The sequence below is a fragment of the Pistacia vera genome, unplaced genomic scaffold (genome assembly GCF_008641045.1).
Source record: "Pistacia vera cultivar Batoury unplaced genomic scaffold, PisVer_v2 Contig1122, whole genome shotgun sequence".
NCBI classification, from domain to species: domain Eukaryota; kingdom Viridiplantae; phylum Streptophyta; class Magnoliopsida; order Sapindales; family Anacardiaceae; genus Pistacia; species Pistacia vera.
This window is the reverse complement of record NW_022195163.1, coordinates 66,129-127,076: the sequence shown is the minus strand read 5'-3', so window position 1 is coordinate 127,076 and position 60,948 is coordinate 66,129. Positions and strand designations below refer to the sequence as shown.

At 36.0% G+C, this 60,948-nt stretch overlaps 1 long non-coding RNA gene and 2 other non-coding genes across 3 annotated transcripts; 2 read left to right on the top strand and 1 right to left on the bottom strand.

Annotated features, from left to right (window-relative positions):
- Nucleotides 1–272: 272 nt before the first annotated feature.
- Nucleotides 273–4,638, bottom strand: LOC116142092. Its single transcript, XR_004129954.1, has 5 exons — nt 4,581–4,638; nt 2,967–4,005; nt 2,532–2,933; nt 1,367–2,290; nt 273–1,295 (listed from the first exon to the last, which is right to left on the bottom strand). It is a non-coding gene; the product is annotated as an uncharacterized LOC116142092 (long non-coding RNA).
- Nucleotides 4,639–20,875: 16,237 nt separating this feature from the next.
- Nucleotides 20,876–20,947, top strand: TRNAD-GUC. The gene has a single exon. It is a non-coding gene; the product is annotated as a tRNA-Asp (tRNA).
- A 19,632-nt stretch (nt 20,948–40,579) lies between these two features.
- Nucleotides 40,580–40,686, top strand: LOC116142130. Its single transcript, XR_004129958.1, has one exon. It is a non-coding gene; the product is annotated as a small nucleolar RNA R71 (small nucleolar RNA).
- Nucleotides 40,687–60,948: the final 20,262 nt, after the last annotated feature.

The following is a 60,948-nucleotide window of genomic DNA, read 5'->3' as shown; positions in this document are numbered from 1 at the left end:
TATAATAAACCATAAAATCTTTCATCAATACCAGTTCTAAATAATATTTCTTGATTTTGTTGTAATCCTTATAAGCTCTGCCCAATTTATAATTGGTTGACTTGATTTACGTATTGAATCAACACCATTTCATTGACAACCATTCTGAAAGATAATAACATTGTTCATAGCAATATAAAAGCAATCTGCAAAACACTTATCTTATGAGAAGAGAAAGAATATGGAAACATTACAAATGTTTACTATTAAATAAGAATAATGTTGGCCCTGGCTCTGCATGAATGTCTACAAGCATTAAGGAAACTGTGAAATTGTTCTTGTTTAAACTGTTATTCAAATCAATTAAGCCCTCAAGACTAAAAATGAATTATCTGATGAAAGAAGTGAAAACCAATTCTCCTGGAAATATTAAATGGTCTTTTCATGTGCTATACAGTTGTGGTAGTCAACAGATTTCCAACAAATCCTGGACTTGCTCACTGGAAACTCTTATAGAGGCTTAAGGTGCAAGGGCTACAAGGGTGTGCCCCATTGGCTGATCGATCAAATATGTCTGAAGTAAAAACAATCAAACTGGAAAAGATTAGGCACCGGCGTTGTTTTCTTGGATGTCTCAGTTCTTAAGTTCAATCATGGAATCAATTGAATATTCTTAATCTCAGTAAAAAAAATTTCCTCAACAAAAGAGCTACTTCCACTTCCACTAGCTGCTGTTAGTACAAGATGGTTAAGTAAGATGGTAAAGTCTTCTAACTGAGGGCTATCGAGGCCTTGGAACATTGCTTGAACGAACTCTACATCTTTCAAGAAATCAGGGCGAACCCCACACTCTTTGAACTCAAGACCTGAACCCTCAAGTCTAAAGTAAGCCTCAATGCGACTCTGTTTCCTCTTTGGAAAGTGTTTGTCAAATGGTATAAAGAAAAGCCATAGGTGAGTTGACATTGCCAATCTGTCTCCACTGAAGAAACACTCTTTGCCTAAAATTAGGCATTTTCTTTCAACAGAAAACATATAAAACCTACACCTATAATCATATTCTGAAGGACTTGTAATATACTGCAAAAGCAGTGGAAGCTACTGGACATCTTTCTTTGTTCCTCTCTATGATGCTTTTGGACTTCTAAAGTAGCACAAATAGCCAATCCTAAGAATGTATAATTATTGTGCAAATTAAGAGGCAACTGAATTGCTAATGAAGTGCTCGTAGTCCGATATCTGAACCAATCTAGAATTCAATTCCTAGGCAGAAAAGCAATAAGTCTCAGCATGACAAAACGAGTATAAGAAAGATCCTGTAACATTAAAATCATGGTGTTAAAAGACAGGTAAAAGGACAGATAAAAATATGAGGCATGAAAGATACCTTATAAAGGATACTCATCTTTGAGCGGACAGAACTGGCTAGCATTGCACTGTGTGGATTGTTGATTTCTTGGTTCTCAGCGAAGTTGAGCGACATAATAAGATCCTGACTTTTGCTAACAAGAAAAATGATGTTTTAGCAATAAAATTGCCACATCTTCATCACCTTGATTCTCGAGCAATCTGAAACAAATTTGAAGGTAGAATTTCCAAAATTGTGACATACTTGATCACCAAAGTTTTTCAACGATGGGCACTCATATGTGCTTAGATTCTCTAAGCTTGAAGGAAGCTCTGTCACAGCTTGAAGATTCAGGCAATAAGACAGTATAAGAGTTTTCAGATTTCTAAATGCAGATAAATGGCGAAAATCATTTGGGTTGGTTTCTTCAGTGAGATTACAGTAACTTAAATCAAGTCCAGTCGGAGACGATAAACTTACTAGGGAAGGTAATGAAAAACTTATGGACTTGTGCCTGTTGCTGGCACAAGTACCGAAACCAGTTCCAACAAGTGTGTCTTCTCACACATTTCCCCCTAGATTTCAATGTTCATGTTGGTATTGCTTAAGCTTGTGGATGAAGGCGCCTCTATTATGGCAGTTTTACCAGCGTCAAGTTTCTCCAAACGTTCAAAATCCCCCAAATTCTCTGGCAATTAGTCAATTTTTGAGCAGCCAATGAGCAAAAGAACTTTAAAGAGATCTCCATCCAGAGATTATTCTTGGAAGCATCTGCAGGTTTCTGCAGTCTTTCAGATATAATACACTCAACATTTTGAGGTCACCAATAGAAGGATGAAGCTAATATAAATTCGAACAATCTCCAAGAATAAGTCTCTCAAGATTTGGAACTCCTCTGATATCTGCAGTTATGGTCAGCTTTTTTGAATGACTGAGTTTGAAGAGTTTCAATTTATCTAAATTCTGCCAGAGACATAGAAAAGTAAAAAACAGAAAGGATTGGAACATCATTTTTGAAACTAAAAATATATTCAATGAAATAAAGGTCTGAAAGAAATAATCACACCACTATATCCTTCCAAATTAGTTCAATGCTACTATATGACATATCAAGTTNAAAGTAAAAAACAGAAAGGATTGGAACATCATTTTTGAAACTAAAAATATATTCAATGAAATAAAGGTCTGAAAGAAATAATCACACCACTATATCCTTCCAAATTAGTTCAATGCTACTATATGACATATCAAGTTCAACAAGTTTCTCTGCTTTGAAACTTGATGTCAATGATTTTAGAGGGTATCCATGCCAGTTAAGTATCTGTAAATCATTGGGAAGAAATTCAAGCCCTTTGGGAAGAAGAAATTCAAGTTTCTCTACGAATGCATCAGTGTCCACAGATATCTCTTTTGATCCAGATGAATGTCGGGATATAACCTCCACTTCTTCTGTTCCCCATAAATTCACCAAGAACAAGGAAAAGAGAAGTAAAGCAGAAGTTAAATTCTTGAACTGATACAAGCATTACATATAACCAATATAATTTTATGGTCACTTACCTTTTTCCTTTCAAGTACATGATGGATATCATTATAAAGCCATAACCTACTGCGTCTGCCCAGATTATAAAGCCATAACCTACTGCGTCTGCCCAGATCTTTGAGAGATTCTTGGTGAACAATGGCCTGAGCCATTTCTTTTAGCAAACTGTGGACATATAACCTATCATTGTCATTGTCAATTGAAATGAGATATTTATCAGCCAGAACTCGAAGTCCAATTTCTGGGTAAAAATCACAAGCCTCTAGTATTTCAGTCACTTGGGTTACTTTCCTCAAATGAAAGAAACATGCAATATCAAGGAAAATGTTCTTCTCTGTTTCCTCCAGACCATCATAACTTATTTTGAGTACATCAAAAATTTTCCTGTCAGGAATTTCTTTAAGCTTTTTGTGTGCACTTTTCCACTCATTTACACTTCTACCACTGAGATAAGAACCCAAAACTACAAGGGCTAATGGAAGACCGTCAGCATAGCTTACAATGCTCCTAGAAAGCTCTATCTATTCTTCAGCAGGATGGTTTTGCTTAAAGGCTTTCAAACTAATGAAGAGCTTCCTTGGAAACTAAGCTCTTGGCCCTGTATATTATATCCACACAACGAGCAATCAGCAGATGTTCATCTCTAGTGATTATAATGATTCTACTTCAAGGACCAAACCATTCATGATCACCTGCTAATGTTTCTAATTGTTCTAATTCATTTACACCATCAAGAACTATAAGAAATCTTTTACTCTGCAGCCTGTAATAGATTCCTCGATGAATGTCCAATATGTTCATATTCTTTTCCCTTAGAGCTTGTGAAAGAAGTTGCTCTTCTAAAGCAGATGAACCAAATTTTTCAGAAATCTCTCTGATATTTGCGACAAAGCTGCTACCTTCAAATTTATAGGAAAAGCAGTCATAAACAACCCTAGCAATAGTTGTTTTACCAATGCCACCCATCCCACAAATCCCTATAATGCGAACATCATCCAACCTTTTACCTAAACAACAATTGATTTCTTGGAAACGTGAATCTATTCCAACCAAGCCCTTAGCAACATATGAGAATGAGAGCCTCAACCTAGTCCATATTTCTTCAACAATCTCTTGGATAAATATTGCCTCATGCCTGCAAAGAGTATAGAAAGATGACCACCTTTTTATAATTTATATTTCTAATTCTACAGTAATTCTGAATTCAATATTAGTATAAGAACTAATATAATGCATTAAATATTCATATTCTCCAATAGTACACATGCATACCTGCATGCACATACAAATGTCTACTTATATAAGTAATACTCAAATGAGTTGTAATGTATTATTCACAACAGTATGCTGATTTCCAAGATCTTGAATCTATGGTTTTACTGTCTGGCAATTTTAGAGGAGAATGTCTTAAAGACACTGGATAAACCGATAAATGCAGATTTTTCATCCATAATCAACAAATTTAAATCAAGATTTGTGCTAAACATGATGAAATGCCTTGGATTTACAACTAGAGGTTAATTTAGGGGGAAATGAGAGAGAAACTTGTTTATGGGATATTTACATTGTTTTGTAACCACATGCTTAAGCTATACCAACAAGAACATTGAAATCTAACATACAAAATCTGCTGTTGCTAAATTAATCAAATCACCCATATATATTCCTTAAAGAAATTAACGACCTGTAGAGCAAGAAGAGAAAAAATACCTGTCCTGCAAATGCGAACCAGATAAATTAGCCACATAAGTCAAAGCATCTCTCCATTTCTGCAGCTTCTCAGCTCCAAAATTAGCTTCTTCTGTTAGTGTCAAAATCATCTCAGTTTTTTAAATGTATTTTCTTGTATTTGGAATCCTTCTGCCCTTTCCCTTAACGTTCTGGGCCTGTTACCTGTATACTGTACTATTATCTATCGGGAAAATTACTTCCCCTGTGCTGGCGTTTACTTCCTCGATTAAAATAGGAACTAGGACAGGGATAGAATCATAGAAATGGGAAAAGAACAGGAATGTTCAAGAAAGGAATGGTATAGAATTACCATGTTTGTTTATAACAAGGAGTTGTTGATGGAATATAATGAAATTTGTGTGTTTCAGACAAAAATGCCTCTAGTTTAACCGATTATATGGAATCCATTAAAAAATATTCGATAAAAATTTCCCATAATTTAAATTATTTTTATGCACGAACATAATTGAAACTTCCTTAAGTTCATTTCCCAGTGATACAGTTGAAAGAACTATAAATTTTCCAATCTTGATAATAACATCCATCCAATTAGCTCAGTAACAAGGAACTATCTTAGCCTTATCGTGTTGTAATAATCATGATATGGCAAAAGAACCTTTTTCGTTAGTACGTACGTATTATTCAAGACAATGTTCTTTTTTAACCGTTGATTCTTCTTCAAGATACTCTTTGAAGCGATCGAGAACGTCGACCTCAATAAAATGTTATTTTGACAAATTCACACTCGTCCACTTTTAAAATGCCCTTTTACTACCTAAAGTACAGTTTTATAAGTAATTTTCAGTGTAAGGAAGGGCAAAATAGTCAAAAGTCCGTTATTAGTAAGAGCAAAATGATCAACATATAACAAACATTTAGCCGTGGGAGAAGTGAAAAGAAAAGGGATAACGCACATTAGCACGAGATGGTGCACGTTAGCAGCACCACAGTCAATGGTTTTGGCTGTTTTCTAACCAATCTCAACGTTCAAAATCACTTCCCAGACTACCCACAAAATCCCCATCACCTCTTCTACAAAGCCCAAGCCTCCATTTGCTGTCATTACTGACCATTTCCCACCACCACCTCCATTCGCACGGCCGACTCTTCAAGCCGGATTTCCGATCGATTTTTTTGCCACTGCAGACACCACCATCACATTCCCACAACCCACTCTACAAAACCCTCACCTCCATCACCGTCCCTTGCTCGCCAATCGTCAGTCATACACTGCGCGACCTTTCAACTTCCAAGCCAATTTTCAGTCTTTTCTAATGTTGGAAATTGTCCCTATCACCATCAATCGACTCCCCACAACCCACTCTACAAAACCCTTACCTGCATCACCGTCCCTTGCTCGTGGATCGTTGATCGTGCACCACGCGACCTTTCAACTCCCAAGTCGATTTTCGGTCATTTCTAGTGTTGGAAATCATCTCTGCCACCACCATTCAACTCCTTGGATCCTCCTCTCCAAAAGCCCCAACATTCTTCATCTCATTTGCTCATCAATAGTTGGCGATTGAAACTTCCCCACTCTAGGGTTTGTTGAGTTTTAATCGATCAATTGAGTTTGATTCGTTGGGTTTTTGTGTTTGTTGGGTTGAAAGATGATTGAGGAATCTTTATTTGCAGTATTTGTGATTTTTTTTTTGCTGATTTTCTGGTCGTCGACACTCCCCAATGCTGACGGCAATTGTCGGTAACGGAAGTGGATAAGAAGAGAAGAAAAAAATGGTTTTTTTTTTTTTTTTTCGTAAATCACTATATTTCCCACCCAACCCAGAGGAATAAATTGATGGGTAGTGAAATGGTATTTTATGGGTGGAAACATTTCATTAACTCTTTTCTTTTAGTTACAGTAAAATTTATTTTGGTAATAATGTATTTTCTCATTTCTCAAGGTGGATATGAAAATATAAAAACCCTAAAATTTGTTACCATTTGAAGGTTTTTATCACTCATCTCATTGAGAGATGTAAGTATTATACACGTATAAAGGGGTGTGAATGATTATTGAATTGTATGATGCAATATGATCTCATTAGACTCCTCAGCATTGCCAAGCAAGAAGAATTAGTAAGTAAAGATTCTTCCCCTGTTGTTTGGGTACATCTACACCACCACTAAAAATATTTGTATTTCAGTTTTCAATTATCGAATCTGTTAGAAATCCTAAATTGCTAGCTGAAGAATGTGTAGCCACAACTTTTTTCAATCACATCACCCACAAAATTCAACTTCAATGTGACATTTTTTCAAACGTAATTTGGCTGGTAGGACCTTAAAATTTTCAAAAGATTTTCCTTATTTTCCCTTTGTTTTATGCTATAAATTGACTGATATACCCAGAATCAAAAGTGTTGATAAAAAAGACAGCATAACATAGACATTAAAAACATTTCAGATATATTGATTTGATTTTACAATTAAAAGAGTTAATTACAATTTACCCCATAACGCTTAGATTTATTGGTCCAATCCTGCAGTTTAATTTAAAGTGTAAGGATATTCTCCTCAATTATAAAGGTCGTTAGGAGAATGGATATTAATTTGAGAGTAAATGATTTTTTTTTACCGAATAATGGTCTAATGACATTTTTCCATCTACAAACTTTTAAAATACTATTTTACTATTTAAATTTTATTCCCATTTTTATTTCGACATCAACCCTACACCACCACCATTCTCTTTCCCGATTATCACTCTCCAAAATCTCTTAAATTTACTCCCACCGACCCTGCCAATCGCTGACACAAGTGATTAGTTTTGCTCAGCCGCCCATCCAGCTAAATTTCAATCATCTCAACCACCAAATCCATCTTTCACCCCCAAAGACTCATTGGTCTCCTCTTTTCAAAACCCTTAATAGCCTGAACAAATTTTGCTCTCTGTTTGCTGCCGGAATATAAATTTGGATAATAAAGTGATATTTAAAAGTTTGTAGGTAGAAAAGTATTATTAAGCTATTATTTGGGTGAAAAAAAGTCATTACTCATAATTTGGAAATAGATTTGAGCTTCTAAAATTAAGGCGTATCATAATATTTGTTAAATTCAAGAGTAAATCCTAGTATTTTATTTAAAATAAAAAGAAGTTAACCAAACCTCTCCCCCACCACCCGCCCCCGCCCACCCCCCCCAACAGTTCTGAATAATTTCTTGATTTTGCTGTAATCCTTATAAGCTCTGCCCAATTTATAATTGTTTTGACTTGATTACGTATTGAATCAACACCATTTCATTGACAACCATTCTGAAAGATAATAACTGTTCTAGCAATATAAAAGCATCTGCAAAACACTATCTTATGAAGAAAGAATATGGAAACATTACAAATGTTTACTATTAAATAAAATAATGTTGGCCCTGGCTCCGCATGAATGTCTACAAGCATTAAGGAAACTGTGAAATTGTTCTTGTTTAAACTGTTATTCAATCATTAAGCCCTCAAGACTAAAATGAATTATCTGATGAAAAAGTGAAAACCATTCTCCTGGAAATATTAATGGTCTTTTCATGTGCTATGCAGTTGTGGTAGTCACAGATTTCCAACAAATCCTGGACTGGCTCACGGAACTCTTATAGAGCTTAGGTGCAAGGGCTACAAGGGTGTGCCCCATGTGCTGATCGATCAAATATGTCTGAAGTAAAAACAATCAACTGGAAAAGATTAGGCACCGGCGTTGTTTCTTGGATGTCTCAGTTCTTAAGTTCAATCATGGAATCAATTGAATATTCTTTAATCTCATTAAAAAAAATTTCCTCAACAAAAGCTACTTCCCACTTCCACTAGCTGCTGTTACAAGATGGTTAAGTGATGGTAGTCTTCCAACTGAGGGCTGTCGAGGCCTTGGAACATTGCTTGAACGAACTCTACATCTTTCAAGAAATCAGGCGAACCCCACACTGTTTGAACTCAAGACCTGAACCCTCAAGTCTAAAGTAGCCTCAATGCGACTCTGTTTCCTCTTTGGAAGTGTTTGTCAAATGTATAAAGAAAAGCCATAGGTGAGTTGACATTGCCATCTGTCTCCACTGAAGAAACACTCTTTGCCTAAAATTAGGCATTTTCTTTCAACAAAAACATATAAAACCTACACCTATAATCACATTCTGAAGGACTTGTAATATCGCAAAAGCAGTGGAAGCTACTGGACATCTTTCCTTGTTCCTCGCTATGATGCTTTTGGACTTCTAAAGTACACAAATGCCATCCTAAGAGTATAATTATTGTGCAAATTAAGAGGCAACTGAATTGCTAATGAAGGCTCGTAGTCCAGTATCTGAACCAATCTAAATTCAATTCCTAGGCAGAAAAGCAATAAGTCTCAGCATGACAAAACAGTATAAAGAAGTCCTGTAACATTAAAATCAGGTGTTAAAAGCGGTAAAAGGACAGATAAATATGAGGCATGAAGATACCTTATAAAGGATACTCATCTTTGAGCGGCCAGAACTGGCTAGCATTGCACTGTGGATTGTTGATTTCTTGGTTCTCACGCATTTGAGCGACATAAAAGATCCTGACTTTTGCTAACAAGAAAAATGATGTTTTAGCAATAAAATTGCCACATCTTCATCACCTGTTGATTCTCGAGCAATCTGAAACAAATTTAGGTAGAATTCCAATTGTGACACTTGATCACCAAAGTTTTTCAACGATGGGCACTCATATGGGCTTAGATTCTCTAAGCTTGAAGGAAGCTCTGTCACGCTTGAAGATTCGCAATAGACAAGTATAAGAGTTTTCAGATTTCTAAATGCAGATAAATGGCGAAAATCATTTGGGTTGGTTTCTTCATTGAGATTACAGTAACAAATCAAGTCCAGTCGAAGACGTAAACTTACTAGGAGTAATGAAAACTTATGGACTTGTGCCTGTTGCTGGCACAAGTACCGAAACCAGTTCCAACAAGTGTGTCTTCTCACACATTTCCCCTAGATTTCAATGTTCATGTTGGTATTGCTTAAGCTTGTGGATGAAGGCGCCTCTATTAGGGCAGTTTTACCAGCGTCAAGTTGCTCCAAACGTTCAAAATCCCCCAAATTCTCTGGCAATTAGCCAATTTTTGAGCAGCCAATGAGCAAAAGAACTTTAAAGAGATCTCCATCCAGAGATTATTCTTGGAAGCATCTGCAGTTTTCTGCAGTCTTTCAGATATAATACACTCAACCTTTTGAGGTCACCATAAAGGATGAAGCTAATATAATTCGACAATCTCCAGAATAGTTCTCTCAAGATTTGAACTCCTCTGATATCTGCAGTTATGGTCAGCTTTTTTGAATGACTGAGTTTGAAGAGTTTCAATTTATCTAAATTCTGCCAGAGACGTAAAACAGAAAGGATGGGAACATCTTTTTTGAAACTAAAAATATATTCATGAAATAAAGGTCTGAAAGAAATAATCACCACTATATCCTTCCAAATTAGTTCAATGCTACTAATGACATATCAAGTTGAACAAGTTTCCTGCTTTGAAACTTGATGTCAATGATTTTAGAGGGTATCCATGCCAGTTAAGTATCCATAAATCATTGGGAAGAAATTCAAGCCCTTTGGGAAGAAGAAATTCAAGTTTCTCTACAAATGCATCAGTGTCCACAATATCTCTTTTGATCCAGATGAATCGTGTATATACCTCACTTCTTCTGTTCCCCATAAATTCACCAAGAACAGGAAAGAGAAGTAAAGCAGAAGTTAAATTCTTGAACTGATACAAGCATTACATAAACCAATTAATTTTATGGTCCTTACCTTTTTTCTTTCAAGTACATGATGGATATCATTTAAAGCCATAACCTACTGCTTCTGCCCGGATCTTTAGAGATTCTTGGTGAACAATGGCCTGAGCCATTTCTTTTAGCAAACTGTGGACAATAACCTATCATTGCATTGTCGATTGAAATGAGATATTTATCAGCCAGAACTCGAAGTCCAATTTCTGGGTAAATCACAAGCCTCTAGTGTTTCAGTCACTTGGGTTACTTTCCTCAAATGAAGAAACATGCAATATCAAGGAAAATGTTCTTCTCTGTTTTCCTCCAGACCATCATAACTTATTTTGAGTACATCAAAAATTTTCCTGTCAGGAATTTCTTTAAGCTTTTTGTGTGCGCTTTCCACTCATTTACACTTCTACCACTGAGATAAGAACCCAAACTACAAGGGCTAATGAGGACCGTCAGCATAGCTTACAATGCTCCTAAAAGCTCTATCTATTCTTCAGCAGGATGGTTTTGCTTAAAGGCTTTCAGACTAATAAAGACTTCCTTGGAAACTAAGCTCTTGGCCCTGTATATTATATCCACACAACGAGCAATCAGCAGATGTTCATCTCTATGATTATAATGATTCAACTTCAAGGACCAAACCATTCATGATCACCTGCTAATGTTTCTAATTTTTCTAATTCATTTACACCACAAGAACGATAGAAATCTTTTCCTCAGCCTGTAATAGATTCCTCGATGAATGTCCAATATGTTCATATTCTTTTCCCTAGAGCTTGTGAAGAAGTTGCTCTTCTAAAGCAGATGAACCAAATTTTTCAGAAATCTCTCTGATATTTGCGACAAAGCTGCTACCTTCAAATTATGGAAAGCAGTCATAAACAACCCTAGCAATAGTTGTTTTACCAATGCCACCCACCCACAAATCCCTATAATGCGACATCATCCACTGTACCTAAACACAATTGATTTCTTGGAAACGTGAATCTATTCCAACCAAGCCCTTAGCAACTATGAAATGAGAGCCTCAACCTAGTCCATATTTCTTCAACAATCTCTTGGATAAATATTGCCTCATGCCTGCAAAGAGTAATAGAAGATGACCACCTTTTATATTTATATTTCTAATTCTACAGTAATTCTGAATTCAATATTGTATAAGAAGTATATAATGCATTAAATATTCTATATGAACTAACCAATTGTGAGTTGTCACATCGAGGTTGTGAAAGAAAATTTGTTAATATAATAGAAATTAGTTCAATAATAATATCAATTTACATTCTTATAAATATATAACAACAAAATTATAATTTTTTTTATATATTATTTAATTAAAATGGATCATCAAAGCATCAACATTTGTTGAATAAAAATTAATGTATATAACTACTTCTGGGTGGTCGAGTGATTTGATATGGACTTTTTGTTGTATTACTCAAGTGGTTTTGAGTTTAAGTTTCTCTTCAATTACTAATAGGGGTATCTACTGGAGCTCTTACCTAGTCGATAATTCTAAGATCCCGAGGGGTTAATCTTCCTCGATTACTAATAAGGGGTAGCCACTAGAGCTCTTACCTAGCTAATAATTCTTGAGTTTCAGAGGATTAACTGAAGTACGCATAAACTGGTTCAAACACTCCAATCATTAAAAAAAATAAAAATAAAAATAAAAATAATAATGTGCATGAATTAGTGACCATGTTCCATTTTACTTTAGGCTCTTTTAACAAAAGGCAGAATAACACGTGTTTCCAATTGCAGCCGGTGATTAAAGTAGCAGAAATCAAATGTAGCCGAAATTCGAGATCAATAATTTAAAAAAGAAGATTATTATAGTTAATATGAGATTAGTTATGAAATTAATAAAAAGATTTAACAAAAGCAACAACATGCACACACGTGTAAAAAGTGGTAAACCCTTTCGGCGAGAACCAATTAAAATGAAAATGAACACTAAAAAAGCTGAATAATTTTTTAGTAATTAAAAATAGTATCAAGAATCACCTTAACAAGTGTCGAAGTTCCAAGCTTGATTTCGGCTGAGATTCCATTCCATAGGATAGGACCACAATTGCATTAGCCCAAAGCTACCTACATTCAATGTTTGGTTCATGTAAATTCTAGAACCATACTTGCTTTCCAATAATTGTTCCCTTAATTTATACTTTAATAAAATCTAATTAATTTATTTTACAATCAAGGAATGATTTAGAATGTCATAAAGTATCAATGACTTGTAATTATAATGTTTCATTTGTTTAACAAGTTAAGTCTTTTGTTAATTAAATATAGGTGTTGCTATGTAAAAACGCAACAACTATAAATACTCAATTGACCTCGGCATGATTGAATAGGATATATGTGTGATTAGAATAATCAGCTTGGGAAAGATTATAAAAGAGATGATAAGAGAATAAAAACGATTTATAAAGTGGTTCGGAGTTTTAGGATCAAGTCTACATCCACTATTATATTATTACTTTGTATTTGTTTTGTACATAGAGTGATTACAACGAAAACACGTAGAAGTGAGGTTAAACTCTCTCTAAGTAGGTTTTCTACTCTTTGTGTGAATAATTTCATCCCTCAAAACGAAGGTGATTCTTCCCTTTTATACACACTATCTGATAGTGATTGAGAATGGTTGTTACAAGCTGGATTATATGCACAATCCCCCTTAATCTAGATTTGAATCAGGCTCACCCATGCTTAAGATTGAAAATCTTGCTAATAAAGTCATTTATTGTGGGAGCGACACGTAGTGTGAGCTTGATAGTCAGATTCTGGCATGGTGTATGGACAAGTGACACAAATCTGGTCATTGAAAAATTTGCACAACAATAGGAAGCATAAAATTTTGATTTAAATTGAGACAAAAATTTCTGACCATGAATATTTTGTGAGAAGGAATATAGATATTGTTTCCTATATTTAATGTATGGAAAGGGGGTGTGAATGAATTATTGAATTGTTGATGCAATATGATCTCATTAGACTCTCCTCAGCATTGCCAAGCAAGAAGAAATTAGTAAGTAAAGATTCTTCCCCTGTTGTTTGGGTACATCTACACCACCACTTAAAAATATTTGTATTTCAGTTTTCAATTATCGAATCTGTTAGAAATCCTGAATTGCTAGCTGAAGAATGTGTAGCCACAACTTTTTTCAATCACATCACCTCCAGCAAAATTTCAACTTCAATGTGACATTTTTTTCAAACGTAATTTGGCTGTGGACCTTAAAATTTTCAAAAGATTTTCCTTATTTTCCCTTTGTTTTATGCTATAAATTGACTGATAATCCCAGAATCAAAAGTGTTGATAAAAAGCCAGCATAACATAGACAATAAAACATTTTCAGATATATTGATTTGATTTTACAATTAAATGAGTTAATTACAATTTACCCCATAACCGCTTAGATTTATTGGTCCGAATCCTGCAGTTATTTAAAGTAGTAAGGATATTCTCCTCAATTATAAAGGTCGTTAAGGAGAAATGGATATTAATTTGAAGTAAAATGATTTTTTTTTACCGAATAATGGTCTAATGACATTTTTCCATCTACAAAACTTTTAAAATACTATTTTACATTTAAATTTATATTCCCTTTTATTTCGACATCAACCCTACACCACCACCATTCTCTTTCCCGATTATCCACTCTCCAAAATCTCTTAAACTTTACTCCCACCGACCCTGCCAATCGCTGACAATCAAGTGATTAGGGTTTGCTCACCGCCCATCCAAGCTAAATTTACAATCTCAACCACCAAATCCAATCTTCACCACCAAAGACTCATTGGTCTCCTCTTTTCAAAAACCTTAATAGCCTGAACAAAGTTTGCTCTCTGTTTGCTGCCGGAATATAAATTTGGATAATAAGTGATATTTTAAATTTTGTAGTAAAAGTATTATTAGCTATTATTTGGGTGAAAAAAAGTCATTAACTCTAATTTGGAAATAGAATTGAGCTTCTAAAATTAAGGCGTATCATAATATTTGTTAAATTCAAAGTAAATCCTAGTATTTTAATTTAAAATAAAAAGAAGTTAACCAAAACCTCTCCCCACCACCCGCCCCGCCCACCCCCCCCCAACAGTCTGAAATTTCTTGATTTTGCTGTAATCCTTATAGCTCTGCCCATTTAAATTGGTTGACTTGATTTACGTATTGAATCAACACCATTTCATTGACAACCATTCTGAAAGATAATAACACTGTTCAGCAATATAAAGCAATCTGCAAAACACTATCTTATGAGAAGAGAAAGAATATGGAAACATACAAATGTTTACTATTAATAGAATAATGTTGGCCCTGGCTCCGCATGAATGTCTACAAGCATTAAGGAAACTGTGAAATTGTTCTTGTTTAAACTGTTATTCAAATCATTAAGCCCTCAAGACTAAAAATGAATTATCTGATGAAAGAAGTGAAAACCAATTCTCCTGGAAATATTAAATGGTCTTTTCATGTGCTATGCAGTTGTGGTAGTCAACAGATTTCCAACAAATCCTGGACTGGCTCCGGAAACTCTTATAGAGGCTTAAGGTGCAAGGGCTACAAGGGTGTGCCCCATTGGCTGATCGATCAAATATGTCTGAAGAAAACAATCAAACTGGAAAAGATTAGCACCGGCGTTGTTTTCTTGGATGTCTCAGTTCTTAAGTTCAATCATGGAATCAATTGAATATTCTTTAATCTCAGTAAAAAAAATTTCCTCAACAAAAGAGCTACTTCCACTTCCACTAGCTGCTGTTAGTACAAGATGGTTAAGTAAGATGGTAAAGTCTTCCAACTGAGGGCTGTCGAGGCCTTGGAACATTGCTGAACGAACTCTACATCTTTCAAGAATCAGGGCGAACCCCACACGTTTGAACTCAAGACTGAACCCTCAGTCTAAAGTAAGCCTCAATGCGACTCTGTTTCCCTTTGGAAAGTGTTTGTCAATGGTATAAAGAAAAGCCATAGGTGAGTTGACATTGCCAATCTGTCTCCACTGAAGAAACACTCTTTGCCTAAAATTAGGCATTTTCTTTCAACAGAAAACAATAAAACCTACACCTATAATCACATTCTGAAGGACTTGTAATATACTGCAAAAGCAGTGGAAGCTACTGGACATCTTTCCTTGTTCCTCGCTAGGATGCTTTTGGACTTCTAAAGTAGCACAAATAGCCAACCTAAGAATTTATAATTATTGTGCAAATTAAGAGGCAACTGAATTGCTAATGAAGTGCTCGTAGTCCGATATCTGAACCAATTAGAATTCAATTCAGGCGAAAAGCAATAAGTCTCAGCATGACAAACGAGTATAAGAAAGATCCTGTAACATTAAATCATGGTGTTAAAAGACGGTAAAGGACAGATAAAAATATGAGGCATGAAAGATACCTTATAAAGGATACTCACTTTGAGCGGACAGAACTGGCTAGCATTGCACTGTGTGGATTGTTGATTTCTTGGTTCTCAGCGAAGTTGAGCGACATAATAGATCCTGACTTTTGCTAACAAGAAAAATGATGTTTTGCAATAAAATTGCCACATCTTCATCACCTTGATTCTCGGCAATCTGAAACAAATTTGAAGGTAGAATTTCCAAAATTGTGACATACTTGATCACCAAAGTTTTTCACCGATGGGCACTCATATGTGCTTAGATTCTCTAAGCTTGAAGAAGCTCTGTCACAGCTTGAAATCAGGCAATAAACAGTATAAGAGTTTTCAGATTTCTAAATGCGATAAATGGCGAAAATCATTTGGGTTGGTTCTTCAGTGAGATTACAGTAACTTAAATCAAGTCCATTCGAAGACGATAAACTTACTAGGAAGTAATGAAAAACTTATGGACTTGTGCCTGTTGCTGGCACATACCGAAACCAGTTCCAACAAGTGTGTCTTCTCACACATTTCCCCTATTTCAATGTTCATGTTGGTATTGCTTAAGCTTGTGGATAAGGCGCCTCTATTATGGCAGTTTTACCACGTCAAGTTGCTCCAAACGTTCAAAATCCCCCAATTCTCTGGCAATTAGTCAATTTTTGAGCAGCCAATGAGCAAAAGAACTTTAAAGAGATCTCCATCCAGAGATTATTCTTGGAAGCATCTGCAGGTTTCTGCAGTCTTTCAGATATAATACACTCAACCTTTTGAGTCACCAATAGAAGGATGAAGCTAATAAATTCGAACAATCTCCAGAATAAGTCTCTCAAGATTTGGAACTCCTCTGATATCTGCAGTTATGGTCAGCTTTTTTGAATGACTGAGTTTGAAGAGTTTCAATTTATCTAAATTCTGCCAGAGACGTAAAAAACAGAAAGGATGGAACATCATTTTTGAAACTAAAAATATATTCAATGAAATAAAGGTCTGAAAGAAATAATCACACCACTATATCCTTCCAAATTAGTTCAATGCTACTATATGACATATCAAGTTGACAAGTTTCTCTGCTTTGAAACTTGATGTCAATGATTTTAGAGGGTATCCATGCCAGTTAAGTATCCATAAATCATTGGGAGAAATTCAAGCCCTTTGGGAAGAAGAAATTCAAGTTTCTCTCACAATGCATCAGTGTCCCAGATACTCTTTTTGATCCAGATGAATGTCGGTATATAACCTCCACTTCTTCTGTTCCCCATAAATTCACCAAACAAGGAAAAGAGAAGTAAAGCAGAAGTTAAATTCTTGAACTGATACACATTACATAAACCAATATAATTTTATGGTCACTTACCTTTTTTCTTTCAAGTACATATGGATATCATTATAAAGCCATAACCCTGCGTCTCTGCCCGGATCTTTGAGAGATTCTTGGTGAACAATGGCCTGAGCCATTTCTTTAGCAAACTGTGGACATATAACCTTCATTGTCATTGTCGATTGAAATGAGATATTTATCAGCCAAACTCGAAGTCCATTTTCGGGTAAAAATCACAAGCCTCTAGTGTTTCAGTCACTTGGGTTACTTTCCTCAATGAAAGAAACATGCAATATCAAGAAATGTTCTTCTCTGTTTCCTCCAGACCATCATAACTTATTTTGAGTACATCAAAAATTTTCCTGTCAGGAATTTCTTTAAGCTTTTTGTGTGCGCTTTCCACTCATTTACACTTCTACCACTGAGATAAGAACCCAAAACTACAAGGGCTAATGGAAGACCGTCAGCATAGCTTACAATGCTCCTAGAAATCCTATCTATTCTCAGCAGGATGGTTTTGCTTAAAGGCTTTCAGACAATAAAGAGCTTCTTGAAACTAAGCTCTTGGCCCTGTATATTATATCCACACAACGAGCAATCAGCAGATGTTCATCTCTAGTGATTATAATTATCTACTTCAAGGACCAAACCATTCATGATCACCTGCTAATGTTTCTAATTGTTCTAATTCATTTACACCATCAAGAACGATAAGAATCTTTTACTCTGCAGCCTGTAATAGATTCCTCGATGAATGTCCAATATGTTCATATTCTTTTCCCTTAGAGCTTGTGAAAGAAGTTGCTCTTCTAAAGCAGATGAACCAATTTTTCAGAAATCTCTCTGAATTTGCGACAAAGCGGCTACCTTCAAATTTATAGGAAAAGCAGTCATAAACAACCCTAGCAATGTTGTTTTACCAATGCCACCCATCCACAATCCCTATAATCGAACACATCCAACCTTGTACCTAAACACAATTGATTTCTTGGAAACGTGAATCTATTCCAACCAAGCCCTTAGCACCATATGAGAATGAGAGCCTCAACCTAGTCCATATTTCTTCAACAATCTCTTGGATAATATTGCCTCAGTCCTGCAAAGAGATAGAAAGATGACCACCTTTTTATAATTTATATTTCTAATTCTACGTAATTCTGAATTCAATATTATTATAAGAAGTAATATAATGCATTAAATATTCATATTCTCCAATAGTACACATGCATACCTGCATGCACATACAAGGTCTACTTATAAGTATAACTCAAATGATTTGTAATGATTATTCACAACAGTATGCTGATTTCCAAGATCTTGAATCTAGGGTTTTACTGTCTGGCAATTTTAGAGGAGAATGTCTTAAAGACACTGGATAAACCGATAAATGCAGATTTTTCATCCATAATCAACAAATTTAAATCAAGATTTGTGCTAAACATGATAAATGCCTTGGATTTACACTAGAGGTTAATTTAGGGGGAAATGAGAGAAACTTGTTATGGGTATTTACATTGTTTTGTAACCACATGCTTAAGCTATACCAACAAGAACATTGAAATCTAACATACAAAATCTGCTGTTGCTAAATTAATCAAATCACCCATATATTCCTTAAAGAAATTAACGACCTGTAGAGCAAGAAGAAAAATACCTGTCCTGCAAATGCGAACCAGATAAATTAGCCACATAAGTCAAAGCATCTCTCCATTGCTGCGACTTCTCAGCTCCAAAATTAGCTTCTTCGTTAGTGTAAAATCATCTCAGTTTTTGAGATGTATTTTCTTCTATTTGGAATCCTTCTGCCCTTTCCCTTAACGTTCTGGGCCTGTTACCTGTATACTGTACTATTATCTATCGGGAAAATTACTTCCCCTGTGCTGGCGTTTACTTCCTCGATTAAAATAGGAACAAGGACAGGGATAGAATCATAGAAATGGGAAAGAGACAGGAATGTTCAAGAAAGGAATGGTATAATTACCATGTTTGTTTATAACAAGGAGTTGTTGATGGAATATAATGAAATTTGTGTTTTTCAGACAAAAATGCCTCTAGTTTAACCGATTATATGGAATCCATTAAAAAATATTCGATAAAAATTTCCCATAATTTAAATTATTTTTATGCACGAACATAATTGAACTTCCTTAATTCATTTCCCAGTGATACAGTTGAAAGAACTAAATTTTCCAATCTGATAATAACATCCATCCAATTAGCTCAGTAACAAGGAACTATCTTGCCTTATCGTGTTGTAATAATCATGATATGGCAAAAGAACCTTTTCGTTGTACGTACTATTATTCAAGACAATGTTCTTTTTTAACCGTTGATTCTTCTCAAGATACTCTTTGAAGCGATCGAGAACGTCGACCTCAATAAAATGTTATTTTGACAATTCACACGTCCACTTTTAAAATGCCTTTTTACTACCTAAAGTACAGTTTTATAAGTATTTTCAGTGGGAAGGGCAAAATAGTCAAAAGCCGTTATTAGTAAGAGCAAAATGATCAACATATAACAAACATTTAGCCGTGGGAGAAGTGAAAAGAAAGGGATAACGCACATTAGCACGAGATGGTGCCCGTTAGCAGCACCACAGTCAATGGTTTTGGCTGTTTTCTAACCAATCTCAACGTTCAAAATCACTTCCCAGACTACCCACAAAATCCCCATCACCTCTCTACAAAGCCCAAGCCTCCATTTGCTGTCATTACTGACCATTTCCCCACCCACCTCCATTCGCACGGCCGACTCTTCAAGCCGGATTTCCGATCGATTTTTTTGCCACTGCAGAACCACCATCACATCCCCACAACCCCTCTACAAAACCCTCACCTCCATCACCGTCCCTTGCTCGCCAATCGTCAGTCATACACGCGCGACCTTCAACTTCCAAGCCAATTTTCAGTCTTTTCTAATGTTGAAATTGTCCCTATCACCATCAATCGACTCCCACAACCCACTCTACAAAACCCTTACCTGCATCACCGTCCCTTGCTCGTGGATCGTTGATCGTGCACCACGCGACCTTTCAACTCCCATTCGATTTTCGGTCATTTCTAGTGTTGGAAATCATCTCTGCCACCACCATTCAACTCTTGGATCCTCCTCTCCAAAAGCCCCAACATTCTTCATCTCATTTGCTCATCATAGTTGGCGATTGAAACTTCCCCACTCTAGGGTTTGTTGAGTTTTAATCGATCAATTGAGTTTGATTCGTTGGGTTTTTGTGTTTGTTGGGTTGAAAGATGATTGAGAATCTTTATTTGCAGTATTGTGATTTTTTTTTTGCTGATTTTCTGGTCGTCGACACTCCCCAATGCTGACGGCAATTGTCGGTAACGGAAGTGGATAAGAAGAGAAGAAAAAAATGGTTTTTTTTTTTTTTTTTCGTAATCACTATATTTCCCACCCAACCCAGAGGAATAAATTGATGGGTAGTGAAATGGTATTTTATGGGTGGAAACATTTCATTAACCCTTTTCTTTTAGTTACAGTAAAATTTATTTTGGTAATAATGTATTTCTCATTTCTCAAGGTGGATATGAAATATAAAAACCCTAAAATTTGTTACCATTTGAAGGTTTTTATCACTCATCTCATTGAGAGATGTAAGTATTATACACCCCCATGGTTTCTCAAAGTATTATAATAGGGAGATTTTGATACTTTATTAGGGGGCTAAATGAAAATCTAGGGAGATAAAACCCTGGACGTGTTGTTGGTATTCAGTATTTACTAATCTCTCCAGGAGGCACGCTGAAAACCCTCATCATTTGAGGTCTAGCGTTACAAAAAGATTAAATAAGATAAATGTGATACTTTTATCAACAAGTCGTTGTAGTATAGTGGTGAGTATTCCCGCCTGTCACGCGGGTGACCCGGGTTCGATCCCCGGCAACGGCGAAAATTCATTCTTATTTATTCTAATATTTCGTTTCATTTTTTAAAATTTTTATTTATTTATTTCAACATTTTCGGTTCATTTTCAATTTTGTTTATCTATTTATTTCAATATTTTGGTCTCAATTTTTATTTGAATATTTTCTATATTTTCATTTCATTTTTTTTTTTAACATTTTATAATCGTTTTTGGATCAAAATGAAAATTATCCAAATATCTAAATTTCAACTCATCTACGTATTAAAGATAAAAAATTTGATAAATAAGCAAAGACAAGGAGAGTCCCATTTGTAGAATATTTTGTTTTTGTATAAAATTATTTAATCTGTAATTCTCCATAATATACCCTAAATAAATACGTATATTTCTCCTTTAGTCTTACAAAATATGCTACGTTTATAACATAATTTCACAACCCTAACGTGTCAATAGATTAGCACTGTCATGTCAGCTTTCACTACACCCAAGGCACCAAAGCACTACAAGAAACAAATAATCGTTCCTTTAGAAGGAACGGCCGTCCTTTATGAAGGAAGACCTTTAGGAACGACTGTCCTTTGTGAAGGAACAATCTTGTTCCTTACCTTCTTCTTCTTCTTAGAATAATCTTAGTCATTCCCTATGAAGGAACGATCGTTTCTTTAGGCTAGTTAAAATCATTTTGCATCATAGGTGTGATGAAACTGGCATGATAATGTCACGTCTGGATTATGAAAATGTGTTGACGTATTATTACCCAACATGGCTTCCTACATTTTTAAAACCAATAATAGTGATCATGTCCAACCTAATAATGTCTTTTTTTATTTTCATTAATTAGTTGTATAGATTAATCAACAGGAAAACTATTAAATATATTCTTAAATCATAAAATTGGGTCAATATTCCTAGTTCCCACCACATCCACATGCCTAATCCATGTGCTCACAATCACATCACCGACTAAAATATTCACCGACTTGACACATACTACGAATATATAAAAGATTAAAGAGTTTTAATAAAAAATGGAGAAAATCAGCTTCCCTCCTTCATTTTAATATTTTACAATACGAGATTACGAGTATATAAAAGATGTTTCTTTGGGAATTGAAGGGACCAATAAATTTAATCTACACAGCTTTTGCTTTAATATTTTACAAAACGAATCTTCATATCAACACCAATACCAGCAATAAAATAAACTTTCTCACTGCGAACTACAAAATCTTCTTCACCTCTTTACTCCTTTAAAAGAGACTACGTTGATTCAGTCTTTCAGAGCGTTATCCCCTTTATTCATTGGTTTATGGAACATACCCCTCACTCTCTTTAACCCCTAACCAGGTCTTTTGTGGCCATGCTTAGCTGCTTTGTGAACTGGTAACATCTTATTGTTTCCGCGAATACTTGGTAATTCTTCATTCTTCTTCAACATCACCTTGGCAGCTTCCACCTTTCCAGATGCAGCAGCAACAACAAAAGCAATATCCCCATCAGAATTTTCTGATAAACATAGAGAAAGTAACCTGCCGTAGCTGCAATGTGGAGAGCGGTGTCGTCCTTGTCTGATATCTTACCTAGTTAATACTTTTAAATTTTCTCTAAATCTGTACCTCTCAAATATCCCCTTAAGGAAGCTTTCCCACAATTTCCAAAAATCAGTGAGAAGGCAGAGGAGAAGAGGCCAGGAGGTGGAGGAATGCTCTCTACCAAAAGAGGTAACTCTTTCAATCCGTTTCTTTCTTTCTTTGTTCTTTTGGCGTGCAGTTTTTATTGAATATAGCAGCTAAGATCGATATCTATTTATTAAGATTACTCTGTAAAAAATTTGAATGTATTTAACAGTTAGATATCAGACAACAACGACGCCGCTCTCCACATTGCAGCTGCGGCAAGTTCCTCTATGTTTGTCAGAAACTGGTAAAATATATGGCGAGCTAGTAAAAATTTTGATGAGGATACTTCTTTTGTTCTTGCTGCTGCATCCCCAAGGGTGGAAGCAGTCACGGCAAGGTTGAAGAAGAATGATGAGTTACATAGTATTCGAGGAGATGATAAAGGGATGCTACCAATTCACATTGCAGCTCAGCGTGGCCACAAAGACATAGTGGAGTATCAGTTTACCTACACATTATCAGAGATTTCAGATATTCATATTGTACTTGAAGTCATACAAATGAAGAATTCATAATAAAAGTAAAATTTCATTCTCTTAGTATCAGTTTAATGTAGACAGTTCAGTCTTAATAGAAGTAGAACCATGAGATCACTAATGGGATCGAGTAGCTAAAGATAAAGAACATTGAACATTGTTCAGCCCTGGCATTGCATGAACTTTTACAACCATTAAGGAAACTTTGAAAATGTTATTGTTTAAACTGTTATTCCACTAGAAAAAAAGAACAATCAAGCCCCGAGGATTAAAACAAATGCGTTTATTTTTAAGTATAAAAATGAAATGAAAGTCTCCTGGAAATATTACAATTTTGAATCTATGATTTTATTGTCTTGCAATTTTGGAGGAGAATGTCTTAAAGACACTGAATAAACCGATAAATACAGATTATTCATCCGTAATCAACAAATTTAAATCAAGATTTGTGCTAAACATGATGAAATGCCCTGGATTTACAACTAGAGGTTAGTTTAGGGGGAATTGAGTGAGAACTTGTTTATGGGATATTCACATTGTTTTGTAACCACACGCTTAAGCTATACCAACAAAAACATTGAAATCTATCGTACAAAATCTGCTGTTGCTAAATTAATTAAGTCACCCATATATATTCCTTAAAGAAATTAACAATCTGTACAGCAAGGGAATTAAAAAAAAAAAAAAAAAAAAAAAAGGAAATACCTTCAAACTAAACCTAGAAATTTCTAGAGAGAAAAATATGAGAAGTCGAGTATGAATTTCATTGATTGAATTAGTTTTTTACAACCACTTAGAAACTTATACACAAAACAGTGTGTAAAGAGATTGAAGATGCAGGAACTAAAACGTAGTCCCAAAACACCATCGTTTTGAGACACAAAGACTACAAGACTTGAAACGCCATCGTTTTCACCTATTTACAATACAGTACAACAACTTGTGAACTTAATACTCTGGTCCTATGATAAAAACATCTTTGGTCAACATTCCCCCTTAAACTCAACTCTCGTTACTTGTTTTGCCAGCTTCTTAACAATTTCTTTGANGGCAAGGGGTATTTTGTTAACTTTTAACCTTTTCGTGGCTGGGGTGTTTTAGCTAATTTCTCAAATGTAGGGGGGCTGGGTAATTGTCATTGGTAGACATTTAAGGGAAATTATGTTCGAAATGGTATTTAATTAAGAGCAAAATAGGTATAAAAATCAGATTACTCAATAATCTTTTAATAATAGCCCCTGGGTGTCAAAGCTCAAACTAAACCTAGAAATTTCTAGAAAGAAAAACAAGAAAAGTCAAGTATGAATTTCATTGATTGAATTAGTTTTTACAACCACTTAGAAACTTATACACAAAACAGTGTGTAAAAAGAGTGAAGAAGTATGAACTAAAATGAAGTCCCAAAATGCCATCGTTTTGGGACACAAAGGCTACAAGACTTGAAACGCTACCGTTTTCACCTATTTACAAAGCAATACAACAACTTGTGAACCTAACACTCTGGTCCTATGATAAAAACATCTTTGGTCAACATTCCCCCTTAAACTCAACTCTCTTTACTTCTTTTGCCAGCTTTTAACAATTTCTTTAATCAACTGCTCTCTGTGAACTCAACTTCCTTTATCGCTTTTGCATTATTTGAATTCATCATTTACATTAGCTCAAATACCATCAATTCAAAATTCAGTAGGTCGCATTAGCTCACTGTAACTCTACAACTTTGCATTAGCTCAAAATACCATCACATTCAAAATTCAGAAAATCTGCAACTTTGCATTAGCTCAAAATACCATCACATCCAAAATTCAGCAACTATGTAACATTGCAGTGGCTCAACTTTGCGCAATTAACAACTTAACTTCACTTCTACACAACTAAAGCAACTTTGCAACTCTGTAGTAGCACAACTTTGCACAATTAACAATTCAACTTCTGTACAACTAAAATTTAGCAACTCAGCAACTCTGCAGTAGCTCAACTTTGCACAATTAACAACTCAGCTTCTGTATAACTAAAATTCAGCAACTCTATAGTAGCTCAACTTTGCACAATTAAAAACTCAATTTTTGCACAACTTTAAATCAGTTCAACTCTACAATAGCTCAACTTGCACAATACTAAATCCATAACCAAATAATAAACAATCTTCTATACTTTATTAACAAATTTTTCCACCATCCATGAAATTAGTTTTGCACAACAGTATCACTTTTGTTAGCATTATCAAACCTGTAACTTCAGTGTATAAAATAAAGTATGCTTCTGTATATTAAACCAACGTGCAACCCGAGTGCATAAAATCAATTCTGCTTCTGCATAACAAACCAACCTGCAACTCAAGTGCATAAAATCAATTCTGCTACTGCGTATCAAACCAACCTACAACTGGAGTGCATAAAATCAATTCTGCTTTTGCATTATCAAACCTTTTTGCACAACAGTATCACTTTCATACAACATTATCAAACCTGTAACTTTAGTGTATAAAATCAAGTATGCTTCTACATTATCAAACCAACCTGCAACTCGAGTGCATAAAATCAATTCTGCTTCTGCATTATCAAACCTGTATAACATTATCAAACTTGCAACTTCAATGCATAAAATCAATCTGCTTATGGACTCTATCAGTTGAGAAAGATTAATGCTTAGCCCAATTGAAAATTGTAGGAACTTCAACCATAGTTAACTTCTGTTTTAACTCATTAAACTAGGAGATTGACAGGGCTTTAGTAAGAATGTCAACAATTTGTTGCTTTGAGGGAACATACTAAACAACTAACATCTTGGCTAGAACTTAATCCCTAATGTAATGTGCATCAATTTCAATATGTTTGGTGTGAGCATAAAACACAGGATTGGCAGCCAATGCTTATGCACTCACATTGTCACACCAAATAACAAGAGAAGCAACCAAAACAACAACTAATTTTGAAAAAATACTCTGTAACTGGGCTATTTCTGTGATAGTATGAGCTAATGCTCTGTACTCAGTCTCAGTATAAGAAAGTGCCACTTCTTTCTACTTGCGGGAGCTCCATTGTATGAGATTAGGACCCAAGTAAACACAGTAGCCACTTGTGGATCTCCTATCATCAAGATTGCTGCCCCAATCAACACCAACATAGCATTCTACACTCAGAGAAGCTGCTGGTTTGAACATTACACCATGGAACTAAGTACCCTTAATGTATCTCAAGACTCTCTTACAAGCTTGCCATTATAATTCTATGGGAGCTTGAAGAAACTAACTCATCTTATTGACAGTGAAGCTAATGTTAGGTCTAGTTAGGGTTAAGTATTGCAAAGCACCAATAGTGCTCCTATAAAGGCTAAGGTCTTTAAAGGCTTCACTATCATGAGTAAACAACTTTGTTCCCACAACCATGGGAGTGGGACAAGAATGAGCATTCAGCATTTGAGTTTTAGTAAGAAGATCCACAATATACTTTGTTTGCTTGAGATGAATGCCTTGATCTGTCTTGGTGGCTTCCAAACCAAGAAAATACTTAATAGAACCAAGAATTTTCAAGGCAAACTGAGCATTCAAATCTTGGACAAGCTAATGAATATGAGAGGTGATAGACCTAGTGATGAGAATATCATCAACATATATCAATAAATAGGTCACTTGAGAACCTTCTTGAAGAGTAAAAAGACTTAAGTCTGAAACTAAATTTAGGAAACCTCTGTCCAACAAAGCCTACTTCAGTTTATCAAACCATGCCCTGGGGGCCTGCTTAAGCCCATAAAGGGCTTTGTTAAATTTACCCACATGGTATGGGAATTATGTATTTTCAAAACCCTTTGTCTGCCTCATATAAACAGTCTCCTGCAAGATGCCATTAAGAAAAGCATTGTTAACATCAATCTACTAGATATCCTAGCTATGAGTCAAAGCAAGTGTTAGAACAATCCTAATGTTTGAAGGCTTTATGTCTAGGTTGAATGCCTCGAAATAATCAAGGCTAGGAGTCTATTGAAACCCTTTAGCCACCAACCTAGCCTTGTATTTTTGAAGTGAACCATCATAATTAAATTTAGTCCTAAACACCCTTTTGTTCCCCACAATGTTCATATCATGAGTAGAAGGAACAAGAGTCCAGCTATTGTTTTGCATGAGAACATCAAACTCACATTTCATGGCTTCCTTTCACTTTGGACTAAGGAGAGCTTCTTTGATAGAAGAAGGTTCAAGTTGAACCAAAACTTGGTTAGTCATAAGTACAACAATTTTCCTTAGAATAGTGCCATTTTTGGTTCTTGTCATCATGGGTGATTGTTACAAGTGACTTGAGATTCAAGAAAGGAATGTGAAATCTGTGTTGGAGGAGGATCAATTGTAAGAGAACATGATGGTGAGTGGGGTGAGGTATGTGTGGAAGGTAATGGATAGGCTATAAGGTCTATTTGAGTTGAGGAATTGGGTATCAAAGTAAAGGATAAGGGCAACAGTGAAGGAAAATTTGTAGAAGTAGGCAACTGAGCTGAAGTTGGTATTATGTTTTGAGGAGAATATATAGATTGAGGTGATGGAATTGAGCATGATACTATAGGAGATTTAGATATTTGTGATGAGGGTTGTGAATTTTGAATTTAAAAGAAAGGAAGAACAGGTGAAGTAGGGTGAATTTCTTTACCTTTTGCTTTGATGTGAGGACTTGATTGAGGACATGAAACTATTGGAGGATCTTTAGCAGGTGAGACATTATCAAACTAAAGTGATGTAAAAGGAAATACAAGAGGTGAAGTAGTAGATGAGGGTAAAACAGAAGAAGTTGATAGGTGAGAATTTTATTGGGATAAGGTTGAAGTAAAACCAATAGCAAAAGGATATTCAGTTTCATTGAACTTAGCATTTGGAGTAATGTAAACTTGACCATCTAAACTAAGACACTTGTAGTCCTTATGTATTAAGCTATACCCTACAAATGTATACTTAGAAGAGTAAAACTGAAACTTATGTTTGTTAAAGTCTCGCAAGAAGGGAAAACAGGCACAACCAAAGATTTTCAGAGATGAGTATTCAGGTGTACAACCAAACAATGCTTGATATGGAGAAACAAAGTCTAAAACTGTTGTAGGCATTCTATAGAAACACAGCAATATCAAAAGCAAACCACCAAACATGTAGAGGCATAGATGCTTGTGCAAGTAAGGTAAGTCTTGTCTTTATTATATGCTTGTTTTTCCTTTCACTTCTACCATTTTGTTGATGGACATAGGCACAAGAATGCCTATATTGAATTCCAACAATAGTGAGATAAGGAATAAGACCTATATATTCACCACCTGATCAGGATGTAAGCATTTTAACTTGTGACCAAACTGCCTTTCAACTAGGTGATGAAACTTGATGAAGACAGACCTAATGTCAGCCTTGGTTCTTAAAGGAAATAACCATGTGAACATACTAAAGTCATCAATAAATTGAATATAATACTTTAATCCTTCAATGGATGCATATGGAGCAGGGCCCTAAACATCATTATGCACTATGGTAAGGAGTTCAGTTGCTCTAGAAGTGGAAATGGGAAAAGTGTTTCTATGAATTTTTGTAAGTTGACAAGCATCACAGAATGATAGTTGCAACTTGGTTGACAGATTTGTGTTTACATGTTGTAAAATTTTATGTAGAGATTCAAAATGGGGATGGCCTAACCTCCTATGCCAAAGTAGGCCTAAATTGGTATTAGTGTTATTAGCATGTAGAACTAAGGATGAATGAGGCGACAAATGAGAAGATTATTCTAAACTTGAGGCACCATCTAGATGTAAAACATGAGCAAAAGAGTAAACACCATTATCATCCACAATATCAGAAAGCAATGCATCAGATTTATCAACAAAAGCATGATCAGAAGAGTAAACATCATTACCAAACAAAGGATTAGAAAGCAATGCATTAGATTTATCAATAGAAGTATTGGAAGTTTTATTGATCATGCTAGTATTACAATGAGTGGTTTTATAGTGCAAAGATTATGGCACACAAGGAACATTATTATAATGCGAAATTGATGACCACTTAGACACACAATTGGTAGGCATGACTTTATTTTGATTGGACTCTGAGTAGACTGATTGGCAGAAACATATGATATGTGTGTAGACTTGGACAAAGGATGTTCAGTTGATTGAGAGAAATTAGAGGGAAAACTCAGTTGATAAAGGCCACCTCTAAGACCTCCCTGCAGCATCACTATCCTTGTGTCCTTGTATCCCTGTCCTTAACAACATAACAATTAAAAGTAAATTCAACAACTACATTGTTATCCTTTGTAAATTTTGATATACTAAGGAGATTTTTAGTGATACTAGGTACACATAAGACATTTTTTAAATGAAGACACTTAGATTACAAAGTACTAGGTAAAACAGTAAAATCGATATGAGAAATATGGAGAAACTCCGCTTCCAACTTGCAATTGGTTAACTCCAACATAATTTCTGCTTTCATCTAATTGAGACAAGTTAGAAGTAACATGATTAGTGGCACCATAATCTATATACCAACCTGGATCTGGTGATAGTGCTGAGCAAGAAGCCTTTGAGGCACTAGGATGTCCATGAGAGGTAGAGGCAAATTGAACTTCATCTGCTAGATGGACAATGTAGGATTGCTGGCTAGGTACTGTGTTTGACGAAAAATTACCAAGAGAAGGAGCTACTTGTGCAGGAGAATAAACTAAATGTCCTGCAAGTGAAGATATATTTTTCACCATTTGTGATTCAATACTAAAAGTATGAGAACCTTGTCTATATGGCCTAGTGGCAATATTAAAGAATGGACTTTGAGGACCTTGATTACAAAATGTGTAGTGCCATAATTCCCAACTTGTGTAGTATTACTAAAAGCATTATTGTACTGTCCAGAATTCCCACTATGACTAGAATTGGTAAACGAAGGTGCTCTAGGATTACTAAACTGAGGAGGCATACCATTATAGGTAGAATTGTATCCATGGTAACACTGTACTGTAGTGTGACCAATTTTGCTGCAAACATGACAAATTGGTTTACCTTTGCCATTTCCTCTTCCCCTACCTCTACCAGTTCAATTAAATCCATGAGGTCTAAATCCATATTGACCAAAGTGAGAGGCAGGTGAAAATTCAGTAGTGAAATTAGATGTGGCAGAATCATGCCAAGTTGGATTGAGAGGGTAACTAGTAGTAGGCAAGGTATTTGAGGTATAAGTAGCAGACAAGTGACAGACTATTCGCAAGTGTACGAAATTGTGCAAGCAATAAAGCTCGAGTAAACGAGTGTCGAATCCCAAGAGAACTACTTACCAAGTACCAAACTAGTATATCTTATTGCTATTTGGTGAAACAGAATTTTAAGAATTAATTTAATGAAAAAGAATATAAACTAAAAACTAAATAAAAGCAGAATTTTATAAATACTTTGGTAGAGAAATCAATATGACTAAACCTAGGGCACAGATTTCGCACCAATTTAATCCTATGCATTGACAATTATTGCTAACCTAATTAAGCTTATTCTAAAGGCCAAATCCCCTAATATTCCACTAACTCTCTCTCTCGAGCAATTACCAAATTAACCCTTAAGCAACAACCCAAGATATCTCTAAGTTGGATTTAGGAGCTCTATGGAATTTACCGGAGCCTCACAGATCGTGATAACCTATCTCTAGTGTTCGCTCAATCTATGGTTTTATTACCTAAGACAAATCAGGTTTCATCTCTCGATCTCAACCTATCCCATGATATCATTCAACTCTCGGGCCCTTGAGACTTGAAAGCATTACACACGATAATAAAACTTAGAAATCATACTCAATGTAAAATCAATATAATACTGTCAACACATGTTCATAAATTGGGCTACATCTATAGCCCTAGAAAAGAGAATTAGTTCATAATGAAAATAAAAAAATCCATCATTCTATTCAATAACATCAGTTCAAGAAAGAAAAAGATAAAAACTTCTCTAATCGGTGAACGAGAGCTCTCTGGATCCCGATCTCCAACTTGGTAGCCATCTTCTTCCTCCTCCAAAAGTCCTTTTTAATTTCTTAAAAACTCTCTTTTATATCCCTGGGGTTCTTGTTCGTCCTTAGGAAAAAAAGATTAGAAAACTTAGCCCATTCAGATTCGGATTAGAGTAATGACTTAACACAACCCGCGACCCATCGCCGCGGCGGTAAGAATGGTCGCCTTTGTGATCTTTCTTTCTGTCCAAAGTATCTTTAATTTTTAGAATTAGATGAAGTCATCAACATGTTCATTGTAGCTCTCTGAACAAGCTTTCCAACGCCACTAGAATTGTCAAATTTTGATTTCTACAGCTCAAGTTATGACAGAAATATCTAGGCATACTCATGATGAAGGATTTCCAGATTTTCCGTAACATCATCGACGTGCCACAACTTCCTCATTTCGACCCTGATTCTTGTGCTGTTTGTTCCTACGCATCGTGAATCCTATCGACATCATTCTTTTCCCTTCAACAACTTGTTTGAGCCTGAAAACACTCAACATGAACTCGTGATCCCATAAATGGTATTTATGAAAGAAACAATCCAAATTCCACACTTTAAACACATTTTTCCATAAATAAACCAATTAAATCACTAACAAAATATAAACATTCAAGCTCTTATCACAACCCCCAACCAGCTTTTTGCTAGTCCCTAGCAAAATAAGCGATAAAATAAGTGTCTGAGCTTGAAAAGAAAACAACTAACTAAAAACCTAAATCTAAACTATCCTAAATCACTTTCGTAGATTGACAGATTGCATTTAGCGTATGCAACAAGCCTTTAAACACCTAGGTGGACCTAGTTGGACGAGTTGTAGTCTCGTGAGGGTTTCCAGCGATGATACCCACAAACATCCACACTAAACTTATCCTAAACTCCAAAAGTAAAAAAAACATGAACATAAAAAGAACACACTAACAAAAAGTCTTGGATCAATTCATAAAGATGTCTCAAAAATTGCATATACACAAAATAAATAGATTAATTAAAAATCACCTAAAACTCACAGACAATGCAAACATCAATTTCAATTTCGTTACCGACCCTAGAACATCCATACAACCACAAACCATTAGTCTACAAACTCGGATGGTGTTATGCACAACATTCATGAACAAAATTTTGATCTCAGTATTCGGGTTATGACTTATATGTGAATCATGGAATCAAACTCCATAGGCTCACTTTTCATGTCACTCTCCACTAATGTAGAATTTCACATCACCTTGGATCAATAGGTCTTTGTAAAGGTTGTAACTTTAGGCCAGGGTATGGGTTCCAAGAAAAGGATAGGAATAACAAAGTAAGAGAACTCGGTTTTCCTCATGCAAACTCTAAAATCAAATCGAACTCCACTTCTTCTCAACCACCACCATCATGTCCACTAATTTACAACCCTCAAACTTGTATCTTTCTTATTTTTGATACCATAAATGAGGCGGAGGAGATGTGTCTAAGGTGTACGTGGCATTGTTATACCAGAGGTCGCCAAGTACTGCTAGGCAGTTTTTAAGGCGGGTTCTGGTTTCCAGCCGAAATACCCTTAAACTAAGCAGAATTTTTTTTTTTTTAAACATATACATAAAAATAAAAAGGCTGAAACATGCACACATGCACATCTCCACTGATTTTACAAACACTCCAAAACCCCCAACCAATTTCTTCGCACACGTGGGTTGTGACAACCACACTTTCTTACCAAAACTCGTAATAAGCTTGAAGAACAATAAAGCCTCTTAATGATAAAACGGGTAGGATTGTGTTTTAGGCTCAAAATCAGGATAAGGTAAACATTAAGTTCAAAGAACGAAAACAAGGCTAAATTATGTTTAAAAAGGCTCAAAGGGCTAACTAGCGATGACAAAAACAAGGGTTGGCTTGAAAGGCTCAATCGGTCCAAAAACAGCCTAAATCATTTCCTAAGTGATGTGAATTCTAGGATTTCGCCTTGAGTGATTGTCAAATGAATTCTAGAGTTTGTTGAAATCACAATAATGTTCATGGAAACTTCATACATAACACGTCTCTAAGTAGGTGACTGAACCACTTTCAATCCACAGTTCCCTAGGGTCTCAACTTCATGTCATTAATATTCACACACATCCATAAGCAAAGGTAAAATTTTTGTCCTCCATTAGTTCTATGTTATTGCAATCACATTCCTATCATAGACATATGACTTCATCCAAGAGACAAAAATAAAACTCACAACCTAAAATGAAAGAATAAATAAAAATGCTCTCCTAAATTCATACAAAAACAAATTCTGCTCAATTTAAGTTTCTTAAATTCCTACCCCCAACCAATAAAATCAACATTGTCCCCAATGTTAAGCGTAAGAGTAAAAGAAAGAAAACGTTACCGCATTCCTCTGTAAAATAAAGCCGTCCAGTCGTATACACCAGTCATTCTATCAAAACAGAAAAACCACTAAACAGACCGTGTCGGCCATCATAGTTATGCAGGAGACAAGAGTTGATAAAAAGAGCATGAACAAAGAAAAAAAAACAATAAAACAAAATAAACTAACAGTTCACAAAGACTCAAAGAACACACAGTAGACAAAATGAAAGTACATCAATACAGAAAAATAAAAGCGACCAAAACAAACTGCATTGACAACATTAACTAAAGTCTACTCCTCCATACTCTCCTCAGAATCCTCATCAGGAGCATCACCGTGCTCCTCATCCGTCGGGTACACAAAATCAGTCCATTCACACCCCGGTGTTGCTATCCCAGCATGAGCAAGTTGCAATCTTTGCATCTCATGTTGCACCCTCATTTGTCCACTCATCCATGTCATCCAGGCCTCTTGACGATTCTGTTGCTATTTCAACTTTTCGATGTCTTCATTCAACTTCAACAATTGATCTTTTTGGGAAAGCTTCGACGATGAAGATGCTTTGGTCCTGGGTACCTTTACTCTGCCCCCACTGGTTAAATTTTGCAAAAACTGCACAATAAGACACACTCCTTGCCGAATAAAAACTTCTTCAACATTCAATGTCACTTCCGCTTGCGTACACAATGCAGTAATCAGGTGGGGAAAATAAAAGTCCGTCTTGGTACGCTTTGCCGAATGGGTAATCTCTTGAAAGATAATTTCACCCACATTCATCCTCATCTTCTGGCGGATAGCATACATTAAGATCGCCCTAGCTTTACTAACAGTACTCATGTGCTTGGATGACATTAATCGAGAGCATACAAAATATAACCATATGCGCGAAATTGAGTCCAAGAACTTACTTTTAAAACGGATATGTTCCCCAGCCGCAATAAACCATATAGCTTTCCCTTCAGTCAAAGAGTTTATTACTGCATCAAAATCCACTTGTTGCTTGAATGCGACATAGGCATCGTCATCAAACTCAACTTGCGACAGGCCATAAAATTCATTAATCGCAGTTGCATTAAACACGATCTCTTTACCTCTTACCATTGTCCTCTCGTCAACGCTATCAAGAGCGTTGGCATAAAACTCCTTTAACACAAAGGTAACAGCAGGCGCCGAAGGCTCTTTGCAAAATTTTTCCCAACCCAGAGCTTGAATCACATCAGTTATTCCCTCAGAAGCTTCTGTAAACACCAGCCCTCATTCTTCAATAAATCGCCTCGGTTGCTTTGCAAAATTTTCATACCTTTTGTGGGCAGCCTGGCTAACAAACCGAGTATCACTGGAGGCCTACCCTTTTCCTTTTTCTCTCCTATCACTTCCAGGCTTTCTTTTGGGTGCCATTTTCACTGTTTTGAACTCAACCCAAATACTCAGTCAAAATACTAACACTGCTCAACGAAAATCAACTCACTCCCACAAACAGCAACTGCCCTTCTTCAATCAAACACAATCACAACAATACACACTCCCACGAAAATCACCCAATCTCTATCAATAATCACAATCAACACAAAATCATCCCACACTTCCACAAAATTCAATTCAATGGGTTCCCAACTTCACCAATCAAAATTACTTTGCAACTTGGGTGAGAAACACTTACTTGAGCCTTGATCTATCCAAATATGCCTTGAATTGATATTGATTAGATGAATTTTCAAAACCCCCAATTTCTCTTTGGAAACCCTAACCTTGATTTTTTTTTTTTGCAAAAACTCTTCTGGCCTCCATAATCTATGTAATGTGATGGGAATTTGAGTGTGTTAGTAAGCAATGAAGTACAAATTGAATGATTTAAATGAAATTTGGTGGAGAGCAACTGTGGGAGAGAGAAGCATGTAGTGTAGATTGTTTGAAAATAGAAGAAGAAGAAGCTGATTTAAACGCAATATTGCGTTGGCTGGTGTGATCGCTGTTATCATCGTGACGTCACTCTGAATTCACGCTCGCTGCAGCGATGAGACTCGTTGCCACGGCGAGCGTGATTAATTTAAGATGTGTTCTGTCATGCACGTAAGTCACGCTCGCTGCAGCGATTAAATGTACCGCCGCGGCAAGCGTGATGGGTCTTCTGCTTGATCCTTGAGTGCGTTTTGTCAATCACCTGAAAAACAGTCTGAAATCCTGAATTAACAAACTAAAAATGCAACATGATAACACAAAAAAATAAAAATAAAAATTAATAACCAAAAATGCACTAAATAAAATAAAATAAAACACAAACGGAATCGAAAATTTGGGTTGCCTTCCAAAAAACGCTTGTTTAAAGTCTTAAGCTCGACTCCTTTTCTATTGTCAATTAGGATTCTGAAGAAGAATTGAAACCCTCTCATCGGCATTCCCATTCTCAATATAAGGTTTCAATCTTTGCCCGTTGACTTTGAATGTTCCCTTCGTCGGGTGGTGAAGCTCTATCACCTCATACGGAAACATGTGATGAATGATGAACTGGCCAGACCATCTTGGCACATTTTTCCTGGAAAAAGTCGTAGTCTCGAGTTGAACAACAACACTTTGTTGCCCTCCTTGAATTCCTTGTTCACAATGTGTTTGTCATGCCACTGCTTAGTCTTTTCTTTGTAAATCTAGGCATTCTCGTATGCATCATTGCGAAACTCTTCCATCTCATTGAGTTGCAGTAAAGTTTTGCTCCAGCAGCTTGTAGATCAAAATTCAGAAACTTTATTGCCCAATATGACCTGTGCTCTAACTCCACTGGCAAGTGACAAGCTTTTCCGTAAACCATCCTATAGGGCGACATTCCTATTGGTGTTTTGAATGCCATCCTATACGCTCATAGTGCATCATCAAGCTTAATTGCCCAATCCTTTTGAGAGGTGTTCACTGTCTTCTCTAGGATTCGTTTCAGCTCCCTATTTGAAACTTCGACTTGGCCACTGGTTTGCGGGTGATATGGGGTTACAACTTGATGTGTAACTCCATACCTACTAAACAATGCTGTGAATTGACGATTACAAAAATGAGAACCACCATCACTGATAATGGCTCTTGGCGTGCCAAACCTTGAAAAAATATTCTTCTTTACGAACTTGATAACTACACGAGCATCGTTTGTTGGCAACGCAGTAGCTTCCACCCACTTCGACACATAATCTGCAGCAACCAAAATGAAACGATTAGAAAACGAAGAAGGAAAAGGTCCCATAAAATCTATCCCCCAAACATCAAACAATTCTACTTCTAGGATATTGTTTAAAGGCATGACATTTCTCCTAGACATATTCCCAACCCGTTGACACTCATCACAACTCATCACAAAACGAAAAGCATCTTTAAAAAGAGAAGGCCAGAAAAATCCTGATTGAAGAACTTTTGCAGTGGTCTTTGTCAAACCAAAATGACCACCAACTTCCATTGAATGACAGTGACAAAGTATATTCGTCATGTCTTTCTCTGGCACACATCTTTTTATCATCTGATCGGCGCAATGCTTGTACAAAAATGGATCCTCCCAGAAGTAGTACTTTAAATTTGCAAAAAATTTCTTTTGTCTTTGGGAGTTCATTCCAGGGGGCATAACCTTTCGTGCCAAGTAGTTAGCAATGTCCGCAAACCATGGTCCTTCTTGAATGGCAAACAATTGCTCATCCGGGAAGTATTCGTTGATTGGCTTTTCTTCCTTTCGAACTTCTTCAATGGACTCCAATCGGGATAAATGGTCAGCCATTTGATTTTCTGTTCCTTTCTTGTCCTTGATCTCCAAGTCGAATTCCTGTAAGAGCAATACCCATCGCAATAATCTTGGCTTGGAGTCCCGTTTTGCTAGGAGATACTTCAGTGCAGCATGGTCCGTGTACACGATGACCTTGGGACCTAGCAAATAAGAACAAAACTTATCAATAGAAAATACTACTGCTAAAAATTCTTTCTCAGTAGTGGCATAATTCAGCTGTGGTCCCATTAAAGTCTTACTGGCATAATAAATCACATGCAAGACCTTACCTTTTCACTATCCTAAAACAGCCCCTAAAGCATAGTCACTCGCATCATACATGAGTTCAAAAGGTAGTTCCCAATCGGGCGCAACAATAATAGAAGCATAAATTAATTTTTCTTTTAAACACTTAAATGCATCTAAACACTCTTGACTGAAATTAAAAGGAACATCCTTAGCTAATAAATCACAAAGAGGTTTAGAGATTTTAGAAAAATCCTGTATGAATCTCCTAAAAAAGCCTACATGCCCAAGGAAGCTTCTGACAACCTTCACTGAATTTGGAGGTGGTAGTTTCTCTATGACTTCAATCTTTGCTCGATCCACCTCAATGCCGTTCGCTGATATCCGATGACCTAACACAATCCTATCTCGTACCATGAAATGGCATTTTTCCTAATTGAGCACCAAGTTAGTGTCAACACATCTCTGCAAAACATTAGACAAGTTAGTTAAACAATCATCAAAAGAATTTCCAAAAATAGAAAAATCGTCCATGAAAACTTCAATGGACTTCTCAACCATATCGGAAAAAATTGAGATCATGCAACGTTGAAAAGTTGCAAGAGCGTTGCACAAGCCAAAAGGCATTCTTTGATAGGCAAATGTTCCATATGGGCACGTGAAAGTCATATTCTCTTGATCTTCCGGCGCTATGGTGATTTGGTTGTAGCCTGAATATCCATCTAGGAAACAGTAGAACTCATGGCCCGCTAACCTCTCCAACATTTGATTGATGAACAGCAATGGAAAATGGTCCTTATGAGTCACGGAATTCAGCTTGTTATAGTTGATATATACTCTCCATCACATGACTGTTCGTGTCGGAATCAGCTCATTGTTGTCATTCCTCCCTTCTTTGGCACCACTTGGACTGGACTCACCCATGCACTATCCAAAATTGGATATATTATTCTTGCATCTAAAAGCTTCAACACCTCCTTCTTGACCACTTCTTGCACTGATAGATTCAATCTTCTCTGTGGTTGGACAGTAGGCTTGTAACTTTCCTCCATTAAGATCTTGTGCGTGCAGATTGAAGGACTAATACCTTTGATATCCGCAATTGTCCATCCAATGGCCTTCTTGTACTTTCTCAAAATGCGCAGCAACTTGTCTTCCTCTACAACACTCAAAGAAGCATTAATAATGACTGGAAAAAATTTGCCCTCTTCTAAAAATGCATACCTTAAATGAGTTGGTAGTTGCTTGAGCTCAAGTGTAGGCACCTTTGTGATTAGTAAAGTTGACTGAGACTCCACGACTCCAATTTCTCTGATCAATTTAGCCTCGGGACGACCTAAGAGTGGTAAAGCTCTTTAAGTATCTTAGACACTCCCTTATCTTTTCACTATCAAGTTCATCCTCCTGGTCTCTAGAATTCATCAAACAATTCTCTAAAGACAGAATTGGGTAGTTCTCTTCAAAATTCTGCTCCACTATGGTGTCGAGAACATCAATCTTAAAACATGAATCTAATTCAGACGGACGCTTCATAGACTTGAAAACATCGAATTCTACTTGCTCATCTTCTACCCTTAAGATCAATTTCCCTTGGTGGAACTTTATCAATGTTCTACCCGTGGCCAGAAAATGTCGCCCTAAAATTAAAGGTATTTCCCTATCTTCCTCCATATCTAGCACTATGAAATCTACTGGGAAAATCAGTTTGTCTACCTTAATCAGGACGTCTTCGACTACTCCCCTAGGATATGTGATCAATCAATCAGCTAATTGGAGAGACATGGTGGTTGGCTTTACTTCTCCCAATCCAAGCTTCCTGTAAATGGAAAACAACATTAAGTTAATACTAGCCCCTAAATCACATAACACTTTATCAAAATAACAACTACCAATAATATAAGGGATAGTAAAACTCCTTGGATCTCGTAGTTTAGGTGGTAGTTTCTTTTGAATCAGCACGCTGCATTCCTCTGTCAGCATGACTTTCTCGTGTTCCTCGAATTTCCTCTTGTGCGTGAGGATCTCCTTAAAAAATTTTGCATACTTCGGCATCTGTTCAAGCATATCAACAAAAGGAATATTAATATATAAACTTCGAAACATGTCAACGAACTTATCGAATTACTTGTCGAGCTTCTGATTCTTCAATCGTTGTGGGTACGGCAAAGTTGCCTAGCTTGAAGGAGTTCTCTGCTCATTTGTTCAGTCGCCGCGGCCACCAGATTCATCGCCGCGGCGATCATTGGATAATCCTGACGAAATTTGAATAACATCACGATCGCCGCGGCGATCGTCCTTCCTTCTGACAAAATTCTCTGCATCCTCACGCTCGCCGCGACCACCATCTTCTTCGCCGCAGCGATCGTCCTTCTGCTCATCCTTCAAGTTTTGTTCTAACCTCTGTTTTTCACCCTCCGAATTTTCCAAACTTCTTCCACTCCTTAGGGTGATTGCATGTGCCTGTTCCTTGGGATTTTTCTCTATATCACTCGGTAAAACCCATTGACCTCTTCCCGCTAATATGTTGTGAATCTGCCTGATTTGAGTCTCAAGGTTCCTAATAGATGTAGATTGATTTTGAACCAAGACGTCGGTCTTCTCAAACCTCTTGCTTGTCTCATCAATGAACTTGGTTAATGCATTTTCCAAGTTTGGTTTTTGCTCTTGAGGTTGAAAAACAGGTGCTTGTTTTTGCTCATTGTTGTTGCTCCATGAAAAATTTGGGTGTTTCCTCCATGCTGGATTATACATATTGGAATATGGATTTCCTTGCCCTCTTTGGAAATTGTTGACGTAGTTGGCTTGTTTAGGCTGAGCAAACTAGTTTCCCTCTTGGCAATCATTCGAAGCATGATTTCCTACACAAAAGTCACATGTTAGAGGGGAAGATTCAATTGCATTTATTTTCAACACATTACCTAATTGTTTTTGGATGTTCGTAAGTTGAGTAGCCAATGTAGTGTAACTGTCGACCTCGTGCACTCCCGCTGATCTCCTTGTTGAATTTCTTTCCGGAGTCCTCATATAGTTGTTGTTCGGCATCATCTCAATCAGATTGTATGCTTCCTCTAGCGTTTTGTTGTTCAAGGCTCCCCCACTTGTAGTATCAATCATAGCTTGAATGGTTGATAGTAACCCTTGGTAGAACATTTGCACTTGTGACCAGATTGGTATACCATGGTGTGGGCACCTCCGTAAGAGATCCTTAAACCTTTCCCATGCTTCATACAGTGACTCTGAGTCTTGTTGGTAGAAGTTAGTAATCTCACTCCTCAATTTGGCCGACTTGGCAGGTGGAAAGTACTTAATGAGGAACGCTTGAACCAACTCATTCCACGTCATGATGCTCCCAGATGGCAATGAAATCAACCAAGCCTTAGCTTTATCCCAAAGAGAGAATGGGAAAAGCCTTAGTCTGATTGCATCCTCGGATACCCCATTATGCTTGAATGTGTCGCACAACTCCAGAAAATTTATGATATGCAGGTTGGGATCATCATTAGGTAACCCAGCGAATTGGATTGACTGCTGAATCATTCCGATAATTGCTGGCTTAATCTCGAAATTGTTTGCTTGAATGGGTGCTCTCCTGATGCTTGAATAACACCCATCAATAGTAGGACTAGAGTAGTCCTTTAATGCTCTTTAAACCACTGCTGCACCACCATTTGCATTTCCCCCTAGGATATCCTCAGTCTCAGTCTCTTGATTTCCCATATTAGGATTCACAATTCTTGTGTTAGCCATTGATCTTTCAGAGTTAGCTTGCCTCTTTTCTTTCCTCAACTGTTTCATGGTTCTCTCGATCTCAAAATCTAGTGCATTAAGATTACCACGACCTCTTGAACGTAAGCTCTTCAGATTCTAGCTGAAACCACAAACAAAAATAAAAATAAATTAGTAACCAGAAATAAAACAAATCAAATTAGCAACTAAATATTTCGTATTGATATTGGTAAAACAAAATAGTTCCCCGGCAACGACGCCAAAAACTTGACAGGCTATTCGCAAGTGTACGAAATTGTGCAAGTAATAAAGCTCGAGTAAATGAGTGTTGAATCCCAAGAGAACTACTTATCAAGTACCAAACTAGTATATTTTATTGCTATTTGATGAAACAGAATTTTAAGAATGAATTTAATGAAAAAGAATATAAACTAAAAACTAAATAAAAGCAGAATTTTATAAATACTTTGGTAAAGAAATCAATATGACTAAACCTAGGGCACAAATTTCGCACCAATTTAATCCTATGCATTGACAATTATTGCTAATCTAATTAAGCTTATTCTAAAGGCCAAATCCCCTAATATTCCACTAACTCCCTCTCGAGCAATTAGCAAATTAACCCTTAAGCAACAACCCAAGATATCTCTAAGTTGGATTTAGGAGCTAAGAGATCATTAAGCTCTATGGAATTTACCGGAGCCTCACAGATCACGGTAACCTATCTCTAGCGTTCGCTCAATCTATGGTTTTATTACCTAAGACAAATCAGGTTTCATCTCTCGATCTCAACCTATCCCATGATATCATTCAACTCTCGGGCCCTTGAGACTTGAAAGCATTACACACGATAATAAAACTTAGAAATCATACTCAATATAAAATCAATATAATACTGTCAACACATGTTCATAAATTGGGCTACATCTATAGCCCTAGAAAAGAGAATTAGTTCATAATGAAAATAAAAAAATCCATCATTCTATTCAATAACATCAGTTCAAGAAAGAAAAAGATAAAAACTTTTCTAATCGGTGAACGAGAGCTCTCTGGATCCCGATCTCCAACTTGGTAGCCATCTTCTTCCTCCTCCAAAAGTCCTCTTTAATTTCTTAAAAACTCTCTTTTATATCCCTGGGGTTCTTGGTTGTCCTTAGGAAAAAAAGATTAGAAAACTTAGCCCATTCAGATTCTGATTAGGGTAATGACTTAACACAACCCGCGACCCATCGTCGCGGCGGTAAGAATGGTCGCCGCAGTGATCGTTCTTTCTGTCCAAAGAATCTGTAATCTTCAGAATTAGATGAAGTCATCAACATGAACATTGAAGCTCTCTTAATAAGCTTTCCAACGCCACCAGAATTGTCAAATTCCGATTTCTACAGCTCAAGTTATGACAGAAACATCGAGGTATACTCATGATGAAGGATTTCCAGATTTTCCGTAACATCTTCGATGTGCCACAACTTCCTCATTTCGACCCTGATTCTTGTGCCATTTGTTCCTACGCATCGTGAATCCTATCGACATCATTCTTTTCCCTTCATCAACTTGTTTGAGCCTGAAAACACTCANAGAAACATCGAGGCATACTCATGATGAAGAATTTCCAGATTTTCCGTAACATCTTCGACGTACCACAACTCCCTCATTTCGACCCTGATTCTTGTGCCGTTTGTTCCTGCGTGTCGTGAATCCTATCGATAGCTTTCTTTTCCCTTCAACAACCTGTTTGAGCCTGAAAACACTTAAAGTGCACCCGTGATCCCATAAATGGTATTTATGAAAGAAATAATCCAAATTCCACACTTTAAGCACATTTTTCCATAAATAAACCAATTAAATCACTAACAAAATATCAACATTCAAGCTCTTATCAGTTGTAGCCTTTGTCCAATTTTATTATTGGAGTAATTTAGCAAAATTACAAATTTAATTATTTAAGTTAATATTAATATTTAACTAAGTAATTAAATAGGGACCTATATGCAATTCCAACTAAGTTTGGGTTGTTGCTAAACTTTGGGGATGGAATGGATATTTGCATCATTATTTAAATGACGCAAAAAGTTAGGTTGTAATCAATTCTCTCATTTTGTGTCATGAGTGATATTGAGAGAAAAAAATTATCTCTTCTTACTCCATCACCCTAAGTATCATCCTTAAAGCCAAGAATTGATTCTACCAAAATCAATTCTTGGTCTCTGACATATTGTCTTCATGTGAACGACGTGAATTCGATTCCACTCTCGAATCAGTAGCAAAATCGCGTTCAGAGATATTGATAAAGCCTCCAAACGCTGGTATAATCTAATCCTTGCATGGATCTTTGTTATTTCAATTTAAGCATGTAATATATATATCAGACCCTAACTTGGCAAAATCATTGTAATCGATGGGCAATAATATTTATTTTTCCACCGCCTCTGCTCATCGATTTAGTAACAGTGTGATCATTCTACATTAGTGGAGAGTAGTTTGAAAAGTGAACCTATGGAATTTGATTCTATACATTATATTTTATTCTTCAAAATTTGAGATTAATTCTTTGTTTGTGAAGTTTGCACATGCAATCATCCAGGTTTTGAGATTTACAAGTTTTTGATTTGTTGGATGTGTGAGAGTTGATAACGAAAATGGAATTGATGTTTGAGTTATCTTTGGGCTTGGGTGGTATTTAATTATTTTTTATGTTATGTGTTGTATGCAATATTTTGAGACAAATGTATATCCAAAAACTAATGTTTTGTTTTTGTTTGTTTTGTTTTGAGTCTAGATTAGGTATAGCATGGATGTTCGTGGGTATCATCACTGGAAACCCTCATGAGACTACAACTCATCCAACTAGGGCCGCCTATGGGTTTAAAGGCTTGTTGCATACACTAAATGCAACCATGACATCTTTAGATCACTTACCTTGCTAGGGACTAGCAAGAAGCTGGTTGAGGGTTGTGATAAGTGCATGAAAATAAACTTATACTTGGTGGTTTATAGGTATTGTTTGTGGGAAATTAGGGTTAATTTGCATGAATTAACTTAATTTTTTCATAAAAGCGCTTTTCGGGATCACGGGTATTTTTGTTGTGTTTTCAGGGCATAAAAGCTTAAAAATAATAATTGGATGAAAGACGATGTAGAGAAGAGAATTTTTTATTATTGGAAACACATGGTTCGAGAATCAGAGTTCAAATGAGGAAGATATGACATATTTACCATGGAACACGAAATCTGGAAAATGCTCTAGTTTTGAGTATGCTTCGGTATTTCGATGATAACTTGATCTGCATACCTCTGATTTGGATGATTATTGGACCATTTGGAGGTTGACATGAAGGGATACAATTATTATGTTTATTACTTCTTCAGATTCTGACTTTGTCATGTTCAAATTGGAAGATCTTTTGGCGCCATGGCATGCAGATTCTGGTTTGCAAAAGGCTTGTTTAGGAGACGAAAAGTTCGCAAAGCCGCCATAAATTCCTCAGAACGAACTGGGAGCTGTGCCATATATTCTTGTGAATGTCTGGAATTCTAGTTTATATATAATTTACAGCTTGTTATTCTGAGTTTTATAGAGGAAGATATTCCAGTTTTAGTACAGGATGGTTAGCGCAGAAATCCTAATTCTACATGGACTCTATCTTTCCTAATCCGAATTTGATTCTCCTTTTTTGTATAGGACTTTCCCGTTATCTTTCCCAAAACCCTAGCACTATAAAAGAATGTCTTTAGGTATTTTTAGGACATGGAGAGAATGGAGAGAATGGAGAGAAACAAAAAATACACATAATGTAGAGAGGAAGAGAGATTGAAAGAAGCTTGGAGAAGAAGAATTAGAGGAGATCATCATCAACTCCATTAATCCATCCAATTTTTTACTAAGTTTTTCCTCTCCTTTTTTATTATTCGTTATCAATAATATGATGATGTTTTAATTTTTATTCATTGATAACTAACTCTTTTGTGATTGAGGGTGATTTCAAAATGCTAGACATGTCTTGTGATTAATAAAATCTGCATCTTTTTATCTTTTGATCCCTCTTGATTATGTGATTTATTCTCTGAGAATAGGGTTTATATAGATTGTCTTAATTGTTTAAGTGTGCAATTAATAGTTAGGATTAATTTATTATTGCCAATTTTGGTTGTTTAGTATGGAATCACTTTATTAATCTAAACAACTAGTGGTAAAGTGTATGCTTACATGCATTGGGAGTAATCACTCAAGATAACTAAACCGACCATATGAGTTTAGCCTTGATTCAGTAGGTCTCTCGCATCTTAATGCTTTTATTACTTTGAATCTAGAGATCGCATCCTAGGTTATTTAATAAATAGGGAATTGTGTTACGACCATGTCTAATCCAATGACTCGGCAAGGAGAGATGGAACTTATCAATGTTTGGTATTTTTTGAGCTGATGTAATCAAGAGGGTAGAGAGTTAAAGAATGTTTTTATTGATTTGCATTACATGTTTAGTGGTGGTGAATGATCCTTCAATCCAATTTATCTCATACTCTCTCACTTTTATAATTATGTTACTTGTTTTTAGTTAGTTGTTTAAATAATTGTTTTTAATTTTCTGTTTAATCATAAAAACCCCATGTTTAAGTAGGTAATTAGTTAATTAGAAAAGTCTTATGTGAGAAAGACCCGTACTTGCTCTATACTACTACACGACATTGCAATAGATTTTAAGTGAGGTAAAATTAGGTATTTCTTTTGCATGCATCACCAAGTCCACTCGTTTCGCTTTGATAAACGAGAAACTCTACAAGGGAAGCTTCAACACCTCACTGTTGAGATGTGTTGACCAAGAGGAAGCAGACTATATCCTCAGGGAAATCCACGAAAGGCTATATGGAAACCATGCTGAAGGGCGCTCATTGGCATATAAAGTACTCCAACAGGGATACTATTGGCTAATGGTTCACGAGAATGCAGTCGAATTTGTCTGGAAATGTGACAAATGACAAAGGTTCGTGGATATCCGTGAGCTCCATCTCAGGAACTCAAAACCCTGACTAGCCCCATCTCAAGAACTCACAACCCTGACTAGCCCCTGGCCATTTGCGATCTGGGGGATTGATTTGATAGGCCTGCTCCCTTAAAGGAAATAAGGGGTAAAGTTTCAATGGTTGCAGTTGACTACTTCATTAAGTGGGCAAAAGCCGAGCCTTTAGCAACAATAACAGCGAACAAACTTAAGGATTTTGTCAACAAGAACATCATATGTAGATTCGGAATCCCTCGTACTATCATCACCAACAATGGGAAGCAGTTTGACTATGAGGATTTCATGTCGTTTTGTGAAAGGCTCGGCAAAAAGAAAAGTTTTTCAATTGTCTATCGACCTCAAGCTAATGGTCAGGTCGAAGCGGTAAACAAAGTAATCAAGCACACATGAAGAATATGTTTGATTCCCTCAAAGGAAGATAGGCAGATAAACTGCCAAAGGTGTTGTGGTCATATAGAACCATAGCTAGAAGCCCGATAGGAGAGACCCCATTCTCACTCGCTTATGAATGCGAGGCAATGGCCCCAGTGGAAGTTGGCATTGGCTCATTTTGACGAGAAGTTTTAGATAAAGATATTTGAAAGTTTTAAACCCTTATCATATTGATTAAAACTTATGCGGAATTAAGATTACTTGTTCACTTTGTACTTAATGAGTTGCTAAACTAATTAATAAACATATAAACCATCCACGCATAAAATAAAGCACACAACTCAATTTTACATGGTTCGGCGACATGCCTACAGCCATAGGACCAAGTCCAGAAGAAGCTAATCCACTATGAAATAATTATGTGTTCAATTACAAAGACAAGAATAAGTATCAGTTGTAAAAACTCCCTATTTGGACAACACTTCAATCTTCGCTCTTTGGTTGAACCTCAAACCTTCATAGTCTAGCTTCTCCTACACGGGACCACCAGGTTGCACTTGAGCTCCTCTCAAGTTTCAACAATGATGAGTTACTTCGACAACAGCAGCTCGAACATGTCTAGATCTCAACATGGAACAACGTTCCAAAATCAACTCATGCAAGCAAGAGATAAAACTCAATAATACAAAGCCTACCAAAGCATATCAGAAACCTACAAAAACTAAACAAACTCAAAGAAAATATTCAGATAATAATGGAGGTAAATAATATGGCTTCCTTCAAAAAAGTCACAATAATAAAACAATTATTTATACTTGAGTGACGTTGAAAGGAAAAACAAGAAACCAAACCTGTTTTGGAAAGGATTCTTGAGATCCTAGACTCCTTTATCGAAAAGGATTCTTTAATCTATAATCTCCTTGTAAGGAAAGAATTCTTGAAATCATAATCTTCTTTTAGGAAAAGGATTCTTGAAATCATAATTAAATAAAATCTTTTCTAGCTCACATAATATATAATGTCCACAAAAAATCTTTCCACAACTGGAAATATAATCATATTTAATTAAGGCAGGTGCAATATGTATGAATATTAAAATAAAATCTGCTAGACATGTTGTGATCACTGCGATTCTATTGTGAATACCTTTAAACTAAAACTAAATAGACTGTGCACTAATTCGAATGAATAAGTTGACAAAACCAAAATACTTATAATCTCCCCCTTTGTCAAAATTATGAACAAAGCACAATCTTCAGCAAAACACAATCAATATCATGAATCAAAAACAGTTTTGCATTAAGTAAAAAACAACTAAACTGAATAACTCCCTCTTAATTAGTACACTCCCCATGAGTAACTAAACCAAATCACTACCAAGCGATTAATAATCAAAAGCACAAAAGGGTTAGTTTAGCTCTCAATCAATCAACATAAAGTCATATCACAAACCAACTAATGACTGATTGATTCACTGCACATGAAAGAAACAACATCAGCAAGTTCAATAAGGATCAGCAAACACAATTAATAACCTGCATCATGTTAGCAAACGGTCCCGTATACGCAGCGGAAACAAAAAAATAATATAACAGGATCGTTTACATGAGCCAAGATCAAGGGTATGATTTTACAATTTATATTAAATTAAAATCTGCATAAATATTCAACATGAGTTGAGAGAAACAAACGCACGTTGAAGGCTCCTCCAAATTTGTCGACGAACGTTTTGCTACCGATCCAAGTGTAGGATCGAACCTGCGTAGTCCACACGAAGACAATCTTAAAAGAACCAAAGAGGGATTTGCTAGATCCTCTTTGGCTTCAAGATTAAGAAGAAGACAAAATCAATTGAATTGATTTTAGGCAATGGTGTTACTGCCGTGGGAGAGGCAAAAATTGGGGCTGCTATGTATTTTGGTTTTCAAAGAAAAAACCCTTAATTAAAAAATCACACACTTTTCCTTTTATATTTAAAAACAATTTGCCCTAATCCCATACGGAATAGGCTTGGGCTCCAACCCAAACGCCCCATGTTGCCAAACACTCCCAATTTGATTTATTTTAATTTCCATCATTATCTCAATTAAAATCAATTAATATATATATTTAAATATATATTAACATTTAACAATAATGATAATATATTTAAATATGTGCGAACACACATTTAAACGTAATTTCACTTATTTAATTTTTCTAACAAATTAAATAAAGGCTACGACCTCAGCAAATTTAATTGCACTGTGAAATTACCAAAATACCCTTTCGCCTTAAAAGACGAAAACGCCCTTCTTTCTTCTTGCATCTTAAATTGTCTTCTATGTGTGTGACCCTTAGGCTCCTCATCATATCGGCAGTGTATAGTATTGCGATTAACACCAATTAATCGTCTCACTAATACACAGACCAAGATTGGCCCCTAGCAAGGCATCATGGCCACCCGATAGATTCGGATTCAGCAAAGTAGCTACCTGTCAACGATATGGTTACCGTGCAATTCGATCCTTTCATCATACGTTATCTCGACGAGACGAAGGCATAGAAATAGTGTCAACCTTCGGTTACTCTCGATATTATTTATTCAGTTTCTGGACCAATGACCCGTATTATAAACTGGATAGAGCAACAACTCAATCCCACTGTGGCCACAGTTTTAGTGTCATTGCCATATACTGAATTGCGCCGTGAGATAACTTTCTCCCGTACCCGGGAGTGATGAATCCTCTGTCAATCCACCATAGTCTTGATACACTCCTTGATGCAGCCAATCACCACCGTATTGACAGCTCTGAAAAGAACTGCGTTAGGCTAGTGTCAAACTACACCAATCGGTGCACAAGGCGCTCCGGTGATCTCAAGTCTAAGGATCACATGCACCACCATTCGTTAGAGGATTTGTTCCATAGACACTGGGGTTACCATCCATATGGAATCCTCTGGTGGGTCAGTCCAGTGAACTTGCTGTGGTGTAATCGCCTACAACAAACACCCATGTGTTGCACCAGGTTGTCACCAAACAACCTTGACAAGTGAGATCAGTCACTGCCTTTCGACAGGGTCGTTCAACACTATGATAGCCTTACCGTATTATCTGTGCCCTTAGTTCAGAATAATACTGGGGCTACGGACGTTTCTAGAATGGCCACCATATGTGCTCATAGGGTTCTCACTATCAAGATTTGAAACACTTGATACCCTCGTCACGGCTCTACCATTCTAAGGACATATATCAATACATATTGCAATAATAATGATTTACGCAATATAGAATAAAATGCCTTTTATTGATTAAGGAACATTGTTACAAAGAGTCAATTCTACAATAATTGATTGGCTCTAGGCATCTACTCTAACACATCAGTAACCACAGTTCATAAAAAAATTCAGCATCAACAGTTTACATAAAAACATAGAAAACTCCTCCTATGTGAAACCAACCAAGGAAACACAACAAACACAAATATTTCTCCCCCTCTTTGTTCATAATGTCTGGCAATCCTAGAAAATTTAGGAACTTGAACAATGCACAAATTCTAAAAATCAATGTCGGCACATGTAAGATTGATGTGAGCATACAAGAATTGTTTGAGCAAACTAAACCAATTTAGACAGTGTGTGGTGACGACCAACACTCATGTGAACACTGTGACAACTTCACTCTCAAGGTGGCGACATAGGTAAAAAGGCAACAGATCTAAACACTTATTCTACTTTGAGCAAAAGAGCAAACAAAAAAATAAAAAGTTATCATGAGATCAATAAAAAATTCATTGAATTTTAAGGAGGCAAGTGATACACATCTGTACATATGACTTTTTAAACAATTCTCAATCTTTAACAAAGATGCATAAGGAGAGTCTCTTCCATGTTGTTCAACAATAAAAGTTTTATAACTCAATACATATATGATAGCAATCAGCAAGAAAACTTGATCATTTGTGTGTGTTATGTCCTCAAGGGAGTGAATCGTGACACATTTGTCAAATTGAAATAATATATATTATATATCTCCCCCTTCCCTCATGCCCTTTTTTTTGGGGGAACGTAATCTCAAAAATTTTGAATTCTTTTTCATATCAACTGAGATTAAATGGGCAAATTCTCTCAAGAAGTAACCAAGTGTAGCTTTCACACTTGCAAGGAGGTAGCCCTCTAAATGGTAGACTTTTCGAACACATAAGGGTCTCTAAATCCTAGAAAATTACTCAAATATGACTTTCACACTCCAAGCAACGTAGCTCTTTCACAAGGTGATAAGAATCGAGCATTATGCACTCAAGGATATAAGAAAGTCATTATACTTCAAGAGATGAGAAAAACAAGGTGGACACCACACTCATTGCATACATTTCGCAAGAGAGAAATATTTTCAATGTCATTTCATATATCAAATACACTTGCAACTCTAAAACAAGAGAATTTTCTCATGATCTAATATAAAAGAAAACATAGTTCTACTCAAGTTGAATCAGTCCAATGGACTTCCTCAAATTTACAAATGTTTGAGAATCTAAAGCCTTTGTAAATAAGTCATCTAGTTGAGAGTTTGTGTTTACATGTGCAAGAGTGATGACCTTTTCTTCAATTAAGTCTCTAATAAAATGGTGCCTAATGTCAATGTGTTTAGTCCTAGAGTGTTGTACTAGATTCTTAGAAATATTGATTACACTAGTATTGTCACATAATATAGTTATACACTCTTGATTAAAACCATAATCACACAACATTTGTTTAAGCCACAAAACCTGTCTACAGTAGCTTCCTGCAGCAATGTATTCAGCCTCTACCGTTGAGACTAAAATGGAATTCTTCTTCTTGCTGTACCATGTCACCTGATTATTTCCAAGATAAAAAATCCTCTTGATGTACTCTTCCTATCATCCAAACTTCCAGCCTAATCTACATCACTGTAACCAACCAAGGTACAATTAGTATCATATGCAAACCATAATCCAAAATCACTTGTACCTAAGACATATTTCATAATTCTCTTCACTCTAGTCAGGTGAAGTCCAGTTGGATCAGCTCGAAATCTAGCACAAATACCTACACTAAAATAAAAGTCAGGTTTGCTAGTAGTTAAGTACAAAAGACTTCCTATCATGCTTCTAAACAATTTATTATCTACCTTCTTCCCATTTTCATCTTTGGATAGTTTAAGTGTAGAACTCATTGGGGTTTGAGCATGCCAAAAGACTAAACCTTTTAAGCATGCTCTTGGCATACTTAGTTTGAGACACAAACATACCATCATCAAATTGTTTTGTATGAAGTACTAGAAACATACTCAACTCACCTTTGCTCATTTCAAATTCATTTTTCATGAAGACTACAAATTCATCCAAATGAGTTTGAGATGTGGATCCAAAAATAATGTCATCAACATATATTTGTGCACACAAAAACTCACCATTACAATGCTTAATGAAAAGTGTTTTATCAGCATTACCTCTCTTATAGTTGTGCTTAAGGAGAAATGAGGTAAGCCTCTCATACCATGCTCTTAGGGCCTATTTTAACCCATACAATGCTTTCTTCAATTTGAATACATGATATGGCTTGTGAGGATCCTGAAATCTAGCAGGTTGCTCCACATACACTTCTTCCATCAGCATGCCATTCAAGAAGGCACTCTTCACTTCTATTTGGTAGAGCGTCAAACTTAGACAACAAGCAACAGCAAGTAACAATTTGATTGATTACAGTCTGGCCACTGGAGCGAAAGTCTCAACAAAATCTACTCCTTCAACTTAGGTGTATCCTTGTGCAATGAGTCTGGCCTTGTTTCTGACAATGTTCCCAAACTCTTCAGACTTGTTTTTGAAGATCCACTTGGTTCCTATAACATTTATACCTTTAGGTCAAGGAACCAAGCTCCACACATTGTTTCTCTCAAACTGTTCAAGCTCTTCATGAATGGCAATAATCCAGCAATCATCCTCTAGAGCTTGTTTTGCATTCTTTGGTTTTGTAAGAGAAATATAACACAAGTTATTTATTTCATTCAACCTTTTTCTTCTTGTTACCATTACCTCTTCAAGATTTTCAGTCACAATGGATGGTGGATAAGCTTTCTTGATCCAAAAGGGTGGTTCTTTGGTTTTGGAGGCTTTCTCTAAATGATCTCATCGGACAAATCAATTAACAAATCAAGTCCTGGCCTTTCAGAAACTAATCCTTGTTGGGCAGCTGTTGTGTTCACATTAGGTTCTGTGGTGATCACCTTAGCTTGATCTTGTGTTCTAGTCGGATTCAAAGTGAGCACACTATCTCGATCAGTGGTCACCTCAATAGGGGCAGTCATATCTTCAATTTCATCTTCCTGTGAGATCTGTGAGTAATCTTCATCACTCTTTGCATCAATTTTCCCTTTCCATAACTCATATGGAGTTTGTGATGTACCTTTCCTTAAGAACACTCGGTTTGAAATGTGGCATGCAGCATTAATTACCTCGGGCCATAGTCTTGTTGGCAACTTCTTGGCATTTAACATAACTCTTGCCATCTCTTGAAGAACTTCCTCTCCACTACACCATTCTTTTGCGGTGTCTTTGGGGCAGACAATTCATGCCAAATACCCTGCATATCACAGAAGTTAGAAAATACAAATTTTCAAACTCTCTCCCATGATCACTCCTTATTCTTACCACTTTTTCACTTGGCAATTTTGTTCCACCTGTAACCTTTTGACATGACATTTGAAGACCTCAAATGCATCAGACTTCGCTCTTAAAAAATCAACCCATATATATCTAGAATAGTCATCTACACAAACAAGAACACATCTTTTCCCTCCTAAACTTTCAGCTTGCATAGGACCCATTAGATCCATATGGAGAAGTTCTAAAACACCAGAGGTAGTTAAACAAGATAAAGGTTTGTGAGGACTCTTAGTCTGCTTACCTTGTTGGCATGGGCCATACACTCTGCCTTTGGGATACTCAAGTTTAGGTAGTCCTTTGACAACATCCTTTTTGGAGAGTTTCACTAGATCCTTAAAGTTCATATGCCCAAGTTTCTTATGCCAAAGATCCACACAATTTGTTTTGGAGCTTAAATAAGAAACTTTGTTAGACAATAAATAGCAATTATCATTAGATCTCTTTCCCTCAATCAAAGAAGTACTATCACCATTCAAGACTTGACACATATTCTTTGAAAATTTCACAATACAACCTTTATCACAAATTTGACTAATGCTTATAAGATTTGCTTTAAGTCCTTCAACATATAACACATCACCCAGCATTGGGAAGCCAGAAATGACAATAGAACCTTTTCCAAGAATCTTACCTCTTTTGCCATCTCCATAAGTTACATGACCAACTTCCCCAAATTCAAGATTAGTCAATAAAGATTTGTTACCTGTCATGTGTCTTGAACAACCACTATCAAAGTACCATTGGTCATTTTGAAAAGCTAGCAATGATGTATGAGTAACAAGACAGTGAGCAGTTAACTTAGGTCTCCACACTTTTCTATTTTTGGAAAAATTATTCTGATGTGGTGACTTTAAAGAAGAAAACTCATGATTTCCAATGCATCTTTTTAAATACGAAATTAGTTTAAAGCAATTTGGTCTGATGTGTCCTTTCTTGTGACAAAAATGACATATTGGTATGAAATTTTTTTACCTTCAAAATCTTCTCACATGGTTTAGAAATAGCTTTTGAGATTGATTCAGATGTTTTAACGAAGGTGGTCACATTGGATTTGGAGGTGCTTGCACCAGAAGAAAAACCCAAACTTGCTTTATCACCGAAAGTCTTCCCTTGTGCAAGAACTTCATCCAGCTTGTATTAACCTGAATTTAACCTCTGAACAATGGCCTTAGCCTCAGTTAGTTCATTTAAAGTTTGATTCAACAATATTTCCTTGTTAGACAAATCAGAAAATAAGACTTTCAACTTATCATTCAAAATGTTCTTATCTTCTATCAATATGCATTTTTTAGATTCAAGATATTTAATCTCTTGATAGCCTTTAACATGACTCATACATCTTATCATAAGCCTCATGTTTCTCTTTGTAGATATCACATGAGCCATCCGAGGACACACTATCACTATCCTCTTGGTTCACCACAAAGGCCAAGTAATTTTCATCTTCGTTAGAGTCATCACCTCCACTTTCACTGTCGTCACTCTCGTTTAGGGTGGTAGCCATAGCTTTACCCTTTTTCTTCAGAGTGTTGGCACAATCAGACTAAATATGACCATACCCCTCACACTCAAAGCATTTTATACCCTTGCTTTTCTTTTCATAATCTCTCAATAAAATTTTCGAGAAGCCTTCTTGACCAATTTGATCAGAAAACTTTTTCACAAAGGGTTGTTTTCCCTTTTTACCCTCACTCGGTTTTCTCATATTCTTCTTCAAGAACTTTGCAAAGTTTTAGCAAGCAAAGCACACTCTTCATCATCAATGTCACGCGAGTCAACATAAATAGGGGATCCAAAGATTACCTCATGTTTTATCACAAGTCTTTTACCTGATTTCTTATCCCATCATTTCAGGTTTAGCTCAAAGGTTTGCAAGGATCCAATCAGTTCATCTAGCTGCATCTCATCGACATCACGAAATTCTTCAATAGAGGTGGCCTTGAATATGAATCTCTTAGGTAAAGAGCACAAAACTTTCCTGACAAGTTCAGCATCAGTATATATTTTATCCAAAGCAAAACATTCATTTATAATATCACACAATCTGCCATAAATCAAAGATAGTTTCATCATCATGCATAACAAGATTTTCATTGTCAGTTGTAATACCCAAGATGTCAAAGGTATGTTCCTAACTTGAAATGGTCCTTTAGATGTTAATTTTATGTTAAAAAGCATAAAATCTAACTAAGGGCAAAATAGTCGATTCATTTGAAACGGTATGAATCAATTATCCATAGAAAGACACTAGGGGTGAAATGGTCATTTTGCCTATGGATAAGCATTGAAAAAGTCAAGGATGAGTAGGCTTCATTGCATTTAATGGCATTAATTAAGTAATAATTATGTCTAGTGTGAAATGACCAAAATGCCCTTATATGAAGAATTAAGGACTTATGAGTTATACAATTAAAATAATTGGGCCAATTGCATAATTTTGGAAAATAAATGAAATATTTTCCTATAAATGAGATGAAATTCGTTCAAGCCAAAGGAGAGAGCCTTTCTTCAACATTTCTTCCATTTTCTCTCAAATCTTCCATGAAACAAGCTTTCTTTCTCTAGGTTTTCAAGGAGTTTTGCATAATTTTTCAAGGAGAACAAGATAGGAGCCTTGGATCTTCAATTTGAAGGGTTTAAGGTAAGGATTAAAAACTTTAGTTTTGATGTGATTTGAAGATTTGAAGTAGATGTTGAGGTATAATGTTATATATGTAGGATTAAGGTGTAAAAGAAGTCAAAGGCAAAGGATTTGTTGGAGGAAGTCTTTAAAAAGGTAAGGAAGAACCTCCCATGACTTTAGGGTTTATGCTAGGGTTTGTAGATTTTTATGAAACCTTAAATTAAAGCTTTAAGGCATAGAATTAGTTGATGGCAAGTGTAGTTGAACTCATTTATTCTACTTATTGCCTTGAATTCATTATACATGAAGTTATTGCTATTTATGTTTTATGAGTTGTGATGTTTGATTGAAGAAAATGAAGTGTGGATACTGATTGTGGCAAAAATTGTAGTATTGGAGGCCACATGGTGTTGAATGGTTGCTATTAGAAGTGTTGATGTGTTGTTTGCATTAGCTTACAATGTTATAGCAATAATGGATGATTATGGGAATGAGATTTTACACTTCCTTTAAGATGTTAAAGACTATTAAGGGGAGGTTTATTTGATCCATAAGTTAACCTATTGGTTAATGTCAATAGGAATTGATGTGGCATAGTTAATATGAAAATTCGGATTTAGTGGGCTTAGGGGTTTTGTTAACCCTGCTTCAGTATTTCGACCATAACTTGAGTTATAAAAATCGAAATGAGATGATTCTTGAAGCATTAGAAAGCTAAGACACAGACCTATAACTTTTATGTTTATGCCAAGAGCCAATTCGTTTGAGAAAAGGATGGAAAATGGCCTGAAGCATAAACTGGTTATTAAAGTTTAAGATTTAACATAATCAATTCTTATGATTATGAATTGATTATTAATGTATTATTGTAATTATGCCATGTACTAATGTTTACCCATTAGTTAGATGATCTTTGAAAGATATACATGGTCATGATGTCAATGCATGATTAATGTTATGAAATGGCATGAAGATGCAATGTAATACATGTTTTAAGATGATGTATGTGAGCAAGAGGTAATGTAAATGGATTGATAATCCATAGATGAATTAAAACTATTAAGCTCACCAAAATATGTATTTACATGCCATAAGATGTTAGAGATTCATATAGACATGATGGGAAACGCGTAAGCATATCCTCATATACGGGTTGAGGAAAGATGAATATATGCTTTAGATGCTAAATAACGCGTAAGCACGCCTCCCGATGATATGAGCTCTAGATGAATTTGAGGCTAGATGATATGAAGTGCTTAAGATGCTAAGAAAAGTCCGATCGGCTAGACATTAAATGGTTCATATGCTCATGTTATTTACATTATGTGATGATTTATGCTCATGTTAGATGATTTTAGATGTTATGTCATGACATGTGATGTGCGTGTACTATGTTACATACTTATTTGTATGTGTACACATTGATGTTATATAGCCATAGGATAAAATGATGAAAGATATATGAATAGAAAAAAAATATATATATAAAATAAAAGGGGACGTATCCCTAGATGTAAAAGATAAGTGATGTGTTAACAAATATGTTTAAATAAAGATCAAATAGCACATTTAGAATGAAACGGATCATTCCTTACTGAGCGATTAGCGCTCACCCTTTTATTGTTGATTTCTTTGTAGGTAGATTAGAAGCGAGGGATGCTAGAGACAGCGGGGCTACACGTGAGGGGAGATGATTTATTATCATCTTGATGTAAATAATGTAAATGATAAATATTTGTGAAACACCTTTTGGAATAGTCCACCTTATAAATATGTTTCGAATGTGTATTTTATGGATAAATTCTTAAAGTTTTGAAATTATATGTTTGGATCCTGCATGATATTTTATATGCATGCATTGGATATTAATATTATTATCCTTACACATATATTTTTTCTAAATACAACTCGTTTTCCAAACATGTATCCTCGAGATTCTCATTGAGGAATATTCAGAGGATACCTGACTGGAGGGGGGTTTTACATCAGTTATTAATCTTCAAAGCCTAGTCTTTTTCACAATGTCTATTCTTTCATTTTTTTTACTTGGAATCTGTCACATGCATCCTCAGCCATTTCACAGTTCGCCATATTTTTCATTTGATTAATAACAACATTAAAAATAGCATGAAAAGCTTTCGAGTTAAAATTAGACTCTTCTAACTCAGCCTTAGTCCATTGATCTATGGCTTTTCCTTTGCTTCCACTTGCTTCTTCAACTTTAGGTTTTTTCCAACCAACAATGCAAGCCTGTCATCAATGGATTTCAAAAAGGCACACATCCTAGGTCTCCAAAAAGCATAATTGGTTCCCTCCAACAAGAGTGGTCTATTGGTAAACCCTCCTACACTAAATAAACTCATAGTAAACAAAACAGCAAAGGTCATCACACATGACTGATGCGGTCACACAGAACACGGAAGTGGTCACGTGAGATTTGTAGTGAAAAAACTATAAAAAAGTGCAAAATAGAAGCAAAAAATAAAAAAATAAAAAAAAGCAAGGATCTACTGAAATAACTCTTCAGAACACGCTCTAATACTAATTGAAAGTTTTGAACCCTTATCATGTTGATTAAAACTTATGCGGAATTAAGATTACTTGTTCATGTTGTGCTTAATGAGTTGTAAACTAATGATTAAAAATATAAACCATCCACGACATAAAATAAAGCACACAACTCAATTTTACATGGTTCGGCAACATGCCTACATCCATGGGACCAAGTCCAGAAGAAGCTAATCCACTATGAAATAATTATGTGTTCAATTACAAAGACAAGAATAAGTATCACTAGTAAAAACTCCATGTTTGGACAACACTTCAATCTTTGCTCTTTGGTTGAACCTCAAACCTTCATAGTCTGGCTTCTCCTCCACGGGACCACCAGGTTGCACTTGAGCTCCTCTCAAGTTTCAACAGTGACAATTACTTCGACAGTAGCAGCTCGAACACATCCAAATCTCAACATGGATAAACATTCCAGAATCAACTCATGCAAGCAAGTGATAAAACATGGTAATTCAAGCCTACCAAAGCATATTGGAAACCTACAAAAACTAAACAACCTCAAAGAAAATATTTAGAGAATTAATGAAGGTAAATAATATGGCTTCCTTCAAAAAAGTCACAATAATAAAAGTATTATTTATACTTGAGTGACGTTGAAAGGAAAAATGTAACATCCACTTTGAGGTACATCTTTGATTCATGTTCATTTGCCTTTTAAATGTTGTTTATTGGCCCTAAGTTTACTTGATATGTGTTATTGTTGTTGGGTTGCCCTTGGTTAAGTTTGTAAGTTGTTGGAATTGCGTGGATGCCCTAAATTTGGTGAAGTCTTGGCGGATCTTGGGAAATGCAGACTTCGCAGCGGCGAAGAAGAATCGTCGCCACGGCGACGTATGCTCTGTATTTTTTCACCGGGGTGAAGAAAAAGCTTCGCCGGGGCAAAGATCTGGCTGATTTTCTTTGTGAAGGTTCTAGAGAATTTTCCATAGGGGTGAAGTGACCATTCATGGAGAATATTTTGGAATGGGGGTGAATTTTATAAGGATGGAATTTCAAGAAAGTGTAAGGGCAAAATGGGAAAGAAGGCTTAGTTATATGAGATATTAAGGGTTCAAGCACACAAACCCTCTCATTTTCTTTATCCCACACGCCACCTCTACTCCCAATTCTCTCATCTTTCCATCAATTTTCCAAGGTTGATTTGAGGGCTTTTGCTTGGATTTCTATAAGGATTTGATCCTAAGCATCAAGAGGTAAGGATTCTTGTTTTATATGAGATTAATTTAAGTTAGTATGGAATTCCTATGAAGTTTATGTTAGAGTAGATGCCCTAGAGCCAATCAATTATTGTAGAATTGACTCTTTGTAATAATGTTCATTAATCAATAAATGCATTTTATTCTATATCGCGTAAATCATTATTATTGCAATATGTATTGATATATGTCCTTAGAATGGTAGAGTCGTGACGAGGGTATCAAGTGTTTCAAATCTTGATAGTGAGAACCCTATGAGCACATATGGTGGCCATTCTAGAAACGTCCGTAGCCCCAGTATTATTCTGAACTAAGGGCACAGATAATACGGTAAGGCTATCATAGTGTTGAACGACCCTGTCGAAAGGCAGTGACTGATCTCACTTGTCAAGGTTGTTTGGTGACAACCTGGTGCAACACATGGGTGTTTGTTGTAGGCGATTACACCACAGCAAGTTCACTGGACTGACCCACCAGAGGATTCCATATGGATGGTAACCCCAGTGTCTATGGAACAAATCCTCTAACGAATGGTGGTGCATGTGATCCTTAGACTTGAGATCACCGGAGCGCCTTGTGCACCGATTGGTGTAGTTTGACACTAGCCTAACGCAGTTCTTTTCAGAGCTGTCAATACGGTGGTGATTGGCTGCATCAAGGAGTGTATCAAGACTATGGTGGATTGACAGAGGATTTATCACTCCCGGGTACGGGAGAAAGTTATCTCACGGCGCAATTCAGTATATGGCAATGACACTAAAACTGTGGCCACAGTGGGATTGAGTTGTTGCTCTATCCAGTTTATAATACGGGTCATTGGTCCAGAAACTGAATAAATAATATCGAGAGTAACCGAAGGTTGACACTATTTCTATGCCTTCGTCTCGTCGAGATAACGTATGATGAAAGGATCGAATTGCACGGTAACCATATCGTTGACAGGTAGCTACTTTGCTGAATCCGAATCTATCGGGTGGCCATGATGCCTTGCTAGGGGCCAATCTTGGTCTGTGTATTAGTGAGACGATTAATTGGTGTTAATCGCAATACTATACACTGCCGATATGATGAGGAGCCTAAGGGTCACACACATAGAAGACAATTTAAGATGCAAGAAGAAAGAAGGGCGTTTTCGTCTTTTAAGGCGAAAGGGTATTTTGGTAATTTCACAGTGCAATTAAATTTGCTGAGGTCGTAGCCTTTATTTAATTTGTTAGAAAAATTAAATAAGTGAAATTACGTTTAAATGTGTGTTCGCACATATTTAAATATATTATCATTATTGTTAAATGTTAATATATATTTAAATATATATATTAATTGATTTTAATTGAGATAATGATGGAAATTAAAATAAATCAAATTGGGAG